Below are 72,089 nucleotides of genomic sequence, written 5' to 3'. Positions count from 1 at the left end.
GAAAGTCTGGTAATACAACTATAGACTCGCAATACAAGACATATAAAGACGTTCCAACAAATTCTGACTTTCTAACGGGACGCAAAATAAGCGGAAAGTAAACACACTTCGTTCTTAAACTCTACCATGTCTACAAATCCCTGTACTTGGTCGTGATGAAGAAATTCATCAGGATAAACTTTTAAATAATTACGTATGTTACCTATTGCAATAACTACAAGTTCAAAAAACTTTGTGACACTTTCTTCCAATATCCAAACAAGAGAAAAAATGTGAGTCTCAGGACTGCAGGTTCTGCAAGTCATCATGGCATGCCCGGCACGACATTCCACGGAATTTTTCCGCGTCGAGCAACAAAATTTCGCATTTTAATTTGCATACAAAATTGCACAGCGAATTTATTCGCGTAGGACGAGCGGCATTTTTTAGCTAAGTGCCCAGAAGTAATGCCCTCACAAATTGCTCGAGAGTAAATCCCCAGTCCGGAGATTGCAGGCCCCACGTCCCCAGATGATGACAGTTCTTCCCCCTGCCCTCTTCCTCAACCTCAACCTTCCTCCCCATGCCCTTTTCCTCAACCGAGCACTCGCTGGGGGGAATGATTTTGAAGTTCATCGCACTGCAGTACACGAGTTACACTACAAACTTATAGTCGAAGAGTCAAGAGGTCCTGCCGATCTGAGACATAGCTATTGAAAGACATCTACACTGTTAGAAAAAAAAAGTTTACGGTATTACCGGCGTTTCAGTGGCCAGTCAGCACTTGAAAAGAAACACCGTGTCGCAGTTTTTATTCTAATTTAACACTAGAATATGCCAGTGGGACCGTTTTTCGACCGTTTTTTCTAACAGTGTACATTCTAAGACATGGCATTTCAAAGACATCTACAATCTAAGGCATGGCATTTCAAAGATATCTACAATCTAAGACATGACATTTCAAAGACATCTACATTCTAAGACATGGCATTTCAAAGACATCTACAATCTAAGACATGGCATTTCAAAGACATCTACAATCTGAGACATGGCATTTCAAAGGCATCTACAATCTAAGACATGGCATTTCAAAGACAAAGACATCTTGCCGCAGCCATTATTTGTTCCTGTATGAAGCCAAATCATACTTGATTAATCGACTATAATCTGTAAAAGAAACTAATGAAATATGTATGAGAACAGTAATTTATGATCAAAATTCTTCATTGGTAAATATATCGTTATTCTTGAAACTATTGATGATAGACTCAATAGCTCTAAATTAATTTTGAAACCTTGAAGTTCTCTTCGAAATTTCAATTTTAGTATTAATATCAGAAAATTATATTAATATTTTCGCATTTTTTTTAATATTTTCCTATTGATATTTTATTTTCAAGTGTAAGCAAGACGAAATTTATAGCAATCATTTATTTGATTGAAGTTAGTGATGGCAACGGAGTCAAATATGTCTTCTGTCACATTCGTGGACTCGAAAACATTGACGCCACTCACGAAAGTTAGTAACTTTCGTCCTATCCCAACAGACGAAGTACAGCAACGGTAGCTAGCAACACGATTCCTAGTCAAGCAAAATTCTGAAGCAATTTGTGTTGCAATTCTAGGGCAGCCGATTGCCATTACGTTTCCCCAGACCACGGGGAGTCCGACGTAAGTCATGACGATGGTTTCCCCGGTCATTGGATCCCCTCGAAACCGGACACCGGCATCAGGTCTCCTTCCCTTTTAAGCTGTCGCCGTGTGTATTTCTCAGGAGTAAAGGGAAAAGTCCCACGCCGCGAGAACAACTGCAAAATGTCCCTGAATGCGCGAGACAACACTCATTTCTTGGGATTTTAATTTCACTCTGGTTTTCTGGTTAATTTCACTCTGGTTTTCATGCGATATTACTATTTTCTTTTAGAGATTCACTGGAGATTAAGTTATAGATGGAACTGCGTAGTGTCTTTGGATGAACGAAGTTACAGAAATTATCTAATATATCACTTAGCCTAAAATCACGTATGTTTTTTCGTACTAATGGGAATAGTACTGCTGCATGGGAATAGTACTGCTGCAATCGAGGGTATAATTTTTGTCAAAACCAACGAATTTGCTACAATTTTTCAACTTTGTAGCAAATTTGCTACAACAGGTTACAACACCTAGAGCAACGCTCTAAATTTGCTCTGGTTTTACGAACAAAACAACAAATTAATTCTCAAATCACAAAGTTTTTGAATAATGAAACAGGAAACCATCGAGCAGAAATCGACTGCACTGAAGGCTAAGTCCTTCATGCCCTGGGGCCATACTTTCAAAATTCGCTAAGTGAACGTAAGTACTTACGCTCTATTTTCTTGTCTATGATTGGTGGATTTTGCTTGAAAGGCCGTCAATGATTGGCTGATGAACTTACGATCTCTTAACTTTTTTTCAAGTATAGTCCCTGAGTCTGATTTGAAGCTTTTTCCGGCAACAAAATATTAATTCTCAAATCACAAAGTTTATTAATAATAAAACAGGAAACCAGTAAGAAGAAATCGACTGCAATGAAGGCTAAATCCTTCATGCCCTGAGGTGCAACACGAACGGCATTCCACGTCCAGATTAACGATGGTATTAATCTCTGTGAGGCTCACTGCCTCAGGCACTTTGAGGGGCGAGCGCTTTATGTTTATGCATTTTATTCGTGCCGTTACATTCCAGCGAACAGAGCCACGTTTCCCCGCATTTCAATTTTACGCTAAAGAGAAGCGCAATAGGCGACATTTATCAGGGTGCGTACGTGGAGCTTACTGCTGGAACTCCCTTCCTTCACCGGGCCAGTTGGAGAGCGGAAAGGATCAGCCTTTATATTAAAGGATTTTATATTAAAGGATCTTTAATATCGGGATCCTTTATATTAAAGGATCCCGTTTGGAAGGATCAGCCTTTATATTTAAGGATTTGAAATGTTGCTACTTGTTGGCAAGCAAACTTGTGGGCAATGGTTGTTAAGATATTCTATGGCAATGACTAGATTATTCTTCTTTGACTAAAATTACTAATTTTACTAAAAAATTACTACTAATTTTGCTACTAAATAATTTTTGGCGACTTTTTGGACGTCCGACAAATTCCTAGTTCATAAGATAACGTGGTAGTTCGCTACATCTATTATCACTTAAAATGTGAGGCAAAAGCATGCTATATACATTACAACGTCAGATTTTAATGTCACTTGATACCACAAGATACATAACATCACACTTCGCTGGTAAACAATACGGCTATTCGTAATGCTACTCATACTTATGAACAAAAAGCGTGTCTAATCAAATTCTGCGCCAGCTGGTCAAATAAATTCAGATATGAAGTCCAAACTCTGCTTAAAAGTCCTCAAATCGTCAATCGGAGTTGGGTTTCCCATTATGGAAACCGATTACACTTTTGAATTTCATATGCTACATATGCTAGCAAACATTTTGCAATTTGATGTAGGAACGATTGAAGCACAATTATTTGGCTCAAAATTCAAAATAAATGTAACACAATTAAATATTTCCATTGAATGCTATAGCCATAACGCACCTGAGTTGTTGCAGAACCGTGTGATGGAAGTCATTAAGAATTTGTCGCATTATACGGAACATCAAGCGTACTCAAAAGTACTAATTCTGTTACTGAATGTAATCAAGAAAACTACAGTAAAAAATAGCACTTGCAATCTTTTTGCTGATAAATTAGGAAGAGAAAACGCAGTCTGCTTTAACGCTGCCAAATGAAGGAATCAGATGGCTAGGAGAAGTTTTGCAGTCTGCAATTTATTATTATACCGGCACCGTAGAACTTCACAAACAGGTTACAACAGTCCATAGTAAATTTCTTGTTCACCACAACGCGTATAAAATTTCGTTTCTGCGTTCCGATTTTCCTATAACTATGATAACATTATGTTTTATCCTAGCGTATAGAAGAAGCCCCAATCTATATTTGTCGGAATTTTTCAGCCTCTTCGCAACGTCTTCTACCATAAACAACAAATTTTCGGGTAAATTAAACTACCTGAATAATCTCAATTCTATGCAGGTCATTGCTATTAAAGTTGAAGGCAATTTTCTTCAGATCCATCGACCAATCATGAATCTTTTAGAAATCATTAAAACTGATGACTTGAACTGCATCAGAAATTGATGTCTATTCGAAATTTTCATTCCACGTAGATGAATTTTGGAGAAACCCGTGGAAAGATTACTCTCGCATTTTTCGGCATTCACGGAGGCCTGTTTTATTGAGTTGTTTTCTGCATCTAAATTTCACACTCGGCCGACTGGCCCAACACGGACACTCTGAGATGACTTCTATATCAGCGCAATCTCTGGCCGCTGTCGGGGCTGTTGATATTGTTCGTGTTGTTTTCAGGCGGTCTGTCCATAACATTTCCTCAACTGAACGTCACTTTTCGACACTTTTTGAAATATGTAGTCAATAAAGCAAGACAGCTAAAGCCCCGCGCGGATTTCTGCTGCTTTGTGTGATAAATTTCAGGCATCGGAACTGCAAAGCAAGGAGAAATTTATGAAGACGGACAATTGGCTCCCGATTTGCGTGAGCTTCACGTCCGAGGTAATTTTCTTCGCAAAATATTGCAGAGATGCGGGCATATATTGAAGGACGCCAAAATAAAAGAATTATGGGCTATAAATATTTTTTACGTACATACCGATGTTATTGAGTTAATAATAATAGAATTACAAATCAAGGTTAATACTTTACAGCCAAATAAAAACTTGGACATTTTAAGGTGAGAACATGAAATGAGATTGCACATTAAGGAAATTGATTTTCGTAAATTGAAATTGTTCAGAAGTGTAGAAATTAATGCAAAGAATTTCTCATTTGTGTCCAAAGCATTTAATCTATCAAGGCTCTGATTTATTTTTATCCTCAACTCTGACTTTTCATTTAATATTGAATACAAGATCAGAGCAACAAAAATTGTTCAATATCAACGTAGAACGAAAATTATTCAATATCAACGTAGAACTAAAATTGTCAATATATACGCAGATTGAAAATTGGTCAAAATCTACGTAGGACGAAAATTGGTCAAACTCTACGTAGAACGAAAATTGGTCAATATCAACGTAGAACGAAAATTTATCAATATCAACGTAGAAGTCGATTCGTTTCAGATTCAGCGCGTACAAGGGATGGCGGGGAGGATACAGAGGGGCTTAACTTATAAGCATCGTATTGCTTCGGCGTCGCCAAGAAGCCTGCATCTCAAGCAGCAAACTCAAGCAGTCGTGCTGGTCGCATAATTCTGCCCCTGCTTGCGCCCTAACCCAGTAAAAATTTACAGGCGCGGCAGCTTCTGATTTGGACTACCAGAAGCTGGGGCGACTCTAAATTTTGTTAGGGAAGCAGCTACCGCAATAACCTACGCAGAACTCGGGACACGGAGACCGCGCATGAGGTAAACATTCAATAACGCATGCGTAACTCAGGCCATAGCAGTCACAAGCAATAACGTACCCTCGAGATCAGCATTTTTTGCAGAACGCATGGAATAAAGAGAAGAGGAGTGGAAGTATAAATAGGGAGTTTCTATGGAAGCCAGTAACAATGACATGTGGGGCCGTTGAAGACTCGTCGAATAAGGTAAGCGAGACCTGAGATATAGCGTGCACTTACAATTATTTAAATTGATCGCCTTAGAATCGCATTGGAAACATGTATAAATGTATCGAACTGTTAAAAGCGTTATAATGTTAAGATTTGGAGGGAAAAACATTAAATTTAACTAAAGAAAATATATTAAAAAAGTACACAACCTTTTATAATCATTTGAATTTCCTATATCCTTGTGATATTCTCCTGGAATTCCTTCTGATTCCGCGCTCACCAAAACAAAAAGCTCACCATAATTCACGACCAAGCATCTATACCAATTTGTTGCGAAGAACTACCGAATAACACGATAAATTCATCAAAATATCATTAGATCACCAGCAGAAATGAGCAGCTAACTTTAAAGTAGATTTGAACCTAGTAGAATTTAAATTTTAACCTAGTAGATTACGGGAGAAGTAATTTTACATTTTTTATGCGACATTATCCATTTTGTATGACATTTACGCAAGTAGAAGATTCCAGTTTTGTACAAAAAGAAGTTTGAATGTATATATCTATCTACATGAATGTAGATCAATAAAACAGGAATTAAAAAACACAGAAAATGCGCTAAATTCGCCGTTTCATTATAAAAATAACGTTATGGAGTCCAGCTCCATCGTCAGTTCAGTTCAATAATCCTAGAATATGCAAGCCCAATTTGTCATCTACTTGTCAATTTAGGTTTTAATGGTCGCCAGCAAATTTTGGATTGCTGATTGATTGTATTTACATTCTAGGATTGTGGAACTGAAGACGTATCTGGACTAAAAAACTTTTTATTCATGATGATGTGGTGAAATTTCATGACACCTCTTTGTTTTAAAATTTATGTAAAATTTGCGGGTCAGGCAATCAGTGATCTTGGTCGATGGTAAAATTTAAGGTAAATTTTGTCGTTGTACGAAACGGAGGTATGCAATAATCAATACAATGCCTTCATTTAATCCCTAAAAAATATAACTCAGTACTCATTGCAGTGGGTGAAAGAGAGCGCATTTTCTCGTCGACGAAAACTTGAGGTCACGGACGGACGGACAGACAGACAGACAGACGGACATGGCGAGCACAACAGTGCATTTTTTCCATAAATGAGAAAATGCGCTAAAAAGAGCGTGCTCCACGCAGGCACAATTCAATTGTTTACTAGCGCGCACCCCTATACGATGGCTTTCTTCCACTCCTTTTGTAAAATTTTGTCATTTTACAAAACGAAGCTATGCAACAATCAATACAATGCAATCATTTAATCCCTAAAAAAGAGCTTGCTCCACGCAGGCATAATTCAATTGTTTACTAGCGCGCACCCCTATAAGATGGCTTTGTTCCAGTCGCCGCGCTCTGTACTCCAGCGCAGGGTCTCATCATTATTCCAGACGTTGCTTGGGTCCCAGAGGCAGAACCTAGGCCTCACCCCATCTCCTTCCTCCGTAAGTCAGCAAGAATAGAGCGCTACAAAGATCTGGGCCTATACTTTCAAAAAAAGTTAAGAGATCGTAAGTTCATCAGCTAATCATTGACGGCCTTTCAAGCAAAATCCACCAATCATAGACAAGAAAATAGAGCGTTAGTATTTACGTTCACGTAGCAAGTTTTGAAAGTATGGCCCCAGCTAAACAATTGAACTGTTAAGTTACAGCGACAGCAAGAATCACGCGGTCTGCAAGAGATTAGTAAAAAAAATTATATAATAAGAGTTGTCTCCACAGTGCACATGGCCTTCCTCCGTAAGTCAGCAAGAATAGAGCGCTACAAAGATCAGCTAAACAATTGAACTGTTTACTTACAGCAACAGCATGAATCACGCGGTCTGCAAGAGATTAGTAAAAAAAATTATATAATAAGAGTTGTCTCCACAGTGCACATGGCCTTCCTCCGCAAGTCAGCAAGAATAGAGCGCTACAAAGATCAGCTAAACAATTGAACTGTTTACTTACAGCAACAGCAAGAATCACGCGGTCTGCAAGAGATTAGTAAAAATATATATATATAACTCAGTACTCACTGAAGTGAGTGACAGAGAGCGCATTTTCTCGTCGATGAAAACGTGAAGTCACGGACAGAAAGACGGACGGACGGACGGACATGACGAACATAATAGGGCATTTTTTCCATAAATGAGAAAATGCGCTAAAAATTATTTAAGAAGAATTGCCTCCACAGTGCACATGGACTTGAATACAAGTATGTGGGTTATGTCTCCAAATTTTTAGACTAGCACGACAATTTCTTCGTTCACGTTCCCCCATCCTATGGGACTCGGTAAAATGTGCCAGTCATACGTATCGCTTAGATGGTCCGCATGGTAAAGAGAATTCACTTCGTTCGTAAAAATTTCGTCGTTGATCGGCTTGTTCATTGTTAATCTAACGTCTTATTTTCATAGCGGTAATAAATGGTCTTGTGTAAACCTGAAATGGGATCTGAAAAATAAGACGTAAAGGCAGGATTTTTTATCATGTTTTAGTGAATCTTAATAACATTTGGTTCTGGTCCTCAGTCTTCTGGAATGACGACGTCACTTGAGCAGACACTTGTTAGATGACTTAGAGGAGAGCCACTAGCAAAACTCAGCAAAGGGGTAACACAGCCCAATTATGCATTGGGACAGGTTAGTATTGCTTGTGTAGATTGATTATTTCAAATTTTACATACTTACATACTCTAAAATATTCAAGCTCACTGCTATATCAAGACCACATGGCGACGGAGAGACATAACATGCCCCATGAAAGTATAGCTCTATGGGCTTCCTCTCCGTTATATGTGTTATATAGTAAGCATTTCTCGCACTTGAACATTCGGCGCCTCAAATCAACGGGTTCTCTGTTACAGAAGGAACAAATAGTCAAGGGTTTGATTATATTACAAACTTTTCCGGAATACTTCCTACCAAATCACGAAAATTGTAAAAAATTTTGAATAAATCAATTGCAATATGGCAAAATTATGACACTAATTTGCCATCTACATTATATTCATAGCGTTTTCCGCTGAGAATACTTGTCAGAAAATACTTTCACGCTAAATTTACACTCTAAATCTCAACAGCAAAAGTTTACATTTACAGTATAAATGTAACATAACCTAATTCTCTCCTTAATTTTACATGGAAACATACCTTCCGTTATGATTTGCAAGTTATGCCCTAATTAAATCTCAGTTACGGAGATGAAACTTTGAACATGAGCTAACTTTAATGACCTACGTCAGGAACATCGAATTTCAGTTAAGAATTGAGCTTCATGATGGCGAAAGACATGTGCGTGATCGGGGGTTTAGTGGGTGGAGAGCTACAAGATTGGAATCAAATAATACGATCCCAAAAATTTCTTATTTCATACGAAAAATTTTCCCATCTAACCTCAATCCAAATTACTTACAGACAAATACCAAAATTTAAAAAGTGGTTTTATTGTTTATGAGATGGACGTACGCTGAAAAAAATGTAATAAATACATTGGAAATTGAATAGTTCAATTAAATAACCGACTTAGCTGAGAATTTTCCTCATGTTATATTCAAAGTCAAATTTTTAACGTACCGACGCTAGAACGCATTAATTAGAATGAGAGCAGCCTATTATTGAGCAGAATTCTAGAGGATTTTTTTTCAACAAAGTTAATTCCGTGTAAGGCGATTGTTTGCATAAGGCTTGGTAGCACGGCCGCTGAAGCCTGTTCGCCGTTCCCCTCGAACAAGGAAATAAAGAAGGCAAAAGTCAGCGTCCGTATGACGCCCATTTCTCAATTTCCCGCCCGCCGCCCATACAACGACCTTAGATTTGTCATTGTTTGCTATGGGTTTACGGTAACGAGCGGTTTTCACAAACCTTTGCATTTTGTGAGCGAAATAAATCGACCGAATGTAACACGTGCCTGAGATCGACCGGCTACCTGCGCGGCGAGACGTTTTGTTTTAACGCAGCGTCCGGCGCAACGTCATTCAACTCCTTGTACAATTTTTGTTACTTTTCCAAAACTATTCGCACACATTGTAAACGACTCTAACTATCCCGTCTCCACTGTGATAAAGAAATTCGTAACAAAATTAATTTCAAATTTGGTATTCACATAAGCAATTGCCATGTCATTTGGGAACGGATGTCAGAACATGTTTTGAAAATGTAAATTTTCAATCTCGAAGGATGAGTCGAAACCAGTGGCTGCATGCTACTCAATAAAAATTGTAAAAAGCATGTGCGCCTAACTAATGGAAGATTTGTAAAAGAAAATTTAATTTTTTTATATTTTAAAAATCATAATTCATAGTTTAGCAAATTATTCAAGTCTAATAATAATTATTCAAGTCTGATTAAGTCATCACTGAATATGTTGAGTATCTGGGAAGGGGAGGAATGCCTATACACTTTTCTTAGTAGCAGCTGCGGCTGAGGCACACAGCTCTCCGGAAGTCTTAGAGAAGATTTATCCGTAGCACCAACACTATCACTCGATCCTTCGAGGTTCAAGCTGGCATCGTTAGGCCTGAGAAAGAACCAAAAATTCCTTTTAGTCCTTCAGACGAACTGCTTCCTCTGCGCCTGGTTTTGCCGGCTCGTATAGTGCAGCAATACTTGCAGTTCCGTTCAAATACAGCATTTGGCAGTATAGCAGTATAGTATACTACAACATTAGGTAGTATGCACTATACTACAGCAAACATGTTGCTGCAGTATAGTGCAGTTTAGTTCAAATGTTGTGAGTTGCAAAGCATGCATTCGTATCCGATCTACATAAGTCGAACTTACTTCTAAATCTTAAAATAACAGCATTGCATATGGAGCATCATTTGAGGTGACTATTGTGATGACGGTGCAACTAAAAATGTTATAAAAATATTATATAAATAATAAAATTCATTTAATTTTAATGATGATAACTTTCTAACAATTCACGTGATGATAACTATGTAACAAGATTACTGAGTCTTAGTTTTCGTGAAATTTTTTTGGGGAACTCCAATCAAGTGTAAGCCGAGGGAAAGAACTATGCACATATTGGTAGAACGTGCGATTGATGACCAGAAAATTCGTTGGTTTATATTATCAGGGAGTGGAACTTTTCTTCAGATGACGGTAGATAAAAAGGCAAGTTTCAGGAAGTAGTTTTTCTTTATTAACGACGTATCGAGTGCAACAAACATTCATTTTCAAGTTAGAAGAAGCATTAAACATTAAAATTTTGGTGGAAATAAGTACATAATATGATTTATTAATATTGGTAGAAGGACCCTGTTACAAAACGTGAAAATTTCGCGTAACATATTGATATGTTGAACGGTAATTGAATGACGGAAAAACTTGAAAAAAACTTCATCAAGATTCTACTTCGGTACTAATATTCCTTCACGAAGATGAGATGATGTGAAAAAAGTGGACACAAAAAATTCCTGTACCGATAAAGACATTTTTGTAAGGATCCTATTGCGCTGAGTACAATTTAGTTAGTTTACTTGGTTTCCAAATAATATTTATCGATACTATAATTGTTCACTCTTTCTAAATATTTTAAGCAAATAAACTGAATTTCGAAGTAAACAAACTGGTTAATTATATTATTTTTGAACTAAGTTTACTAACTTTTGTACTTATTGCACCTAAGTTACTTAACCTAGCTTCCAAATCATATTATAAAGAATTTAATGAACAATTTTTCCCGTTCGAAATATTTTCCGCAAACGTGCCTGCAGTGAAGCTCTAGAGGCAGCTGCAAGAGGGAGGTCCGAGGGGTGCTGTGTTTACAGAGTCGCTAAGTTTGAGCTCTCATTGTCCTGCCTCGACTCCAAACTTGCCGAGCCGTGCAGCAATTTTCGCTGCTGCTGCAGATGTTTTCTCGGCTGCTGGAGCTAAAAGTTACCGGTTGTTCTCCCCAGCATAACATCAACATTCATTTAACAAATTACGACACAAACGCTAGAAGAGCACAAAGGGTGCATCTTTGAGGCACTAATTAAAACCTGGCCAAGTCAACAAGCCCGTAGGCAAGAAGGAAGCTTGGGTCTGGAGCAGCGCCGCCTAAATTAAATTTTAGCCAAGAACAAACCTTTCTTAATTTGAGGTCGGAAAAAGATGAATGGCATGACCCCCTCAGCTATATAGGCACTATAGAAGCTGTGTATGAATCTCGAAACTATGGCAAAAACGAGTTTCATCTATAAAGGAATGCAAGAGCACAATTTCGAGAAAAATCTGTTCTAATACGTAAGCAAAAATAATTGCCGTAATTTGGGCGATATTCCAAGCAGATTTGTATCGGAATCTAGGTTTTCTCAAGTGATAAGTTACTTATCACTTGAGAAAACCTAGATTAAGTTAAGCTTTGTCGTATTTTTTCTAGTAGAGGATACAAAACTGTTTCCGAATCGCTTTTGAAATACACGAACAATTGCGATCACTTCTCTTAAGCGGCAATGGTAAAATTCAGATATATTTTGTCAACAATTCAAATCATTATCATAGCTATATCTTGCATCGTGTTGCTGAACAATGATAAAATCTTATTAACTTATTCTCCACACACTCCTGGACTGTTTTCAACTGAAAGAATGTATAATCGCATTGTATTCTCAAGGTGGAGTTTGAATCCACAAGATCAATCGTCTGTTATGGAAAGATCGGGTTCCAAAGGCCGGATCCTTTGTGAATAAAGTCACGAAAAGTACAAGAATGCAAGAATCGACACCAGGCTATGGGCCTATTTCTTCAGTGCCGACACTTCTATTCTATTCAATTCCATATGTCCAAAAACTGCTGGACTCATGCAGGAAGTTACTACGTACATTCACCCCTACCACCTGGGACACCTAGCCTGCAGGATCTACGGGACACTTCGTAGATAAATATTTATTAAGAGAGAAAATGTTCAGGGCGATCGAGAAGAATTACTTCTTCTTCCGCAACTACAAGATCTTGCGATATCCCTGGACGGAATACGGAATCATGAAGAGAAATGACCGTCCTCCCAGAAGACGGTGGGAACACTTGACAATAGAATGACTTTCAGAAGCTGTTGGGTTCACGATCTTCTTCCGTTGCAGGGACAGATGACCAAGTAGGATATTCAAACACCGGTTCACTTAGACTGTAACTTCCAAGAGGATATTTTCAGTTCAATCATGAACAAAGGGAGATAAAGGATGACTTTCAGAAGCTGTTGGGTTCACGATCTTCTTCCGTTGCAGGGGAGATGACCAAGTAGGGTATTTTAACACCGGCTCACTTCGACTGTAACTTCCAAGAAGATATTTTCAGTTCAATCATGAACAACGGGAGATAAAGGATGACTTTCAGAAGCTGTTGGGTTCACGATCTTCTTCTGTTGCAGGGGAGATGACCGAGTAGGAAAATCTAACACCGGTTCACGTCGACTGTAACATCCAAGAAGATATTTTCAGTTCAGTCATGAACAACGGGAGATTAAGGATTCAGTTGCTAATTGGTATTTCTTTTTGCGGTGGAGGCGATTAAAGCCTAAAACCTGAGTATCATTAATAGTAGTTGTGATGAAGTCAATATAATATGTATAAAATATTGAAACATCGAACAAAATATTGCGAATCATAAATAAAAGAGGGTAAGAACAAAAGATTGTAACATAAGTCATCGACATATAGGAAACTCTTCTAAGGAGTAGCATAACACTTAATTAATTATTTAATTACCTCTAATCAAAGAAAAAATACTAAAAAATAATGTAAACTAAATATTTTCGTATATCTGACAGGACACTTCAGAAAGATACCTCGAGCTCTACTCTAAATCCGGCATAATTGTTCAGCTGCAAGCTCTGAGTGAGCTCGAAACTGTCTGTAAAATTTTCCTTTTTTCTGGAAACGATCGCAGGTCGAGGATTTTTTGCCGTCGACGTTGCGTTAGAACAGCGCCGGCCCTTCAAGTGTATCGGCGCTCCAATGTGTCCCAGGGGCTGTGGTGCAATTGTAGCACGAGCATTACAACCCTAGGGAAAGGGAGGCTGCTTAACCCAACTCCAAAATAAACACGACCAAATTCGGCGAAAAAGGACAAACTCACACACGAAAGAGAGGTTGTCTTTTCTGCATTGCCACCTGAAACGTATTTTTTGCATTTTTTGACTGATAATCAGCTGGAGTTTTTAACATACGCAAACAATGTACTCCTCCTCAATAAAATTTCTCGGTCTAGGGTCAAACTTTAACGTTTAGTAATATTGAAACAGGTTACTATTAGTTCAACATGATATGTACCTACAGAGTTTTTCAAGCGAGTTGTCTGAGAAGTTGAGCAATAATGGCATCACAAATATATTCACTTTTCATCTGCAGTTACTGATAAACTTGTACTCGCTTCCCTCGCCTAGCATGATTGTAAACTCCGGTCGCCGAGAGTAATTTTGTAGGCACAAAAATGTGAGGGGAGCCTGATTTATTTGCCTTCTCGTCCATTACGCTCAGTTTTACCTAGCGAAGCTATAATACTGCGCACCGATGAATATGTTAGGAGCGTTGCAGACAAGCAACTTGCAAGACGTTAAATAAAATTTACGATAGCCAGAATACCGAGGCTCTTTGGAGAAGCGAAGGAAGCCGGTGAGTGATGTCATGTACACACGAGCATCGCAAACCTCCTGAAACTCATAGCGTTGGTCACAAGTTCGTGGTGTTTTAGAATCACGTCTGGGGTTATTGACTAAAAACTTCTAAATTTTAAATTATCAAAGAAAATTATTCGCAGTAGTTTAATTATGATTGAATAAACAATACCCACTGTTCAAAAGCGATTTATGTTCTGAAGGGTATTACTTCATTTCGCATTGAAAATAACCACGACCATTTAGGTTAGAACTTAATTTCTTACGAGTAACTCAGATACATATATAAATTGGACGAACTGAAAATTGAATGAATTATAACAAAAAATGAAAAGTAAATGAATTAAATTATTATAAATAAAAATGTGCTGCTGAAATTTCATGACCTCGAACGGCGATTCATTTACCGACTGGCTGAAAAATTATTTACAGCTATAAATCCAAGCTTCGCAGAGTAAAAAAAATTAATATGCGTTCGTTGATTTTCAATATGATGGTCATGCAAACCAAAATCATCATATGAGCTAAATCAAATATTAGAACGTTATCAGTTTTAAGACGTTGCGTTGCTCGAATAGATTTTAATTAATTACATGGTCCTCCAGAACACGTTTCCCAAGTGGACACCGTCGTGGGCAAATGGATCATCGTAGGGTGGCCCAGTGGTTAAAGTTCAGAGTACCAAGATTGGCGCAGAGAGGCGCGGGTTCGATCCCAGCTCTGTGCGCCAGTTTCTGGTCATAATCGGCAAGGAGGCCGGGCGGTTAAGCACAGCAGAATGGGAGCAGTGAGTTGCGAGTTCAAGCGCGCAAAATGCTGTGAATGTTCTGCGATGTTCAGAATCGGCGACAGGCTTACGGCCTAATAAACGCTGAAGCTGCTATTATTATTATTATTATTATTTTATTATTATTATTATTATTATTATTATTATTATTATTATTATTATTATTATTATTATTATTATTATTATTATTATTATTATCGTGAGAGTTCACATAGGGAAGACGCTCCGACGGCCGGACTATGACATTGATTATTTATCAGTCGACATTATTCCCGGAGCTCAGCGGTGGACTCGGTAGCTAAAACCATGGCTAAACCCACGTGAGCTCAAGTACAACATTCATAACTCCGCCTATCCTCAATCGATCTAGATGCAAAAAAAAAATTATCTAATCACCATCAATACGCTCGCGCGAGCAGTGTCAGAATTTTTTTCGGCTTGTATTTAATAAAATGAAATTTACAAATTATAAGGTTGGGTAAAGTGGAGTAGTTTCAGGGTATGTTAGCAATAGTTATTTTATTCAAGTCAGAATTATAAATAATCTATGTTAAATTAGCCTAACGGCTTAGAATTTTTGGTTGACTAGAAGATGAACCGGAATAAAGAAAATTGGGACTTGTTTCTTACGGGCATGACACTATTGACATGTGTAATGATGTTTCTAATTTCATCCAGATGGGTTCGGCGGTTGAGAATTGAAGTAATTTGGCAGCCCCAATCACTCAATATTATTACGCAACAATATTTAGGTGGAATTACCATAATGACGGGTTGTAATGCCATAATGACGGGTTCAAAATCATCATTTCGAAAATCGTAATTTTGAAAATCGTGATTTTGAAAATCATGATTTTGAAAATTGTGATTTGCAAAATATTGATAATGTATTGAGAAGAAAAAATGGAAAATATTGTACTGACTAGAACCTACATTGCACAATATTTGTTTAGCGTTGCCGCATTTTTGTTAGAAAATATGTTGTTTCTTTTGAAGGCCGGCAGAATAAGTTCTGTGGTAAGGATAGGGCGTTTACAGTAATTGTTAATATTGGTGCTCCTAAGATCAGAGACCTTGTCAGCAGCACCCATTGACAACGAGTTATTTAGAACTTTATCACTTACACCACCGTAATTTATTTCGTGAATGTTGCTCTGACCGTCGGACGTCTCACAGTCTCACTTGACCTTGTCACTACTCACTACTCCATTCAATTGTACTTTTCAAAGTTCTCCAGTCACATCAATTGTTATAATTGTCTGTGAGCATTATCTATGTTTTATTCAATCACCTCCGTAAGGCTCCGTTTAATGCAAAATTGCAAATGCAATGCAGATTGCAGGCTCCAGCTCCACTATCGCTATCGGCAAATGGCAATACGAATTGCTTAGCGCTTTATTTATTTCATAATTCAGGCTCATCATCTCATGTCTTGGCAGACAATGGCACGTCTGCAGTAGACTCACTATCACTAGACTGTAATTGTACCTAAATATATAAAATAATAAAGATTAAAGAGTGTGCGGGGCAGCGCGGCGCAGGTGGCGTCTGATTGTGGCGACCCATAGCCGACAGTAGATTTTTCAGAAACTCTTTAATTTCCAATTTTCTGATCTACTCCAACTTCCAAGTCTAGGATTTTCTTCAATATCTTATCCAGTTATCCTTATTCACAAATCATGAAAATGCTGGTACTGGTAGAGGTAGTGGTAGCCTGGGCCGGGGGGCCCTGGTTGCCCTGGTATTTTGGTAATGACTAAATACTAATGGCATTGGCATACCGGTACCTATAATCTATGATGCTCTTATTTCTCAAGTTAGGTACTAGTCTTCAGACTTGTTAGGAGACAGGACACTCAGTCTCCACAGTCCACTCAGTGGTCTCAGCCCTCAGGTCTACTTATGAGTTATATCATGATAGGACCGACCAAGTACCAACTGCCAACTTGCCAAGTCTGACCACTTGACCAGCCAACGAAGAATGTATAACTATAAGCAGAGAAAATAGCCCAACAATTTTTATTTCTTCATGTGTTGATGATGATGATGTGTAGCTAAGTGTAATAGGAATATTCAGACATGAGCACCCACTGACCCACACTAGATTCACTAGGTAAGAAGACATGCCTATTTGGAATACCAGGGGCCCCGGGCCAATTCAAGGCCCACAAGTATTCTTGCCAATTTACTGGTTAATTCTGTCAAATTCTACACATGGCATGGGACAGACAGAATTGAAATTTTCATACATTAAAGAAAGTTTACAGTTCCAAAATGACAAATTTTTCATACATTTGTAATCTTGTGGCCCAAACATACACTTTTATTAACAATTAGATAGGATGTAATTTATCTATTGGGAATCTCATTCATTGCTCCATAATGGGGCATGGAAAATCATCGGGAAAGCTCTCTTAGCTCTGGTTGTGGCTGAAGCTCAAAAGGTAGATATATTCCATGCCTATTAGCAAAAAGGTCTGTCTATGCATAATTTCAAGAGGTAAAAATAAGAGGATATTCATCATTTATAGAGGACATGAATTAAAAACTTTGAAGGCAGTAAAAAGACTAGAAGCTATGTTAAAATTAGGCAGCAGGCAGTAAATAAATATGTAATAAATAAATATGTGGAATATAGGAAAAATTTGAAAAATAAATTTGTAAAAATTGCTTGTGAAAGCTAAAATTCTAAAATCATCATTGGATTACTGGGATATAGTGGCAAAACAGTGACTTTTTAGACTCTTCCTTTTTAAGTCCTATGAGCGGACCAGTACCGTATCAAGGATACGAGCATTTTTACATAGATATTGAATAAAATTTTGAGCTAGAAAACTATTAACTACTGATTTTTTTTTAAATCTCTTGCTTGCCAGTATGCCTCCGTACTATCTAATCAAGGGTATCAGTCAAATATCTTAAAATCTCCCAAATATTTAACTAGGCCCTTGACTCCCAGATTCACTTCTTAGCCAATTAATAATTTGGGTTGACAGAAATTAAACACAGAAAACGATTGAACTCAGCCAAAGTGAAAGAAATAATATTACAGTGTTTGGCTTATGAGGCCAAAGGAGTGCTAGTTTTTTTTAAATCATAGAATATGCTAACATAAAATTCTGCCCATCACATGTTTCACACTTTTGCAAGCATGCAAAATGTTTATACATAATGAATATGTACCCAAACATCAACAAGCAACACCTCAAGTCCTCAACCCATCAACATCATAAATAGAACTATAAAACAAGGATGGTCATAATAGCTGTGTAAAACATACATCCCAACTAACTCCCGCCCAGGCAATTGCATGCACTACTAGCACATATCTTGCTAGTTATGTTACTAGTAACTATATTTATTAGAAGTACTTGCTAAACAACCATCTCAATGAACTAATATTAGAATATTGGAATTTGCACGTTGCCTAAAAAAGGACATTGTGATAAATGATAAATTCATATATTAAACAAATGAATAACAATAAAACTGGAATGAAACTGTTTTGCTACAATATTACCGTATGTCCACAAAGTGCATCAGCAGAAAGATCCTTCTGCTGGTAAATTTTTATTCTCTACAGAAGAAGGAAACAATCTCCCATAATGTAAGCCTGACTAAAGATCTAATGTATAAACTTTGTACCCACTGCTGCTTCTATATCACAACTGCATAATTTTCTCATCCTCTGATGGCAATATTTTCAATATTGATAATTATTGATTGAGAATAATTGTATTACTGATTAGCAGCAGTAGACAGTAAAAAAATTTACTGTGTTGACTATGAAAATAAAATTTATTTTCTAAAATGTTTTGCATTTTTTAATGTCTTTATTGTGACATTATTTTTTTCCTGTGCTCCCAGTCATAAAAATATTCGAAAGTTAATTCAGATACATCCATTGCTTTAATAAATATAAACAGTACAAACTTTTAGTGCAAATCAAGACAAGAACATGAATGATTCTCAAGTAAGTGCTTCTTCAGTAAATACTGAAGAAGATGAAAAAATTGGAAGTGGCAGTGATGCCGAGATGGTTGTGACAGGCTCAATGACCTTTGCACTCACACCATCAGCTGCTGCCGCTCTTCATGTTGAAGCATCTGAAATAGCAGAGAAAAATGTCAACAGATCCAAGTCACCTCTCCCAAACAATGCTACAATAGACACAAGCAAATGTATTAGCATAAGTGAAGATTATGTGTCTTCATCAAGTGAAGAGCCGAGAATGGAAGGCCAACAAGCTGCACTTGAAACTAAAGATTCTAATGAAGTTAAAGTATCTTCTCCTGATACAAATGATGTTGCTGTTAATGCTCAAGAAGAGGATGGTGCAGCCAAGACCTTGACAACACCAGCTTCACATGCCACTAATGTGCTTCATTCGTCTGGATCACAAGGTGAGATATTCACTGTAATTGTCTAATGATACTACATAACAACTGCTATTTTTAATTTAGGAATCAACTGAATTTGGTATGGACTTGGTACATTTCCCCCACTGTAATATAAAAAAACTTGGAGGTGTGAATTTTTATCATGTTTTGAACAACTTGATGCAACTTCTATTACATGTTTACCCTTTTAAAATTGTTGAGAGCTGGCAAATGAAGTTTAAAATGATTTTCAGTTATAATTGATGGTGAAATTGTTTAGCTATTTTCACTGAATGATAATTTTATTTCATTGATTAAAATAGACAAAGTGTTTGTGTGCACATCAATCTCATTTGAGCTTGTTTGTTGAGCATAGCAAGTGAAAGCAGTGTGAATGAGCCTGAGGAAGTAAGTGCCCTGCAAGTAGGCACCCCACAGAAACGAAGGAAAAAGCTTAGAAAAAGGAAGGATTTAAGACGTCAAAGACCACAAGGCATGTAGCACTCTAGTTGAGTTAGTCCAGTTAGCTCACACTTAGACTATAAGTCTAACTTTCAAGTCTTCTTTGTGAATGCATCTAACCTGACGAATCTAATGATAGTTATGGTATCATTGGTTGCACCTGACTCATCTTTGTGTGCATATACGTATGTGTGTGTGTTTTCAAGTTGGTGACCTCTGTGTTTAGTTTATAATTTTTGCACTGACTGATGCCTTGATGCAACTTGATAACATTTTATGTTGTAAGCTTTTCTTTGGTTCATTGTTTTATATTTTCAAAGTGTATATCACTGGCATTTGTGTGTGTAATGTTTTTTAACAAATGATTAATTCAATTGCTACTCACTAACTGGCTTTATTTTTGCACTCATATATTGCAGGAATAGGTAGCATCTTAATCAGCTGCAAAACGTGATTTTATTTGGAAAAATTTTCAAACCTTTAAATACTTCCAAGCAGAAAAGTCTTACCTGTAGCTTTAAAAACATTCAGTGATCTTTTAGTGATACCATACCATTTTCATGTGTTCATTTCTTCAAACCCTGGAGAAAATTTTCTAAATAAAGAGCCCCGTGTAAGCTATTTATTTCAGAAGAATTATTCACAATTTTAATCAAGTTTATCTCCACAGCTTTAGGTGATCTGCCGTCAACTGTTGTGCGTCTGGTTGGGCCGAACAACTGCGAGGTGTTCGTGGTAGGCACAGCCCACTTCTCAGAGGAGAGCCAGCAAGATGTAGTAGCAACCATAGAGAAGGTTCGCCCTGACGTTGTTGTGCTGGAGTTATGCAGAGCTCGGACAGCCATCTTGTCCCTGGATGAACAGACCATTCTACAAGAGAGCACCAACATGGACTTCACAAAGATGAGAGCTGTGTTGAGCCAGCATGGCAGGGTGCAAGGTATTCTATACCTCTTGTTGCTCTCAGTGTCAGCTCACATTACAAAGCAGCTTGGGATGGCACCCGGAGGAGAATTCAGAGTTGCTGTCTCTGCAGTGAAGCGTCTTGTTCCAGGAGCTAGCATCCAGCTCGGGGACCGCCCCATTAACATCACTTTGGGCCGCGCTCTGGCTGCCCTATCTCCCTGGTCTAAGCTCAAACTTGCCTTCCACATCATCACCACTTCAGAGCCCATCAGGTCTTGGGTTAGAGCGTGTATAAGCAATTCTATGTTATTTGAATTTATCATATTATGATGTCATTGAATACTGAATTAAGCCTTTGCTTTGCATTCGACCATTACTTTATAGCCAAAAATATTGTGATTAAATATAACGTAAGAAAATTGTAGCAGGGTGTCGTGTAATTAATCATATTATGATGTCATTGAATACTGAATAAAGCATTCAACTATTAATTCATAGCTAAAAATATTGTAAGTGAATATATGCAACATTATGAAAGTGGGTAGCAGGGTGTCGCATAAATCATTTCTTTGTACTTGTAGCTAAATGATGTGTGTCACGTTTTCCAAAGTTATTTTATTTTGTACAGCAAAGAGGGTAGTTGTAGCACAATAATGTGTATCATGTTTTCTAAGGTTGTTTTATTTTGCACAGCAAAGAGGGTAGTTGTAGCACAATGATGTGTATGATGTTTTCCAAAGTTATTTTATTTTGTACAGCAAAGAGGGTAGTTGTAGCACAATGATGTGTATGATGTTTTCCAAAGTTATTTTATTTTGTACAGCAAAGAGGGTAGTTGTAGCACAATGATGTGTATGATGTTTTCCAAAGTTATTTTATTTTGTACAGCAAAGAGGGTAGTTGTAGCACAATGATGTGTATGATGTTTTCCAAAGTTATTTTATTTTGTACAGCAAAGAGGGTAGTTGTAGCACAATGATNGAATATATACTTAGTGCAGATTACAACCTCTCACACTCTCTGCACCTCGCCTGCCACCCTTCGCCCCTCACTGGTATAATATATACTTAGTGCAGAATTCAACCTCTCACACTCTCTGCACCTCGCCTGCCACCCTTCGCCCCTCACTGGTATAATATATACTTGGTGTAGATTACAACCACACCTTAGCATTTGCATGAACAAATCTTCAAACGTAGTACTATACTTCCTTTAGTTTAGTGTTGTACGTACCTGTAATAAATTTACAAAAACAGATTGAAACAGACTTGATTTTACCTATTGTAAGTATAGTGTATATAGGTACTTTCTTTCCTTCCTACAAATCTTCAAAAGTAGTATTATTTAATGTTATTTACTTAGCGTAGTACTGATAGATTCTTACTGGTGTTTAGCTTGCGTGCCGGTTAGTGAATATAATCTTTGTATAAACTGGTTCACCTATTGTAGAATTGTAAATGTGAAATGATTTACCTGTTGAAAAGAGTATAGTTAGAAACTAGGTTCATTGCAATTCATGCTGTAAACAAATGTACATCATGTGAAACATCGTACCGGTATGCATAAAAAAATTCGTTTCTTCTCTAGAGAATTTATCTCGGGAGTAAAATACCGGTACTGGGAATTTCCAAATTTTAGAGGAAACAACAACATGTTTAAGTGTTCCAAACTTCGTGTTTCTTGCTTATTGTACACCTGTGCTGATTTATATATACGTTATATATATTATATATAAATAGACAAATATATCGTGGTTGCTAACACCACTTCAATTGACAACTTTTATCTTGATTGCTCGATACGTGCAGAATTTTTATTCTCGCTTATCAAATGTTAACTTGCCTTGCCGATTCGTACATAACGGGGTTAAAACGGAGAAATTTCTAAGCTTAATTCCTTTGTCAATTCAAATGTCGCAGTTCTAGTGTCAATACGAACTAAAACACCTTCGATATCATATGTTTGTCTCACTACGACCACGAAATTGGTCATAGACATCGCCACCAGATTTGTCATTAATATCTCCTAGTTAGTTATGAATAACCATTCAAGCTGGTAATGATGTTTTCGGGTTAGGAGAGAACAAGTGTTAGCCTAGTGATCTGATTCTTCTTCTTATTTACTTGTTATTATCTTTTTTTAAACAACACCTCCAGCTCTCCTTCTCCTTTCTTCCTTTCTTTTTTTTTTTTTTTTTTTGATGGAAGTAGTAAACATGTACATGAGTACGAACCTTCTTCACTTGTTTTATAATTTTTTTTTTTTTACAAAAACCTCCACCTCTCCTTCTCTTTCTTCTTAGCAAACATCAACATGAGTTTGCATCATCATCATCAACCTGAAACATCAACAACAACCTCTCCTTCTCTTTCTTCTTAGGTAGCAAACATCAACATGAGTACGAATCTTGCTCACTTGTTATTATTATTATTTTTGTTGTTTTCATAGTTACGTAATTATTATTTTTATTGTCAGGAAACCGCGTGCCACGTCGCGTCGTGGGGGTAGTGGGCATCGGCCACCAGAAAGGCATTGAAGTTCATTGGGGCAAAGTCACCCCTCAGCAACTCCGTGAACTTCTCACGTAAGCTGATTTATTTCTCAATCGTTTACGACATATTCATGGATTATGTGATAGCTTAATCTTAATACGATACCGATAGCATTGAAGTTCATTGGGGCAAAGTCACGCCTCAGCAGCTCCGCGAACTTCTCACGTAAGCTGATTTATTTCTCAAGCGTTTACGACAAATTCTCAGGGATTATGTGATAGCTTAATCTTAATACGATACCGATAGTATTGAAGTTCATTGGGGCAAAGTCACCCCTCAGCAACTCCGCGAACTTCTCACGTAAGCTGATTCATTTCGTAATCGTTTACGACAAATTCTTAGGGATTATGTGGTAGCTTAATCTTAATACGATACCAATAGTATTGAAGTGCATTGGGGCAAAGTCACCCCTCAACAGCTCCGCGACCTTCTTACGTAAGCTGATTTATTTCTTAATCGTTTACGACAAATTCTCAGGGATTATGTGATAGCTCATGCATGGTTAATTCGCATTTGAGCAAGGGCCTATTGGCGGGCGAATTGAAATTTGGAAATTGTTGGTGAAAATTTGCTGTTTTTTTCTGGTTGAATATTTTTGATATGAAGCATGGACTTGGAAATTGATGGTGAAAAGTTGCTGTTTTTATTAACTTGACATGAAGCATGAACATGAGTAGATCGCTTGTTAAACCATCCTGCTTTATTATGCCAACTACTATTATTATCATTAGGTATTCTGCGAAGCAGTTATCTTGGCGTCTGGTTCAAATGAACTTCAAGGGCACATTACACATTAGTTTAATAGCAAGCGAAAAATAAATAGACGCGAAAAATGATGGGAACGGATAAAATGACCAAGCACTATATTCATATGCTCTACGAAATAGTTACGTCTTTAGGCGTTTAAACACCTGCAACGAAGAAGCCAATGTTACCGAACCCGGCAGACTGTTCCAGGTTCTAGCGGCGGCGACCCAGAACGCATAGTTGCCGACGGTAGATAGATGTGTAGATGGAACGACGAGGTCCGCTGTTGATGACGAACGCAATCGTCTTCTAGTAGGCAGATCCGACACGCGCTGCAGACCTTCCCTGAGATAAGGAGGCGCCAGACCGTGAAGGCTTTGGAACGTCAGAACAGCGACCTTGAACTGCGTGCGCTGTTGCATGTGTAGCCTGTAGAGATCGCGCGATATCGGCGTCATGAGGTCGAATTTTCGCTTATTGCACGCGATTCGCGCAACAGTGTTCATTACGGATTGCAGTTTATTAAGTGCCATGGTAGGAGATCTATAGACTAGAGTGTGGCATTACCATAGTCCAATCTGACCAAAACGAGCGCCACCACGAGGGCCTCGAGAGACAGCGGCTGACGCGAAGTATTCGTTGTGCAGAGCACCAAAATAAACGGTGGTGGCTTAAGCTATGTGATTGTTCATAGAAAGTTCTGAGTATACCGGAAAACCGAGGTTGCACACCGAAGACGCAGGCATGACGAACGCGTAGCCCACGCGAACAGGGCTGGCCGGAAGCTGATACTGGCGCCGAGCAGTCGCAAACCAAATAAAGTCGATTATTGATGCATTGAGCTGGAGCCGGTTAGAGCGCATCCAGTCTGAGACAGCATCTATGCAGACAGACATCCGCTCCTGCAACGCTGCAGCTTCAGCTGGTGCACAGTAGCCTTAAATTTAGGTGTCGTCAGCGAACATATACGGATTAGAAAGATAATGGTTAAAAAGGGGATCATGGCGATGCGTGAGGATACCTAATGAGTAGGAAAAAGGAGGCCTAAGTGGAGAGGGGAGGCCTAATGAGTGGGAAGAGGCAGGTTTAAGTGGAGAGGGAAAGGCCTGATGAGTGGGAAGGGGCAGGTTTAAGTGGACAGGGAAAGGCCTGATGAGTGGGAAGGGGCAGGTTTAAGTGACAGTGAAAGGCCTGATGAGTGGGAAGGGGCTGGTTAAAGTGGACAGGGAAAGGCCTGATGAGTGAGAAGGGGCAGGTTTAAGTGACAGTGAAAGGCCTGATGAGTGGGAAGGGACAGGTTTAAGTGGACAGGGAAAGGCCTGATGAGTGGGAAGGGGCAGGTTTAAGTGGACAGGGTAAGGCCTGATGAGTGGGAAGGGGCAGGTTTAAGTGGAGAGGGAAATGCCTGATGAGTGGGAAGGGGCAGGTTTAAGTGGAGAGGGAAATGCCTGATGAGTGGGAAGGGGCAGGTTTAAGTGGACAGGGAAAGGCCTGATTCATGGAAAGAGCAGGCTATGTGAATCAATTATGTGCAAAAACTACTACTGTAATAAACATATTATATTTGATTAATTTTCATTGTTTCTTCCTACAGTATCCCTCCATCGAGCCTCGCTAACCGCGTCGTGTCGCTGTCGTGGCGCCTTGGCGTGTACTGCCTGGCGGGCTATTGCTGCTACCGTGTCGCAAAGACCGGCCTCGGAATGCGGGTCACCAGCTCAGTCGTCGCCGTGACGTCATCCGTGGCGGTTGCGTCGACAGCGCTCCTGGAAAAAGGCGCCCAAAAGGCTGGATTTGGGTTCAGGTCCTGAAAACAGGCGGAAGGTGGAGGCAAATATCGGATGTGTAGGTAATTAAAGACATTGTATTTTTCCGGGTGATTTATACTGTAATTGTATTGTGTTTTTCATGAAGAACACGCGAGCTGTAAAAATGTCTCCTATGAAATATCTCATGATTAATTTGTTTCAGATGGCTGAACACCCTGGTGTCGTTGAGTCCGCCGTCTACAAGCCAATCAGAGTCCAATACTTCAACTCCTCAATTTCAACTCACGAGAAACATTACTCCCACTCGTACATCGATTCCGTCCTCTCAATTCAGTAAAAGTACCTGCAACCTCACTTCAGTTCCATTAACCATGGAAGATAGTTCCATTAAAGAATCAGCATTTCCAGATCCGGATGGGGAAATTCCTCATACACGTGCCAAACACTCGCAACTGCAAAATAAACGCGGAAGTTTCCATGATGGCGCCGTTTCTCCGGAGGCCAAACATCACGGCGTTTCAAACCAACCTTCTCACACTTGTGCGGTGGTTAATGACACCGCTCTTAATATTCCTGAATTAAACTTTGGCAATGAACTTCACTGGTCGGAATATTACGGCGAGGACGAGTATGAACATCCCCAAGGCGATGTAATGTACGTCACATCCTCCATCCTTGGTCCCGGTGCAGACGTGGAGTTGTTCGAGCAAATGCCTCAGGGCTGCCGCTGTAGCTCCGATTGTTCAGTGATATTACAAAATGACAATTCATCCAAGCCACAATGTGAAAATTGGCCTGCCATAGAACTTTTGAACGAAAGTTCCTGTATAAGTGTTGATGATTCTGTTAGGGCCTTTTCAAGTAAGTCCGATTCAGCAGCTGCCATTAAGGACGCGGATGTTGTTAACCCCTCTACCAGCAAGTCAGTTATATCTTTGCTGGACGAGCAAACAGGTCCTCTGACTCCAATTGAGTCGAAGAATCACGATAGAAGCGCTAGTTGTTCATGCTTGCATCGCGCTCCACTTTCTTACAAAAACGGACTGCTGCTGCAAAATGATCTTCCTTGGCCATTGTATGAATGTAACGATGACTGTGCCTGCCCTGGTGCTGATGTAACCAGCAGTGCAAGAGCCGTCAGAGCTGCAACGTGCGAAAACAGAATAGTGCAGCGAGGTCCTAGAAAGAATTTGATGATTGTGAGAACTGCTGAGTACCCAGGCTCTGTTGCTTGTTCGGTTGATGATTCAGAAAACGTGCCAAAACCTTCACCTGAGAGAAATTCAGCGCGTTTCACCAAAGGTTATGGTGTGATAACCACAAGTTTCATTCCACGTGGTGCTTTCATTTGCGAGTACGCAGGGGAAATCATCGGCATTGAAGAAGCGAAGAAACGATTTTCTAAGCAGGATGCAATGGGTACGAGCAACTACATCATGGTTCTTAAGGAGCATTGTGTTTATCAAGGAATGAATCCTAAAAGTGGTAATGAAAGTTTGAGACCGATAGCTCATGGGGATTCCTTATTGAAAGCATCTTGCAATAAAGAAGAAAATAGTGAAAATTTCCGTAATAATTACTCTATTTTGAAAAGCCAACTTTCATCTCAAATGCACTCCAATATCTCACTGGCATATAAGCATTTAGAAAATTCTAGTAGCTCAGATATCCCGAATGTTTTGTTGCCCAGTGAAGCGTGTTGTCCAAACTCAGAAAGTTTACAGTCCGTCAGAAGCACAAATTTATGCACACACAAAATGGGAGAAACACAAAAGATGGGATTTTTCTCCCACACAAAATGGGAGAAAACTTTATGTGAGAATGACGCTCGGTTCCCAGAAGAAAGTGGTGACGCCAGCAGCACAACGCTTCTGACGATCATCGACCCCACTTTGTTCGGTAACATCGGACGATACCTGAATCATTCCTGTGACCCTAACATCCACGTGCTGCCGGTGCGCATCAACAGCTTAGTACCTCGAGCTGCGATGTTCGCCCTCAGGAACATTCAGGCCGGCGAGGAGCTTGTCTACGACTATGGGTCACACTCCACGCACCACGCAAGTGTGTTCGACAGAAGCAGTTCTAGTGCTGAGACTAGCATGAGGAACATTCAAACCGGCGAGGAGCTCGTCTACGACTATGGATCTCACTCCACGCAGCAAGCGAGTGTGTTAGACAGAAGCAGTTCTAGTGCTGAGACTAGCATGACACTCTCTAGCGAAGTAGAAGGCAATATTAGGGAACGAAACTATCCCGAAGAAATTTCTGTTGGTGAGAAACTGATTAATTTAAAGGAAACGGAAATAATTTTAAACCCTGGAAATACGCCGGGAAACTATTTAGGCCGCATGTTAAAGCTCACTGGCGTCAACGCGCCACCTGGCAGAAGTGAATCGCTTACTCAGAAACGGAAAACAGTCGAAGAAAACGGGAAGCTGAAGAAGCAACGTGTCAACTTGACGCCATGTCTCTGTGGGGCCTCTAATTGTCGAGGTTTCCTCCCATCCCAAACTGAACTTTTCTAAGTAACATGCATGCATACTTAGCTTTGCTGTCGGGCTCTGTCAAATGTCTGATTACTTGGAGCTGCCGACAATACGTTGCCAGTTTTGAAACTGGTTGCTCCAACTGTACTCGTTACAAGTATTAGATTGAATAATCATGTTTTTTAACTTTGGCTCTGGAGAATATGATGGTTAGTGACTTTTTTATTAGGCTTGATAATGCATTTAAATTTACCAGCTTTCACGTGAGAAATGTAAGAACTTTGACTGATTACCATGGCCACGCGATGGAAGCCAACATGAATATTTACAATTTTTGAAATAGACAACTATTTGTTGTTCATGATAATATCTCCTTACAATTATTTGTAACTATTTGTTGTCTATGATAATATGTCCTAAATGTAGCAGGAGTTATTCCACTTGGTGAAGGCAATGAGTCACAGAACTGTAGTCAACATGGCTTGATTTCAACGACGGACCAGATAGTGCGTTTCGCTTTTCTTCAGTTTTTGCTTGCTTCTAGTTGTGTTCATGAGCTATGCTTGTAGCGTGTAAAACTTTTCAATTATTACCGTATTAATCGTGATAAACGAAAATTGAGTTTCACTGAAACATTGTAATTTGATTCAAAATTTGTCATTTTCCACTTCCTTATTCCAATTTTCGAAAGATTGTTATTGTCATAATAGACTATAAAATCTGGTTCTGGCGTTCAAGAAAATAATTCCATCCTTTATGTATGTGGACCCGGTAGAGGGTAACACCTCGGTATACAGAATTATGAATGTTTGCAAATCTATTGTTTTTAATCCATCACTTTCTTTACTGATGGGATAAAATAACCTGCTCACCTGCTCATTTATGAACATTCTTTGTTTTCACATGTTATATTATCATCTGAGTTGAGTGTTCTATATATTGTTATCTTAATTGAGTGATATATTCCAAGATGTATGATTATTCATTTGTTTTCTGGGTTCAGGTTTATTGCAACCAGCATTTATGTATCTATGATGAATATTCTTTGTATGGAATTTATATCAAGTTATACTTCTGCACAGCCAAATTCCAGTGCATTGACTTATAGTGACAAACTGAAGCTGGTCTCGCTTGTTCGCCATTGGTACATTACTTAGGCATCCGCGGTGTCAATACCAGTGAAATAAGTGAAGAGTTTCACAGGAAGGAAAGTGCATAATTGAATTATTTCAATGGAAGAAAAATATCTAACGAGATGAGTGCCATGACTGGCTTTAGCTGGACATAGTGAAGAAGTGCCTATAATAAATAAAGCGTGTGTTGAATGGCCGTAGTAAATACAATGCAGAGTGCAGACTGTTACTGTAATCGAGAATTATATCTTGTAACTTGAAGACTAACCGACTTGTTTTAGCTGCAGTATCACTTTTATATTACTACTGGAAACGTTTAATAGGTCAGCTGACCCAGTGTATAATTCATATTCTATTTAATACCAGTAACTACAGTCATTAATGGTTGTCAACTGCTGTCATGCTCATTTATGGCGACACAAGTCCATTTTTTCTCCGCTGTTGCTACCAAAATTAATTGGAAACCTTCAGTTGATCTTGGAAGTTTATTTCGTCCGCATTCTGATTGTTATGCAATAGAATTGTATTACATTGAGGTTTCCTCTGCCATAACACCATAGATTAATTTCTGCTTGGTTGGTGAAATTATGTACGCTTGCTATTTGTAGATGCTCGCATTATTTTATGTTTCTCCCTGGCGTTCTTTTTAGCGCATTTTCTCATTTATGGAAAAAGAGCGCTATTGTGCTCGTCCTGTCTGTCTGTCTGTCTGTCTGTCTGTCTGTCTGTCTGTCTGTCTGTCTGTCTGTCTGTCTGTCCGTCCGTCCGTCCGTCCGTGACCACGTTTTCGTCAACGAGAAAATGCGCTCTCTGTCACTTACTGCAGTGAGTACTGAGTTATATTTTTTGAAGGTTTTCTTTACGATCGCAGGTTTGATGGTGAGTGCCGTTAGACGTGTTGTGTTTTTATAGCAGTCGATATTTTTGCGTTGCATGTCCCGCGATATTTTTTTACATATTAAATAGCAAGCTTATAGAATTTTTTTCACCATAATGCCTATGTAGCTTTACTTTTATAGATTGCGTACAGCGTATGAAAGAAGAGTGAGATTATGTAAGTTAAAACATTTATGCGAGTACACAAGCGGTTAAACAGAGCTAGTCGGTTGAATAGGAAGTGTTGCTGCAAATGAAGGTTTATAATCAAATGTGTTTTTATTGAGAGTCGTACATTTGTTTAAATGCCCTTTTAGTTGTTACGAATCATTACTTCTAAACTTATTATTTCACGTATCAAATCCCGTTTCGTTTTATTCTAGCGAGCAATGAAAGCAGCAGTTAATGCAAACCTCGCAAGAAAGCGTTGAAACTTCAAAACTACGAACTATGGGACACCTCAACTCTTCTCGTAAATCAGAAGGCTGTCTGAATTTTGGCATGCATAATCAGCAATTTATTTGCAATCTGTGGATTAAACAAAAAATGTTTCAATTTTTATTTAAGAGATATAATTATGATTAATTTTGCGCATCAATATTCACGAATCGTGCGACTTGCACACATTTATGGAGGTGTCTATTGAATTTACCCTTTAATTTCCACTGATTGGTTATCCTAACGTTTCTCTCTCCTTTCAGAAATTAGTTACCAAAACCTAGTCGAACGATCATGCTGAAATGTGGAGTGAAATTCCGAATACGTGAATGAAAATACCTCACCCCGATGTTCGTGGAGCGTGCGACATTTTTATGATGTGCGAAGGTTCTATCCTTTATTTTTCATTGATCGGTAAATCTTGCATTTCTGAATCAAATATTGTAGTATATAAATGACTTAGAGTCGGGCATTGAAATTTTCTATAAATGACTTAATAAACCTATCGGACAGTGAAAATTTCTAGATTAATTCAAGCGTTCTCTCTAGTTTGTCGTTCTTTTGAAGGGTTAGCTTTCAGTGAAGCCATCTCTTTTTCAGAGCTATAGTATATAGTTCCTATATGGTCTACAGAATGAACACGCATATTGGCTTGCGGTCCTCTAGAACCAAAAAGTTCAATTCGGTCGCTAGTTCATCTGCTTACCGGAAAGTGCCTCTTTCTTCCGAACACCTAAGCGAAATGTATGTGTTGGTCAAGAGATCCAGGGGAGATGTCAACTATAATCAGCCGCGTGTTGGGTTTTACAGCGTTGTCCTGAAGGCAATCGTCAGGCACAAGGACGAAGTCCTAACCATGGGCGAGCAGCCTTAGAGACCCGATGATGCCATCCTATAATGTCCTGCCTGCCGTTCTTAACATAGTGATGTCGGCGCTGAAATGTAGGCCTGATGTGGCCTGTCGCCGATTCTTGTACTTTTCGTGCCTTGTTCACAGAAGATCTAAAATCGTGTCATTTGACCGGATCTTTTCATGACTGACGATAGTCTGAAGTAGCCACAAGACTTCCACCGGGTTCGATATGGTGCTAGGCATTTCAAGTCTGAACATATATTTTTCCATAGCTTTATCTAGTCTGTTATTGAACGCGTTTATACTCGGAGCGTCAACGACAATAGCTCTTAGAAAAGGATGAAGGAATAACTTTTTCCATGTTAGTCTTTATTAAAAAATAAAACGTGACAAACGGCAAGAGAAGTCGCAGTGGTTTTAATGGAGCAAAAATAATCCAGTAGTAAATTCTACCCAAATGAAATTTTGCAAGCAATGGAATAAAACTTGGCTTCTGTATTTTTAGTGAATGATTGTAAAAATAAAAAATTCAAAGCATATCGAATGGAGATTGATCAGAAGTCAGCCGTCTAATTGGGATCGTCTGCCTATGAATAAATGGCGAATTGGAACCCAAGAAACAATTTGCAATTATTTCTTTAATATGGTTTTTCAACGCCAATTACACCACATTTCAAAGTTCTTAAAAATACGTGACTAGCGTCAAACAAAATGAAGTCCACTACTATTATGATCAAAAGGATTCCAAATGACATTGAAATAAATTAATAAAGAACGAAACAATAATTAACGATTCTCCCGTGTCTAAAACAGTGCTTGGATTTAACATGTCCTTTTCGTGGCGTAAACCAATTTACAGGCAATTTTAGAAGCTTCTCAACAGTTGAACAAAATTATGATGCGAAATTCGCTTCTTCGAGGAAGCGATATGTAGAATAATTAATATTTATGGAGGTTAAGTACGGCAATAGCAACTTCCTAAGACCTCATGAGCACTAGTTTTTTCCGGGCCTTATTTGATAATAATTTCATCTTAACAAAATCTAAGACTTTTGTCATTATATTATTATAAATAGTGGATTTTTGTACTGATTATTAACGATCAAATAAGTTGGGAACAAGTCCTTTAATCAATTTAAGAGACACTTCGTACTAAACCTACATCGACTGGTGGTGAAACTCCCGATGGTCCAACGGAGAAGGAAGGGTTCGCAGAGAAACAATTCAATATGAAAGAAATGAAGTAATCATTTTGATTATGCAGGGAAGAAATGAGCTTCACGAAGCAATCATAATGATTGTGCGGGAATAAAGTGAGCTTTCACGAAGAAATAGTTTTGATTGACAGGGTTTAAATGAGCTTCACGAAACAATAGTTGTGGTTGTGCAAGTAAGAAATGAGCTTTCACGAAGCAATCTTTGTGATTGTGCAGGAACGAAATGAGCTTTCACGAAGCAATAATCATGATTGTGCAGGGATTAAGAGAGCTTTCACGAAGCAATCGTTTTGACTGACAGGAATGAGATTTCACGAAGCAATTATCATGATTTTATACGGGAGTACTGATCCTTTAAGAAACACTAATTATAGATCCCCATTTAAATCAAAGTAGACTCCATTATTTCATTTAGCAGAGGCTTATTCAGACATTTTGATCTTAGGTAGTTGCTTTCTCGAATACAATTCAAGTGCAAAAGAAAAATTAACAAGAAAAGCACGAGTTACCGGAAAAAAATCGACTTACATTATGCAATAAATGCAACGATAAGACATGGTGCTCTGCTCAGTTTTTTTAGCAATTTGGGAACAGTCTAAATACAAGAAGTACCAATATACATGGCTTAGAACTGAGGGGTCCAAATGCATAACCAACAAAGAGCTTAGAATTTCCGTCCGGACTCAAGAGCCTCTTATAAAATTATGCTCCATAAAAATTAAGTAATTTGAAGACAGTCTAAATACAAGAAGCACCAATATACATGGCTTAGAACTGAGGGATCCAAATGCATAATAAACAAGGAAGTTAGAATTTTTCTGGATTCAAAAGCCTCTAATAAAATTACCTAGGTACTCTGTAAATATTTAGCAATTTAAGTACAGTCTAAATACAATCTTGAGGCACCAATATACACGGTATAGAACTGAGGGACCCAACGGCACAATCAACAAGGAACTTAGAATTTTCGTCCGGATTCAAAAGCCTCTCAAAAAATTATGCTTAGTAAAAGTCGTACAAGTTTTGGCTGAAAATTACCACTCAATATTCGGGTCTCATTTGCAGCCTGCTTAAGACAGTATGGCTCATGAAAATGCAAAATAATTGAAACATTTCTGATTGAACCATCTCTAGAAATAATATCAAACATTTTTCAAGCCACGACTCCTAGGAAAATATACCTAATCAACGAAGAGAAAGACCTGAAATTAGACCTAAGAAAGAGCTGAATATATGTACAAAATCTAAAGGCATTGATGATAAAGATATGGTTAAGAAAGGATTAAGATAATGCTTAGTTATTCAATTACAGAGAATACAAAATAGGATAAGCTGAGAAATAATTAAATTTAGATTTTACAGTTGAATGTAAATCAATAGAGGTTTGTTACCAAATTCTAGTCGACCTCCACAACAGTGACAACCGAAGCTCTGACCGGGACATCGAAGGAAAACTTCGGTTTTTCCTTAGCGAGTTCAGCGTGTTTTTTGTGCGACATTTTCTGTAGGTCAAAACCATGAGTAATTAGCGTATAAGAATCTAGTAGCGTATAGCTCTAGTTGACATACCTTTCGAATGTGCGACATTTTCTGTAGGTCAGAACCATGAGTAATTAGCGTATAAGAATCTAGTAGCGTATAGCTCTGGTTGACATACCTTTCGGATGTGCGACATTTTCTGTAGGTCAAAACCATGAGTAATTAGCGTATAAAAATCTAGTAGCTTATACCTCTGGTTGACATGCCTTTTGGATAAAACGTTTGACGAATGCAGAAAACATTGGTAAAGTTGAGAATTTTTTAATGCGATATAATAAAGGCCATCAAAAAAATCTAGCAACGTATAGCTCTAGTTGACATGCCTTTTGGATTCCACATTTGACGAATTCGGAAAACATTGTTAACTTCAAAATTTTTTAATGCAATAAGTGGTATCGAAAAATTATGAAATGCGTAAGAATCCAACAATTGAGGTGATATATATAGTTTCGCCTTCTAACAAGAGAATTTGGCATGAATCTATGGAGTGAAATTTAAGATGCAAGTCCTTCATAATTCGTTAGCAGGAAATTATGATAATTATTCACAATTCATTTCTTGATTATTCATTATGATAATTATTCACAATTCATTTCTTCACAATTTGTTAGCCGGAAATTAAGATAATTATTGAGCAAGTTTCTCCCCTTACTTGGTATTGTCTTAACTTCAAAAAGTGAACAAAATTCCCCCTTCACAACGTATAATTTTCAATAAACTACGTTCGGTAAAAAATCAATTAAGTACGCTGAAACTATATAACTACCGTATATAGTTTCATTATATGTATATATAAAATATTATATACAAAAATATTATTTGATTTCAATATGTAAGTAAATATTGTTCTTCAACTATATAATAAAAATATAAATTATTATATTTAAACTATATATAAAATATAAAATAAAATATATATATAACTATATATTATATATAATAATAAAATAAAAAAATATATTAAATCAAATTAACCTTACTCCAGGCCATGGAAAAGTAATCACCTTTGTCTAACTATATATTATATATAATAATAAAATAAAAAAATATATTAAATCAAATTAACCTTACTCCAGGCCATGGAAAAGTAATCACCTTTGTCTCGAGGCGGTCATGCCAGTGCAGCACGATCTCCTGGTCACACGGGCACGTCTGGGCGAACACAGGATTGTTGTAGGCGTTGTGCAGGTACCTGTAATTACCAGTCCACAATTACATTAGCCTATTAGCATATTAGCCTATTAGCATATTAGCCTATTAGCATATTAGCCTTTTAGCCTATTAGCCTATTACTATCTTAGCCTATTAGCTTATTAGCCTATCAGTCTTTTGGCCTATTAGCATATTAGCCTTTTAGCATATTAGCCTATTAGCCTATTAGCATATTAGCCTTTTAGCATATTAGCCTATTAGCATATTAGCATATTAGCCTATTAGCATATTAGCCTATTAGAATATTAGCCTATCAGCCTTTTAGCCTATTAGTCTATTAGCCTATTAGCATATTAGCATATTAGCATATTAGCATATTAGCATATTAGCATATTAGCATATTAGCCTATTAGCCTTTTAGCCTATTAGCATATTAGCCTATTAGCCCATCAGCCTATTAGCCTATTAGCCTTTTAGCCTATTAGCCTTTCAGCCTTCTAGCCTATCAGCTTTTTAGCCTATTAGCCTATTAGCATATTAGCCTATTAGCATATTAGCCTATTAGCATATTAGCATATTAGCCTTTTAGCCTATTATTCTATTAGCCTATTAGCATATTAGTCTTTTAGCATATTAGCCTATTAGCTTTTTAGCCTATTATTCTATTAGCCTTTTAGCCTATTAGCATATTAACCTATTAGCACATTAGCCTATTAGCATATTAGCCTATTGGCATATTAGCCTAATAGCACATTAGCCTATTAGCATATTAGCCTATCAGCCTTTTAGCCTATTAGCATATCAGCTTTTTAGCCTATTAGCATATTAGCCTATCAACCTATCAGCCTTTTAGTCAATTAGCATATTAGTCTTTTAGCCTATTAGCATGTTAGCCTATTAGCCTTTTAGCCTATTAGCATATTAGCCTATTAACATATTAGCCTATCAGCCTTTTAGCCTATTAGCATAATAGCCTATTAACATATTAGCTTATCAGCCTTTTAGCCTATTAGCATATTAGCCTATTAGTCTATTAGCATACTATTAGCGAGAACATGAGAATTGTGCTCATTTACGGGTTACTTACGACTGCGCACGAGGATATGAAAACTGTGCGCTCAGAGAAACCACTTACGACGGTGCGCGACAAAAAATAACTTACTTGGAACTTTAAAGGCAACGAAAATATTAAAAACTTAGAAAATACAAGCAAAAGATGTTTTTTTTAATGGAAATTACAAGCAAAAGATGTTTTTTTAATGGAAATTACAAGCAAAAGATGTTTTTTTAATTGAAATTACAAGCAAAAGATATTCAAGTCATTATATAAAAGTTATTTGTCCAGTGAAAGTGATGCAACGTACCGCCAGAGGCCTCTGAAGCGCGTGGGGATCTGGTACGCCTTGAGGGCGGCAGCGGCGACTCTGAGATGCTGCAGCTTAGGCAGCACAACGCAGTCCAAGTGACTCAGACCAGGGCCTGTCAACCACTGCAACTGTCAACAAGAAGATGGCGTTAGAAATGGTTGTTATGGCAACTGTCAACAAGAAGCGGGCGTTAGAAATGGTCGTCACCTAAACTGTGAACAAGAAGAGGGCGTTAGAAATGGAGTCACCTAAAGAAATGGAGTCACCTAAACTGTCAACAAGAAGCGGGAATGGTTGTCTCGGCAACTGTCAACAAGAAGGGGGCGTTAGGAATGGTTGTCACGGCAACTGTCAACAAGAAGCGTGCGTTAGAAATGGTTATCACGGTGACTGTCAACAAGAAGAGGTGCGTTAGGAATGGAATCACCTAAACTGTCAACAAGAAGCAGGCGTTAGAAATGGAGTCACCTAAACTGTCAACAAGAAGCGGGAATGGTTGTCTCGGCAACTGTCAACAAGAAGAGGGCGTTAGAAATGGTTGTCAAGGCAACTGTCAACAAGAAGAGGGCGTTAGGAATGGTTATCACGGCAACTGTCAACAAGAAGAGGGCGTTAGAAATGGACGTCACCTAAACTGTCAACAAGAAGCGGACGTTAGAAATAGTTATCATGGCAAATGTAAAAAAAGAATGGGCGTTAGAAATGGTTGTCACCGAAACTGTCACCAAGAAGAGGGCGTTAGGAATGGTTGTCACGGCAACTGTCAACAAGAAGCGGGCGTTAGGAATGGTTGTCACGGCAACTGTCAACAAGAAGAGGGCGTTAGGAATGGTTGTCACCTAAAGTGTCAACAATAAGCGGGCGTTAGAAATGGAGTCACCTAAACTGTCACCAAGAAGAGGGCGTTAGGAATGGTTGTCACGGCAACTGTCAACAAGAAGCGGGTGTTATGAATGGTTGTCACAGCAACTGTCAACAAGAAGAGGGCGTTAGAAATGGTTGTTATGGCAACTATCAACAAGAAGAGGGCGTTAAGAATGGTTGTCACTGCAACTGTCAACAAGAAGAGGGCGTCAGGAATGCCCGTCTCGGCAACTGTCAACAACAAGCGGACGTAAGGAATGGTCATCGCGGCAACTGTCAACAAGAAGAGGGCGTTAGAAATGGTTATCACGGCAACTGTCAACATGAAAAGGGCGTTAGAAATGGTTGTCACGGCAACTGTCAACAATATGTGTGCGTTAGACTTAGAAAAGGTTGCCACGGCAACTGTCAACAAGAAGCAGGCGTTAGAAATGGTGGTCACTGCAAAAAAAATATATGTATATCCATCATGAACGGTTTCTTGTTATTCTTTTCAAGTTTAAAGTTGAAAAGGTTTGGATTGTCTAACAAATAGAGCACTAAAAATTCTAAATTTAGGCACTTGGAGGCCTCCACTAAATCCGTACCTGAAACAAATTTGCACAAACAGATTGAAACATATTTCATTTTACCTATTCGAAGTTTAAGGTTATTTTTTAATACAGCACTAAATTCGTACCTGAAACAAATTTACAAAAACATACCTATCCTATTCAAAGTTAAATTCTAATTCTACCTAATCCTATTCAAAGCTAAATGTTATTTTTTTTAATGTGGCCGAATCGTTTTGCTTGTGTACCTGAAATTTGAAACAAACCTCGTTGCTGCTAAATGTTATTTTTTATAAAGCGCGCTCATTCGTTTCGCTTGTGTACGTGAAATTTTGAAACAGACCTCGTTGTTCGCTTGTGTACGTGAATTTTTGCACAAACCTCGTTACTCTCAGAACAAAGAGACTCTGCGCCGCTGTCAGTCGAGCCGCCGAACAGTTTCGAGGACGAGGTGTTCACCACGGGCCAGTTGGTGCTGGTGGTGGGAAGGTAAGCAGCTGGTGTTCTTGAGACGGACTTCCCAGCTGGCAGAGGTGAAGAAGGACCAGATGAAGGCACTGGAGAATTGGAGGAACCTACAGACGAACGAAAAGAAGGAGCAGGCGACGCAAAGGAAGAAGCGGTTGATCCCGATAAGGACGACAAATTTTTAGCGGTTAGGGCCGGAGATGACGGTGTAGTTGGGGACTTTGGGGGTGGGGGTGAAGACGCGAGAGGACTGCAAGGGGGAGTGGCGGCCTCCAAAAAGGCGTCAAGCTTTTCAAGAGCGTGATCTAGTTTAGACGAGTCTTGATTGACAGCTTTAATGAAGAAGCAAAACTTCGAGAAGAAATCCTTACAAGCGATCTCAGCTTCTGGACTGTCGTATACCAAGCCTCCACCAGGGAACCTGCGGAGCAACAACCGTTAATTGTACCAAGAAAATATATCTAATTGACGCTAAGTTCAATAAAGGGTTCACCAAGAATTACCTATTCTTGCTTTATTCCTTATCCTATACAAGAAGCGGAGACGCGACGTGCCTTCAATCTGGTCTTCATAAGTAAACATAACCTTACGCTGATCTAAGGAAACTGCTCATAAAACTAAAACTTAGATTAAAAATACACAAATATTTAGGGAACTGCTCATAAAACTAAAACTTAAATGAAAAATACACAAATATTTAGGAAACTGTCATAAAACTAAAACTTATATTTTAGAAAACTGCTTATAAAACTAAAACTTAGATTAAAAATACACAAATATTTAGGAAACTGTTCATAAAACTAAAACTTAAATTAAAAATACACAAATATTTAGGAAAATGCTCATGAAACTAAAACTTAAATTAAAAATACACAAATATTTAGGAAACGGCTCATAAAACTAAAACTTATATTAAAAATACACAAATACTTATTCTATTCAATCTGGTCTTCACAAGTAATCATGACCTGACGCTGATCTAAGGAAACTGCTCATAAAACTAAAACTTATATAAAATAATACACAAATATTTATTCTAAATGGCTATTTTAATGAAATATATACGCATATATTTAGGAAACTGCTCATAAAACTAAAACTTAAATTAAAAATACACAAATATTTATTATAAATGGCTATTCTAATGAAATATATGACAATAGACGATGCCCACGTGTCATCGATGTACTGCACGATGTCGTCTTCGGCGTCAAAGCCTTCGTCGAGGTGGACGATGGCCGGGAGATGCTTGAGGCCAAGCTTCGTCAGCTCGTCAGGAGGCTTCGCTGGGCTGCACGCTATAACCTAAAAAATGCGATAATTTGGATAATTAAATTCAAATTTTATCCTAATGTGCATATTCGATATTTTAATGTAAAACTAATTTAATTTTATTATTTCCGGGCATGAAAGATGCATGACTAAACCTTGAATCGGAGACATAATAATTCAATACACTTTAAACAAGGCGATAATTTGGACAATTAAATTGAAATTTTATCCTACATTAGTAAGCATATTCGCTATTTTAATGGGAAACCAATTCTATTTCATTATTTCCGGGCATGAAAGATGCATGATTAAACCCTCTAATATTGGACGGTGCTGGACTGCACGCTATAACCTGAACAAGGCAATAATTTGGATAATTAAATTCAATTTTATCCTAGTGAGCATATTCGCTATTTTAATGGAAAACTAATTCCATTTTATCATTTCCGGTCATGAAAGATGCATGATTAAACCCTCTAATATTGGACAGGTGACATAATAATTTAATACTGTTTAAGTGCGTCAGGGGAATCAATAGAACAATTTAAATCTTTTTTAGTGCACCAGAAGAAGCAATGGAATAATTTAATACTTTTTTCATGCGCCAAAAGGAGCAATTGATTAATTTACTAATCTTTTAGTTCACCAGAAAGAGCAATAGAACAATTTAATACACTTTCAGTGCACCAGAAGAAGCAATGTAGTTACAGAAGTCAGGGTCTCACCTGAAACTTGAGCAGCCTGTGCTGAGCTTAAGGAGATATGGAATAGGTAATTTAATACCTACTCTTTTAGTGCAACAGAAGGAGCAATAGAACAATTTAATACACTTTTAGTGCACCAGAAGGAGCAATATAGTTTCAGAAGTCAGGGTCTCACCTGAAACTTGAGCAGGCCGTGAATTTAATTCTCTTTTAATGAGCAATTTAACTCTCTTTTTTTTAATCCACTTTAATTTAGTTTAATTTAGTTTCAGGAGTCAGTGTCTGACCTTAAACTTGAGCAGCCCGTGAATTTAATTCTCTTTTAGTGAGCAATTTAACTCTCTTTTTTTTAATCCACTTTAATTTAGTTTAATTTAGTTACAGAAGTCAGGGTCCCACCTGGAACTTGAGCAGCCCGTGCTGAGCTTTGACCATCATGACCATGTAGACGCGTTGGCAGAAGGGACAAGCTCCCATGCGCTCTCCATCAACTCCCGCCTTCACGAACAGGCGAACCACGTCGTCTGTCTTGTCTTTGTCCTGAGCACCCATCGCTTACAGAACCTTCGTTATTATGTTTGAATTGCCTTCTATAATTACCTTCGTTACTGTGTTACCTTAGAACATGTTACCTTCGTTCTCCTTATTATGTTTGAATTACCTTCTATAATTACCTTCGTTACTGTGTTACCTTCGTTACGTATTGCAATTGAATATATCGAAGAGATTCTAGGAAAGAGAACTGATATTGGAATTGAATAAATCGAAGAGATTATAGGTAAGAGACCTAATATTGAAATTAATTTACAAGATAAAGAAATTGTGTACGCTGTCCTGTAAATTGTAACCTATAATCTGCAAACAAACAAAAAATAGTGACAAAGCTAAAGAGCGAAGATACATTATATTAAATGTGGCACTTCACAACAACGAACGCAACTCAAACAATTTGAATTTGCCTATGATTTTGCGATAGCATGTCCGGAAACCGAAATTACAGGAGGTAAAATTCGTGAGATCAAATTGTCCAAAACACCAAAAATTAAGTGAACACCAGTAATCTATTTTTGAACACTAATTCAAACTCTACACAGTTACTTTAATAACATCTGAAACGGGAGGCATAGGCACATATAAGCGAGAGTTGGCAACCAGAAGAAGTTTATATTTAGCTACTCAGTCGTGAGCTACCAACACAATCAGAGGTAGAACAGAGCATGGAGCTCTTATATTTAGCTGCTCAGTCGCGAGCTACCAACACAATCGGTGGTAGAACAGAGCATGGAGCTCTTATATTTAGCTAGCTACTCAGTCGTGAGCTACCAACACAATCGGAGGTAGAACAGAGCATGGAGCTCTTATATTTAGCTACTCAGTCGTGAGCTACCAACACAATCGGCGGTAGAACAAAACATGGAGATTCGCAGAAAACAAGAAACTGCGATGCAATTGACTAAAACTTTGAAAATTTAAAACAATTATTGAATTAAACATTCGAATACCTTTACCGTACGTTAATTGCCATTGAAATATCTGTCTATTGTCGAAATTTACAAACTTGTAATAATGAACAAAGTTCGATGCTACGATGCATCATGGCTAGATGAAGAGAGTACCGGTGTACTTGGATGTCAATTTACGCATCACTGGAAAAAATGGTCACATGAATCTTTTCTTGTACTATCGCTGCGCTACAAACATAAGTAAAAAATTACCACCATACTAAAAAGCGAATGAAAGTACCGCATTTTGCAAGTACTATTTTTAAGGAAAGCGTTTCTCTTTTTAAATGTTGTGGCAGCGGTGACCAGCGAATCGTGGCGCCTGTTCTCCCGTTCCGTATTATTGTAAAAAATAAGTCGTTTTTTTTTAATTTTCATTTAGTTACGACATAAATTCCAGTAAATTTTAAACTAACATTCCATTCAGAGTTTGTATCCATTCAGAGTTTGTTAACCCTCACGAATGATTATAAAAGAGAGAGAACAATTCTTCAGGTATATGAGCCATAGTAGCTGAATTTTGATGAATATTTTGAATATGGCGGTGGGTAGAGTTCAGAGTACCAGTAATGGAGCAGTAAGTTGTAGGTTCGATCCCAGCTACCGTACCCATGACAATTGTCAAAATCGGCGAGGTGACCGGGCGGTTAAGCATAGAGGTAAAAGAGCAGTTAGTTGGGTGTTCGAGAACCACGTAATTCACACACACGTGCTGAAAAATATTTCCTTAAAAAGTCATGCGCAAGTTGTTCAATTTGAGCAATGTATAGAAATTATAAAGCGCATTGAACATAAGAAAGATTATGGGATATTATAAGAAAATGCGAGTGCTTAAAAATCGGCCGCTCTCTCGACATTCAGAAACTATCAATTAAAATTTCGAAGTACATTGAAAAAAAACTTTGCTTTTCATCAAGGGATAATGGTCCAACAAATATGAAAGTGAACGTCATGAGCAAACAGGACATAACAAGCGACCGATATAATTCGCACTATTGATTCAATGTAGGAAAATACAGCCGTGGGAGTTGTCACGCATGATTATAGCTAATGTACAGTTCACGGACGTACCGTACGCAACTCGCGAAGTTCTTCCAGTCAGCAGAAAAGACTTTTCCAATGCGAGCAACAATTACCAACACGAAGATCATGCACGTCAAGAGTGACAGTGATGCGGCAGATATAGAGTGAAAGCTTCCGAGGTTTAATAAATCGCACGCACTCTGTTACCTGAAGCGATCAAATCAATCACAGGTAGATCGCGTCCTGACTCTAACGCCATGGTTGAACTACTATATAAGGTTGACCCACGAGAAGTTCCGTCTTTAAGTTCAGCTTTCTTGTTACGTCACTGAGATCGAGAAACGTAAACAAACCCGTCATTCCCATGACGGATTGGTTGACTGGTTTGATCGCATTTCGGTGATTGGTTAATGCATGGTTGAACTATATAAGGTTGACCCACGAGAAGTTCCGCCTTCCAGTTCAGCTTTCGTGTTACGTCACTGAGATCGAAAAACGTAAACAAACCCGTCATTCCCACGACGGATTGGTTGACTGGATTGATCGCATTTCGGTGATTGGTTAATGCCTGTGACGTCACTGAGATCAGTGACGTCACAGACGAACAACGAACTACATCCGCAAAAATGGGCTTCTGATGGGTCAACCTTAGACTAGTTCAACCATGTCTAACGCCACCATCAGCATGCCCCCGCAAGGCGTGACAGTTCCATAAAGTTTCATGAATAGTTTTCAGTCTTTCTCTTTCGGGGGCCCTCCATCGTCCATCTCCTGTATAAACGCATGACCGTCGGTTTATGAAACAAATACAATATTGTAGATACATAGATGAGATATACAGACGAAATCGAACAAATAAATTGAGCGAGCTAACAACTTCAGGAAACGGTGACTTTCGCAGTTGGGGTAATAGTACTATCATTCGTAAGGTTGATGATCGTGAAAAAAATTCAACAGCTTTCCACTAACTGATTACCATATTTTAACAAACTGCCTGTACTTGATTATAAATCAAATCAAGGCTTTCTTGAAGATAATAATGTTAAGATGAACAGGAGGCTGCAGCTTACGCTCTATAATGAGATTTTCACGACTTTTTCTTGAGCATAGAATGAACTATCCAGTAACAGTAAACGGAGCAGAACAGAATTACACACTACATTGAACGCTACTTCAGTATGGTCACTCAGAATCCACAATAACTCGCGGATTGTGCTTCTAAATAACGTGAGCTTCCTCTCCGACTTTCTCAAACTTTCTTATCCAGGCTTTTCTACGCTCGTAGTTGTCCGCTGACCGACCATCTGCTAGTGCAACGATTTAATAAAATAGGTTTAAAATAGGCGGGTTTTAATGAGAATCTATATTTTGTTGCGGTTCTTTCCCGCCTGGCAATTAGAGATTCAGAAAAAATAGAGATTAATTTGATTTCAAATGATTTGGTAAAATCGGTTTAAAATAGACGGTTTTTAATGAGAATCCATATTTTGATGCGGTTCTTTCCCGTCAGGCAATTAGAAATTCAGAAAAAATAGAGATTCATTTAATTTCAAACTATTTTAAAAAATCGGTTTAAGATAAGCGGTTTTTAATGAGAATTTATATTTTGATACGGCTCTTTCCCGCCTTATACTTTGCGTTTTACCCATTATGGTAAGTAGAGACTCAGAAAATGTTGAAAGTGATTATATAGGTTATTACGATTATTGAAAACAGACGGAAATGATTCTCTAGAGTCTAGACGATCTGATTATTTACATAAAGTATAAATTCGACAATTAGATCTGATTGCATCCGTGCACATGCACACTATGAGTGGAATAAAATTAAGGTTATCACATAAAGAATGCCTTGCGTTTAATAACGGTTACCTACAATTGTTAAAAATATTTGTAGTTGAATTGTAAATTGATCGTGATGCATAAAATTCAATATTATCAAGGTTTTCGTGAGACGAAATTTAGCCTCAAAGCAAAAGTTTGTATTAACTTCAATAATTATCAAAAAAAATTAACAAACGCCATTCACGTTAAAATTTTGTACCAAAATAAGAGAAGTGAAGGGAATATCTGCGTCAGCGACCGTGCTGGTCTATAGGCCTGTAACCTCGACGCACGTACGAGGTTCTCAGTCGCCGTGAGGGGAGAAGGCCTTATTGCTAACGGCAGCTGAAAGTTTATAGAATAGAATAGAAGTGTCGGCACTGAAGAAATAGGCCCATGGCCTGTTGCCGATTCTTGAATTTTTCGTGACTTGATTCACAAGGGATCCGGCCTTTGGAACCCGATCTTTCCATAACTGACGATTGATTGAGATAGCTGCTGGACTTGTTGCCTCCTCGAAGATTACCATTGAACTAAAATATTTTCCACTCTACATAATAATTTGAGCAACTTTTATCAACATAGTGGATACGAACTGAAAAAATTACGACCAATACTAACGAGATAAACATTGAAAACGCAACTGTTACTATGGAGATGGACGGCTGATGGTGTCACTGAGCCTTTTGCTACGTGATTTCAGGAACTATTTGACCAAATGACTTGAAGTTGCTGAAAATTTGGTGGCACATGCCGCCCGAAGCATTTAACAAAAAATTCATCGTATATAATCTCAACATTTGTTACTTGCAACTAATTGCAACTAACATTTGTGACTTGCAACTAATAATCTCAACATTTGTGACTTACAACTAATTATAATTGCAACTAAAATATTACCAGAGACGCTCGATTTGACTGTCAAAACAATAATACAAATATGAATAAATTAAACATAATTATTTTGAGAAAAAAATTAAGAGAAACTGTGATCCCACAGTATGTTTAACACAAATTTTAAAACCGATAATTCATGTTCCAACAAATTTATGAGGCAATAAACAGCGACAATAATTCTCTACTACGAATTCTAACGCAAAATGGACAAATTACATAATTCGTTGGCATGCAGCAGTGATCGACGAGGAACGATATACGTCAACGATACGCGCACTAGGCGAACGTAATATTGTTATATACGCTAGTGAAATACTTCAAGGCGAATACGTTCACAGCGTAAGTCAGGCAATGGGGACAATCTTTATAAAACACGAAATTTTACTTGTTTAATTTTTCAGCGAAACTGAGTTAGATTGTGCGCCCTTGAGCAAAAAAAAATATAACTCAGTACTCACTGCCGTGAGAGACAGAGAGCGCATTTTCTCGTCGACGAAAACGTGAAATCACGGACGAAAAGACAGACGGACGGACATGGCGAGCACAATAGTGCATTTTTCCATAAATGAGAAAATGCACTAAAAATGTAAAAAAATACGTTACTTACAAAGCTCATTCCTAATTTTCTTTAAAAAAATTAAGTCATCGTCCTTGCAACCAATAGACTTTGATGAAGAATGATAATATAACGAACTCCAATACCCTTGTAGACATAAAACGTCACACACGGGCAGCAAATCGCTAATGTATTTAGCATTGAACTCAATTAAAGTCGAATTTATATCATGATAGCGAAAATTTGTAAGCTTGATATTACGTACCTTAAAAAGTACTTTTAAGTTATAACAACGTTGTACCCACATATAGCATGATTGTTTTATTAAGGAACTAGAAATACTCTTAACATTATTATTTAAGTACTATAAGGCACCGTTTGCGAATTCATTCACAGCTAACGTAATCGAGGTTATTCTTATTAAATTATTCGATTATTAAATAGATTCGTCTGATCGACATCAATTTACCGACGAGTCACTCGAGATTTTCAACAAGGGAACATCGAAGTTGTCGAAAGGATGACGTCATAGAGGCGAGAGGGTTGCCAAGAGGATGCAGAGCTTACCTGAGGGCTCCTGTATAACAACGATGGCAGAAATAGCGCAGTCAAGCCTTACACAAGCATTACGTACACAAGCATTACATACACAAGCATTACGTACACACCTTACAACGACAAATACACAAGTATTACGTAAATACTTACAACGACAAATAACGCACGTATAGATTAGAATGGTTAATTAATATGGCTAATTTATACGAGATGGTTAATGAAGTAGCACAAACATGTACAGCCCAACTGTCAAAAATAACGGAGAAATGCAACTTACATTCGGCCTCAAATTTTATTTATTGGAAAACGTTACTATTGGTGATCTAGGTTCAAGGGTGGAAAGGGCACATTAAATGCGTCGGAAAGGCTTCTCTACCTTGGGACCAACTTGCATCCGGGAAAATGGAAGCATAAATATAATATATATTTATCGACGTTTTGCCAAATTCAGAATCTTAACACTTTGGTACCCAACTAAATGAACACATTCGACCCAATTAGATGAGACTTTTTACACAGAAAGAAGCTCAAAACATCTGAGGGGAGGCATGTCAACTTCAACCGCGTTAGCAGCAAAGTTGTCGAGCACTTCCTATTAGAATTAATCTTCTTCGTAGGGCGACAAAAATGTACAGAAATACTTATTCGTGAATGATTTTAAATAATATTTTCTGCTGCGTAGACACTTTAAAGTAAAAAAAAATTGCTAATGAAGTGAGTGACATTTAATTGCACATCAGCGTCGGCTAGGCTCGCAATGGTAAATATAGGGTCAACATGTGGCCATGACAAATGCAGTTAATGACGGCAATCATTGTGCCAATCTTTCAGCCAATCATTGTGATTACCGTGACCTGGTGGCATGCCAGCAAACTCGTGTCACTAGCCATAATTGTTGCACCAACAAACACTGAATGAAAGACTTCACAGCTGCGTAGTAGAGGGACAACACTTTCGTTGTAAACATTTTTACAGTGCTCGGGAATGGCAAAATCCTGCCTGAAATACCTTGTGTACATTACCACATAAATAATCGAGATATAAAATTGCCCATGATAGCTTTATATTTCTTAAAAACGAGGTTATACAGGTTCTTTATTTGAAGAAAAATAAATTGAGGAGTTTGGATCGAAGATCAAAACACTAAGAATAATTCATAGTTCCATGTTATGTTGATTAGAATATGGATCGAAGACAAAAAATAGTTCATACAAACAGGTTATTTTCGTCAGATTATATCTGGAAAACATTCCCACATAAATAATGTAGATCTAAAATGTCCACGTCTCCACGATGGCTTTTTATTTATTAGAAAACGAGGTTGTAAAGATTCTTATTATTCAGAAGAAAAACAAATTGAGGAGTTTGGATCGAAGATCAAAACACAAAGAATATTTCATAGTTCCATGTTATGTTGATTAGATTAACGGCAATTTTTGGATGTAAGGATGTTAAAGTACGTACTAAACCTGGCTAAACTGTGAATAAAGGAGGATAACTATGGATGTGTGGTAATAATATATGTATGATAAATATGGATGGAAGACAAAGAATAATTCATAATTAGATGTTATGTTGATTAGATTAGTCTTTTTCTAAGGACCTGGTAGCAATTAGCTTCAGTGTTCTGACCTTCCCATAGCAAATGAGACTCAACTTCCGCTCCCACACCTCTGGCCTCAAATTACCCTCTACCCTCATCCACCAAATGCCTTACCCTCATCCAACACGTACCTCCCGTACCCTCATCCAACACGTACCTCCCCTACCCTCATCCACCTCATCCAACACGTACCTCCCTATCCAACACGTACCTCCTGTACCCTCATCCATCACGTACCTCCTGTACCCTCATCCAACACGTACCTCCCGTACCCTCATCCAACACGTACCTCCCGTACCCTCATCCAACACGTACATCTGCTCCCAATATAACATTTATCTCTTCTGTCTCACTCAAACACTGGCAAAAATTTCCTCCTCGCATTATATTTATATCATAAATATATTATGATTACGATATTATTACAATATATTATATCGTAACATTATATTTATATCATAAATATAATCTATAATCGCAATCAATATAATGCCCCAGAAACAATTCGATGAAGTCGACTCTGCTATACAGCGTCTCACGCAGGCTATAACACATTGCTCTTTTATTTCACAAACATAAGTTGTTACAACCGTGATGGTAGTTATTTTAAAGTTATTAATGCAAAATATATTTAATAACACCTCTAAGAAATGAAACTAGCAGCCTCTCCATTAAGAAAAATATTCATAGTCATCGTGAATGATTACCTATACTCTCATTGTTTCACGTCCAAATTTGCGTAAGATTTAACAACTAAAATCCAGAAATATTTTCTGGCTGCGAAGTGTGTAATGAAGAAAAGATTCATGGTCATCTTGAAAGATTATACTCTCACGATTTCACGTTCAAATTTGCTTATGATTTAACAACTAAATCAAGAGAATTTTTTGGGTGCGAAGTGTGCACAGATGATTTACGACGACTGCGTGCTTGGTGTGAGTAGAAACAAGCGACAGTGAAAGTAGAATGTGAATAGAAACAAGCGACAGTGAATGTAGAATGTGAGTAGAAACAAGCGACAGTGAATGTAGAATGTGAGTAGAAACAAGTGACAGTGAATGTAGAATGTGAGTAGAAACAAGCGACAGTGAATGTAGAATGTGATTAGAAACAAGCGACACGCGTGTACGGATACACTACGCTGACATAAGGATCACTAATACCAGTAATGATGAGAATCTTGTCACTCTTATCATGTATATGACGTCATGCATTGCCCTGGGCCTATACTTTCAAAAAAAAGTTAAGAGATCGTATGTTCATGAACCAATAATTGACGGCCTTTTGAGCAAAATCCACCAATCATGGACAAGAAAATAGAGCGTAAGTACTTACGTTCAAGCGAGTTTTGAAAGTATGGCCCCTGATCGTGACGCTTAGGAGTATTTAAACAAATAAAGCTGAAATAGAGCAGTCATCCAAGGGCATGTGACGACGTAAGCGAGGTCACTTATGCCAAATTACTCGACCGTTTCGCAATCAAAAACGATGACCTCTGATGAAAGAGAAGTTTCACCAGACACTTGCCGCAGACACGAGTCTGTCGTTAAAAAAGACAGAAATTTTTACGAGCATTTTTGTTCGCTTACATTCTCTCGTAACAAAAAAGTCAAAATAATTAATACATCGATCATAGATGAGCTAAGCAGTTTCAAATAAACAGAAAAATGTTACGAGCATGTTTGTTTGCTTATATTCTCTCGTAACAAAAATGCATAATAATTAATAAGTCGACCATAGATGAGCTAAACAGACCAAAATAAATAGTTTTGTGAAAATAAAAAAAGCTGAAACCAAAAGGAATAAATCTCACGAACTGAAACAGAACAGTACATAAACTATTAATTATGTACACTATGAGGAAAAACTCATCCACGTCAAAAAATTGATGAGAAAAGTTAATAGACTCGCCGGCAAAGAAACCAAAGCTGATGCGCTGCACGAAAAAGCGAGTCAAGGCTCGTACAGAACAAAGCATAACACGTAATGCGCAGCCAGAGAAGCTCAGCGGTGGTAAGGAAATGTTGGCCATAAAAACTGCCTTTTATGGCGTCACTGGGTTGAAAACTGCCTTTTATGGCGTCACTGGGTTTAAAACTGTCTTTTATGGCGTCACTGGGTTGAAAACTGCCTTTTATGGCGTCACTGGGTTGAAACCTGCCTTTTATGGCGTCACTGGCATGAAGGAACTGTCTTTTATGGCGTCACTGGGTTGAAAACTGCCTTTTATGGCGTCACTGGGTTGAAGGAACTGCCTTTTATGGCGTCCCTGGGTTGAAGGAACACATTTCTATCGAAGCAGAGAAGACGCAGCCTCTTTCCTGTGTTACAGCCTGACATACATCACAGTGATCACACACCACCTACACCTACGCAACACACATCACACACCACCTACACCTACGCAACACACATCACACACCACCTACACCTACGCAACACACATCACACACCACCTACACCTGCGCAACACACATCACACCCCACCTACACCTGCGCAACACACATCACACACCACCTACACCAGCGCAACACACATTACACACCACCTACACCTGCGCAACACACATCACACACCACCTACACCTGCGCAACACACATCATCACCACCTACACCTACGCAACACACATCACACCCTACACCTACATAAATGCTGTATTAAAATTAGGTAAAAACTTAATAAACTCTATTCAAGTGATTAATGGTCTTTATATTTATGACTTATTATGATAATAGACTAATATTAATAAAGTCTATTAAGTGATTAAATGCCGAGATAAATGGTTTATTAAAATTTATGAAGAAACTTAATAAACTCTATTAAGTTATTAATAGACTTTAATATTTATGACTTATTACGATAATAAACTGTAATAATAATCAAGTCTATTAAGTGATTAAATGCAGAGATAAATGTTTTATTAAAATTAGGGGAAAAACTTAATAAATTCTATTAATATTACGCAAATGCATTCTTCGTATCAGAGATGATTCATTTTTCATGTTTTGTTTTTCTTTCGAGTTTTAGGATCCAAGTGTAATGAGATCGTAAGTTTATGCTACAATACTTGCTACCATTAACTACCATTAGTCAACCACAAGCAGCCAAGTATGCTATAAACCAAAGTTGACCTTGACTAACGCCCTGACTAACAGCTCTGGCTTCCTCAGAAACTGCGGTAGAACTCAGAGTCTCATCATTAATACAGGTTGCAACAAAAAAGTTGGGTTTGATGTAAGTGTTGTTAAATAGTACAGTTTGTCCCAACAAGTTTGATGATAGTGTTGTTGAATACAGTTTGACCCAACAAGTTTGATGAAAGTGTCGTTAAATACAGTTTGACCCAACAAGTTTGATGAAAGTGTTTTGTTAAATACAGTTTGACCCAACAAGTTTGATGAAAGTGTTGTCAAATACAGTTTGACCCAACAAGTTTGATGAAAGTATTGTTAAATACAGTTTGACCCAACAAGTTTGATGAAAGTGTTGTTAAATACAGTTTGACCCAACAAGTTTGATGTAGTAAGTGTTGTTAAATACAGTTTGACCCAACAAGTTTGATGAAAGTGTTGTTAAATACAGTTTGCAAATTTTAGATGTGTACACACCTGTTAAAAGTGTGTACACACACCTGTTAAAAGTGTTAGTGTTGAAAAATAAAGAATTTAATAAAATAAATAACAAAAAACGAGTAACGTTGGTTGTAAAACTTCATATATGTGCAAACTCTACCAAGGCTGTACGCGAATGCCGCTTTTCAACTGAAGAACAAAAATTGCATTGGAAAGGTATCAATTTTTTTATTTACTGCTTCAACTCGTAGCTAATTATCTACCGTTTACAGATCAAGCCAGGCTTCGATTCATAATACTGCAATTCAAGATTAAATGCACTAAAAATAATCTCATTTGAGGGCCAGCATTATTAGACCGTATAGTACGATGAGTATTCTTTTTTTAAATGTTGAATTAAAAACTTGGATTCGTATACTCTTGAACATTCAACATGTTTCGAAATGAAGCATGTGACGAGTTACTTCAGGGAACATTCTTTACCCGCAATGAGTGGAAATTCTCCCTCCACATCAGCGCCATCTGAATATGGACAATAGAAAGTATTTCGATCACTAAAACGTCGGACCTTAGTACGCGTTCTCGTCAATGGTAGCGATTGTCGCACGATGATATTGATTTATAATTATTTGTTCGTGATTGGCAGGATTTATCGGGCAGTTTTATAGTTATTTTATATATAGGTATTTGTTGATAAATAAGCGATCAAGTAGCCATTCGCGAGGATACAGCTCTAGGCTTGAAAGGTTCAATAGCGCTGAGAATGTCCGAGCGTAAACGAATTCATGAATTAACACCAACATATTAAGTCATGAATCTTTCCCCCTGACCGGACATCGCGTAGACCATTAGAAGCTTGCGCGATATACCGTCGACATTTACCAGCGGATCCATAAAAACGTTCCAGCTTCCTGGACCAGCGGCGCTCAGCGGAAGTGGTTCTTCCAATATTAGCAGCAACCGGTCCAGGCCTTCGCTTCAGCTCCCCAGCCCGCTCCGGGCAGCTATATACACAGCAACAAAACACCTCTTCAATTTAAAAGATTCTCGCGAGAAAATAATTTACCTTGTTCCCAGATTGTTATAAAAGTTTGATAGCCTCAAGATTTTTCCGCTAGAAAATGATATACGGTGCGACCAGATTGTTACAAAAGTTTGATAGCCTCCCTGAAAATTATAAATGTGTCTAAATTTGCCGTTAAAGCTTAAACAGCAACAAACCATCACGTCAAGATTTTCTCGAGAGAAGATAATCTACCGTGCGCCCAGTTTGTTGTTAAAGTTTGAACGACTCCCTTAGAAGTAAATATATGTCTAAATTTACCGCTAGAGCCTACACGACAGAACAGAACTTGTAACTCGCCCATTTCCCGACCAATATATAATAGCAAAACTTTTTCGGTTTATTTTAACGGGGCTTAAACCAGTTACATACACGCCATTTTATAATTAGCTTGCTTAATTGTGTTGTTGAAGCCTAAATATAATTACAGAATCATTTTGTGATATCAAACGTCTCTACAAAACAGAATTGCACGGCATAACGGGCAATAATCTGTAGTTCACTTATAATTATGATTACGAAAATCCACAAAAAATCTCTCATACGTCATGAACATTCCGCAAAGCTTAGATCATAACATTAGCTATACGTTTAACCGTGATCGGCAACTTTAATCCCATATAAATCAGGATTCCGTACACCTGGCTCTATTACGATATTCTGATGTACTTTCTGTACGCTTTGAATAATTTCCATATAAAGCCCGAGCCTTCAACCATCCATCCCTGTAATCATTTCACTAGCACTGTTTAATTCATTAGATACGTTACTGGTGCATTGTTTTGATTTATTTCTAATTTTCCAGCACGAAATATTGATTGCACAAGCATGAGGATGGCGCGCAGCGTGCGGTGCAGCGTGCGGTGCAGCGTGCGGTGCAGCGTGAGCGGTGCAGCGTGCGGTGCAGCGTGCGGTGCAGCGTGCGGTGCAGCGTGCGGTGCAGCGTGCGGTGCAGCGTGCGGTGCAGCGTGTGCGGTGCAGCGTGCGGTGCACCTGCTCTGTAGCCCAGATATAGCGCCACCCCCACACTTACTCATTCCGTTGTACGTACGTTCAGTAGGTAATCACTTTATCCATTCATGAATATATTCAGTTCTTTGCATTCAGAGTCGCATTCACTTATTCCCAAATTTCCCTAACTCTACTAACAAATTTCCAAAATTAAACAAACAAATTTTCCAAACTCTACATACTAAACGAGCTGTTTAAGTTTATCACTTCCCGTGATCGAGTAATGGAAGTGTGAACACCGAAAGCAACGTACGTGCAGTCAAAAGAAAGTACGGATTTGCGAGTCCCACAGGAATACTACAAATATAGCCGAATGAAAAAGCACAAGGTCATCAGGAGTATAGGATTAAGAAAACTGATCGAATGTTCCCTCAAAAGTTCTCGAATACATTCGGTTGCGCTAACCTGAGGAATTCGGAAATCGGAATTCGATTCAGTCATGCATAACATTTAAAAAGAGTATGTAGGCCATATAAGAGAATTAAGAGCATTCAAGCGTCACGTTGCGACCTCAACAACTTCTTATAAGAGTATCACAAGATCGTAAAAAAACAATGACGAAAGAAGGTTATGTCGGAACGGAACAAAAATGTTAACTACCCAGTGAGCTGCACAAGAGGTGGCCAGGAGGCATCCTGAGAACCTGTTTGACCATCAAACACGAGGTTGAGTAAAAAATAATATTCAGGTAGCGAACGGCAGAAATAAGCACCGGAATGCGCTCTGCAGTTGAATTCCTGCCTGCATATACTCGCAGAAAAAAACTGCTATTTGGAACAAGTATAAGAAGCGCAAGAAATTCAGGTATAAATTCGAAAAATTTTCTCTAGCACACACGTACACAATTGACCAAAATGATGTTGCGTGATACGGTTGCAAAATTTCACTTCGAGCGAAGGCATGTTAATTCCTCAGTTTTATAAACCCAGAAGTTCCATTCCGTTAAAATCCATTAAATTATTTCGTCCAACGGAAACTCTAGCCATTTCTAAAAAAATAACAACAAGCAAATGCCTGATGATGAAGAGTGTCTTGCACTTTTGACAACACTTCACAGAATTCATTAAAATGGACAGTCACGATTCACCAGTCGCCAGAAGATGATGAACAAGAAGCACGTGTTTTCAACTACATCACTTCTTTCCACAGGCATTTCCGGTAGTAACTTGACGTATAACTAAATGAACGAAACCTTCAATTTTCTGTCTTATCTTAAAAAGGAAAAACAATAACAGGAAGGGACTAAATGCATGAAACTCTCACACTCAAATACAAAGTTTCATAGATTTGACAAAGAAAAAGATAATAATATAGCAATTGATCACAAACGACTGAAGGATTCGATCAAAATATAACAAAGAGGATTGTAAAAAAAAGTGCCCCAGAGTCCGAACAGTAAGGCTATGAGAAAACGGCAAGAAATAAGAAAGAACACAAAGCACAGCGATAACGAGAGTCGAATACTATTCTGCTAGATAAATAAAAGGGTTCAAGGAATGATCCTTTAAGGGCAATGATAAAAATGGAAGTCTAAGGTGTAGTTATCTTCCTTTTTTCGGAGGAATACACCCAAAGTTGGGCGTTCCCGAGTCAGCTCAACTCTGAGCGATTACTTCCGAGTCTGTCTCAGAAAATGTCAATTTCCATCTGGTGAACTGAAACGTACTATACTTCCGCAACCCAGGTATTGCTGTGTATAGCACAGCAGAAAAGACGAAAGAACTAACTTTACTGTGAAAAATTATAAAACAAACCCTAATTGCACGAAGACATATTAACTAATTGCCGAAGACATATTAACTAATTGCCTAGACAAAATACAATTTCACATATCGTAACGAGAAAATTTATTTGCATTCAGCTAACGCACACCCACGGGAACAAATGACATACGAAAAAATAATTTAGTTGTAATTTAGTCCGAAAAAGAAAATCTGAGACTTCAGTCGAAGTCTGGCTGAAAATATTTCAGTTGTTCATAGAGGAATAGGATGGAATCACCAAACCAAGGAAAGAATTCTATCAAATTAGATAATTGATTCCATATTAAACAAAGTAACACAGCGCGTAATATTAGGAGACGATGATAATCATCCAAGACTTGAATTGGATGTGGCATGTGGGGATTTCTTAGTTGAAGCCTCAAATTATAGCTTGTTTCTGGCCCACTGCCTTACTAGGGTAAACATAACGAACAATATTCATCGAACAATCTTGAGCTTTCTTGTCCTATCTTCAACATACTGTAAATACATTCACTAACTGTCTTGACCGAACTACGAAAACGCATGTTATTCGCAAGTATATATACTGGCAAAACAGAACCAAAGACAATGATTTCAATTTCTCCTCAAAGTTTCCGAAATTCTTTGCTCTCATTAGAAAATTGAGCAACATAGTTCCTTTTTAGTCAAGATTGGTCACAGTGACAATTCTTTACCTAAATATTACCATTTGACCAACATTAAAAGCCAATATTTGAGTTAGAGAGGAACACAATATCATTAATCAAGTTTATGACTAAATGCGTTTACAAGGACATGTACCAATTTCAGTAGTAATTTTGGGGAAAGTTTTTAATAATTTGTATTATTGCAAAAACGAATACTAGCATTATAGTAGCATAAATACTAAACAATCTGGCGGCGGACAACGGCTTCTTTGTGTGATCACGTTCTCGACATCAGAAGCTTCGGATGAGCAGTGATGTGCCTAAATAACTCTGGGAGCCCAGTAAGCATAGAACCGCATGCGCGATTCTTAAACTAAATCGCCCTAATTACAGTTTACGCTCATTTGCACTGAATTTCTAAACAATACGAACATGAGGATTTATAAATATTTCAGTCATTACTGCCACACTGCAATACTTGAAGACGTAAATTAGGCGTATTCATTACACCACGGCAAGTCACGCTAGCAAGGCGTCCGTTAGCACACACATCCACCTAGGAGCACGTCTGTCTGAACACTGCGAGTCTGCGACTGCGCCGTCCGCCGTGCGCGCTCTACTAGTGCGAGACTACGACCTGCGTCGACGTAGAAGGCATAGTTTCCCATTTAGTTCAAGATTTCCCTTTGCTGCTACCCACCTAATCACAAATCGTCTGCTCAGGCATGAAAAATTGTCACCAAATCATGACCAATGCTACTATCATAAACCTCTACTAGCACAAGAATGGAATGATAAATTAATGATCGATGTCGAAGTAACGTAAACACCATCTGCCAATGATTTCCAGCTTGTGTGAAGCTATGAACTATACGCGGTACTTAAGCATGGGTTCCGTCTGAAAATTATTGTACTTTTCTTACATTATAATAAATACTTATTGCCTGAAACATTTAATGTAAATACTTGTGTACTAATGTAATTCTCATATTGTACTGCTGATGACGAAAGTTCTTGATAAAAATAACCTGCATGACAGGTGGCTGAGAGGCCAAATCGCGAGGACCAAGTTTGGGCGACACGGAGACCCGTTACAAGGAACCCCAGTGACCCGGCCAGTCAGCACACGTTTTTGGATCCATGGTACAACCATGCTTGGTCGACTGTTGCTGATCATGGTTGAAGTATATAAGGTTGACCCATGAGGATTTCCTTCTTTCAGTTCATCTTTCTTGATACGTCACTGAGATCGAGAATCCATGGTTCAACCATGCTTGGTCGACTATTGCTGATAGCATGGTTGAACTATATATGGTTGGCCCACGAGGATTTCCTTCTTTCAGTTCATCTTTCTTGATACGTCACTGGGGTCGAGAAACAAACAATCCCGTTATTCCCATGACTGATTGGTTGACTGGTTTGATCGCATTACGGTGATTGGTTAATGCCTGTGACGTCACTGAGATCAGTGACGTCACAGGCGAACAACAAACTACATCCGCAAAAATGAGCTTCTCATGGGTCAACCTTATACTAACTAGTTCAAACATGGCTGATAGAATCTCATGACGGCTAATCTGAGCCCTTATCCTCTCAAGGACTAAGAAAATTAGATCAGTACTCACTGAAGTGCGTGACAGAGAGCACATTTTCTCGTCCGCCGTCCGTCCAAAGAAACAAACCAACTTCCCACTCGATCAGGCCGTGAAGTCACGGACGGACGGACGGACGGACATGAAGAGCACAATAGCGTTTTTTCCCATAACCGAGAAAATGCGCTAAAAACACGAATTATGTCTCCGTCTAGAGCTCGTCATCTTTACTTTTTGCGTATGCCATGGATTCTTGTTCATTATCTCGCATTGACCTGTTAATTTTTTAATCGAAGGAATCGTTAGGGGCATGATTAACAGATCATTCAATAATTTTCGCTCGTCATTCTCTTGAATTAACTCTTCGATTAATATTGAATATTTTTAAAATTACTGCAAATCAAATATGAAATCGCTTCATCCACCAACAATAAAATGTAAATTTATTCAAAACACGAATCAATTATACGAAAAAAAACTGTAGCCATAATATTTATTTGATTAGAAAATTCTTTCCCCGAACGAAAAAGCTGTAAAGTATGCGATGTGCCATTGTACCTCCGTATCAATTATCGTTGTAGACTTAAAAAAATATTTGCAACCTGAAATTAATTAGAATTTCACACACAGTCCAGAAGTCATACAAGCAATGGGGCAAGAGTTGCGCGAAACATTTCTCTCCAACAGCGACGCGGTCGTTTATAATCCTCACTATTGTCACCGATGTAATTTTCTTCATTGGCTCATCAATTTTCATTAGTATCATTCGTTCACAGTAACTGTGGTGACCGCATCGTCTCGTGGAATGCGGGTATAGAGGCAACTCCTTGATAGGGACAAATGAACTCTCTCAAAATTGTACTATATATTTGATAAGATAATTTAATGGATATACACAAAGTTCCTATACTTTAATATAAAGCGCTTTGAAATGTCAATTTTTTTGTACGCACACACAATTACATTACGTTGATTCAAAGAGCACCATTTGCTAGCTGCTCAACAGTTCTACGAGAAAATGTTAACTTTTGAATTTCTCCTATAACAGATGAGGTAACTTAATTACTAGTAGAAATTTTTGCAGCTGCGTCGTTCCACGAATTGGTCTCGCTTTCTTTGATCTATCAGTTGAAATTTTCTCACAGCAGATGGCGCAATCTCAATCACCAGATGTTGCTGGAGATATTGTAGCAATAAATGAACACTATTGAGTAAAATTTCATTTAGTTTACTAGCCTGGAAAATTGAGCTTAGTATCACCAAAGAAAGTGAAGAATGTTTCCACTTTCAGTCGATTGTTACACGAAGAGAAATGTTTTGATCCGAAGCAGATTTATTAGCGCAATACAATCCATGTAAAAGGAGTGATTTATGACCAATAAATCAAAAGGCATAAATGCGCTTGCTTTTTGGTAAGAGTCTTCAACATTGTAATACTTAATTAACATAACTAAATAATGTTATCACTAGTCTCCAAGACTTCGAAACTAAAGACTTCGCTGAAGTTTCCTTCAAGACTTCGCTGCCTAGGCAGCGATGCTTTTCAGCTCTTTGTTTCTCTGCTTCCTCAGGTCAGCTTCTTCTTAAGAATCTTTCATGTAATATTTTCCAGGCTTGGGCGCCTTTGGGATCTTCCTCGGCACACGGTCTTGCCCAAGTTTTTGGATGAGCTCAAAATCAGGGAGAACAGAAGCCGTTCCTCCCCAACTAAAGACCCAAGCAGGAGTTGAGGTGAGAGGTTCAGGACTCCACAAAATGTTTCCAACAGATGAACAGAAGAAAACATTCAAAATTGCTCGAACTCCCTGCATGAAACCGAGACATGCTATGAACTGCACTGCAATGACCATTAGTTCAAAAGTTCTCTTGGCCATTACCAGCGAACAGCCTTCCTGGAAAATTGCTTTCTGAAGATTGTTTATACCGGCCACGTGGGTCTTATTTACGCCATTGGAGTACGCAGAAATGTTTTAAAACAAGCACGGTACTTCACTAACAGGGTTACAGCACGACCAAGGCACTTCTTAAACCTCCTAGGCGATTTCCCATCGAAGAAAGACAGGCCAATCTTGATATTGCATAGAACCACAACATTAGTACTCTTGTTGGAGCTAGTCAATGAGTTTCATCGAGTCCCCGTTCTTAAGGTAGTCTCTCATTTAGGATATGGTGTAATTGTCAAGCAAGTCGTGCTTGAGTTTGGCGTTTTTCGAGTCGAGAAACAGAATGCCAGGAGCCAAGAGGATCAGTATCAGGGCATGAAGTGCATCCACTTTGGAAAAGAAGACAGCACTGCGCACTAGAAGTCCATTGAGAACATAGCGGTTAAAGTAGCACTGCAAGTAATCATGAGTCCATATCTGGAAACTTTGAATGATCAATGACGAAAGAAAGCATGCGCCGATGATTTTGTCCAAATTAAGCTGCTGGATGAACACAAAAGCTATTTTCGATCTCACTTCGTAAGTAAATTAGAAAAACATCAATAATGTTCCAATTAAGATAACTATGGAAAAAATTATGCACACTTTTCCAATGATGAATCGAATTTCTTCAGGAACTTTTTTAACACAAAAGAACATCATTTTTGCATCGCAAAGAAAAGTTCATTCATTTTTGAGGAAAATGAATTTGCTTGACACGTCATGATATAAGTCTGCAGGACGAATCCTGGATACTGCGTCTTGTGATTCCTGTGAACTTCATCAACTTGATTTATTATTTTATTTGATAACATTCTTCTTAATAATTCTATCGAATCAGCACATCTACGGTTTCATAATGATAAGGTATAACAACACAGCCAACTAAAACAAATCATTGAAAAGAAGCTTCCTCGTAAACATCTATGAACCCAAAATGAATACCTATAAAAAACATTGGTGCCAGCAATACTTGGTAACGTTCATTCCAATTCTAACCCTATATGCTATACCGCATTACCGCCTGACATAAGTAACCGGAGCAATATTGTCACAAACCTCCTTCCCAAAAAGGATACGTTCCATGTGAGCCAAGATGGCTTGCACTGATGGTTGCCGCCACGTACGACAACCTTAAAATGTTCTCTGTAGCGTACAAACGCCCTCAGGTTGCTACACTAAATAGTTTACGTACAATTTAAGTTGAAAGTTATGTTCCCGGAGAGTGACATACGGCGGTAGAGAGTTTATAAAAGTTATGCCTCATAACTCGCTGTGAGGGAGCGTGTTAATTTTGTCACATGTGGCCAGTATAAATCAAAACTCGTCAAGTTAAATTCCACGTTTTCTTCAGGTCATCTGGCAACATTGCATTCCAGGTTAATCGTTCGTACATGGACCTTAGTTTGCAGTTTCTATCAGTTGTCAGAAAAAATTTTTATTATAATTAATTTTAACTTTAAAATATTGCTTCCAATATTATTGAAAACCGTGAGTTATTGTGCTGTTTGGCTTATTGTTCTGGAATTCTATACTACACTAGGTGATGAACTACTGGAATTGGAACCCATCAAGTTGGATGAAGAGTTGTACGGGTAGTTTTTAGTTTTACTTTGGAAAATAAGACTAAATAAAACGGAAAATCTCTTTAGGTAAACACCCTGGCACTTTTCGTGTTGTGGTAAAAATTTTCCTTATCCGTGTTTTCGTTAATTTGTGCAAGTTTACAGTGTAACGCTGTGCTATGCGTAACTGTGCATTATTTGGCGCCGTTAAGTTTGCTTGGTTTATGCCAATATTATTTTCCTGTGGGTACTACGGGGTAAGGAAGCAATATTCCATTTTAGTTCAATTATTGTTGGCATGCGATGCCAAATTTGTCATGCATGACGTCCTGCTTATTGAGACATTGGTGGTCATCTTACTACTGATTTCAAAGTCCAAAGTCCATCTAGCCTATATTCGTTTCGAAGCTTGGATTTGATTTGACATGTTGGGAAGCATTCAATCCAATCTCGAAATATTTAAAGGTTGAAGTTCATGGTACTCTACCAAACCCCCAAGTTTTAGCGCTGATAAAATTTTGACGATGAATTCTTTTTTTGATTCGAAAGTAAAACTGTTTGGAGCATTGATACCTAATCTGTTGACGGCAAATAATTTCGGGTTCGTGAAAGATTTGTAGTTATCTGTCAATGGTGTTGGTTTGCACTTTGCAGCAGTTGCCGCACGGAACTCATAGCATTCCAGCGGCCCACAATTTAATTTAAAATGTGAATTTTCTCAATGCTCTCATTTTAAATGCACTGAGTTGAATAAAAGGCTAACAAAGCTTCAAATTAGCCGACAATGTGTTTTACTTGTAGTCGTAAACCGTTCCTGTTCAGGATCCCAATACGCTTAGGAAACGTTAGTCCACTGAATCCAACAAGGGGTATTCTATCATTTTATTGTGCGCATAAGAATCAGCGATGAAACGTTGGTTTATTTTAGGTTATGCCAAGATTCTTCAAAACATTAGCATTACCAGCTCAAAGCGAGCTCCAGGGATGGAATCTATAGCGACAGTAGCACAATAAATAGAAAGCCTATATAGTATGCTAATTGATGAATTTTTTTCCGCAGTGTCATCCCACCATGCAGCGCTCAAGATTGATTATGATAATCATATTCACGGTTATTTCTTGGGGCGGAGCCATAGCTATGGGCTCTTACCTCGCATACCACACTCGCAGTGAGTTGACCAACATTGCTGGTATTACGTATGTACAATAATAAATTCTAAAGTTCCGATTAAAGTCAGTGCCACGCAATTATTTATTATTAATAGCCTGTTTCAATGCAAGAAGAGGATACCAGTTATTTTATCATCTATCTGGACCTTGTAATTGACTCAACTGAGCATGAAATATTCACACAATACATACAAATTAACCTTTTATGTCAATGGGTTATGCGCTCTCGTCACTTATTTGCTCGCCTAGAATTTTATACTAACAAGTAATTATTTCGCTAGCATATAGCAGATCTCATGCATTACTACTTAATACAAGTCTACTTTATAGGCACAAATTTATCTTATCGAACCAATTTCTTTGTCCTAGCTTTATTTCTCAGTTGAAAATTGGTAATTATCTGTTGCCTTGTGCATGAAATAATAATGAAAAAACTTTAAATGTTATTGTTTTACCGGTTTGAATTTTATCAAAACTTGAATGTATAAAGCTCTTGTATTCCTTGCAGCACATTACTGGACAGTAACTCTAACGTTCTGGGCTGTCGTCCTGGCAGCCGCTCCATTCATTTTAATGTTGATGAACATGAAGCTCGTAAATCAAATCCAAGCTAAAATAAAAAGAGCTTTCCATGAGCGTTGGATGCGATCACAAAAGCTTAAACGAATGCCTAATGAGCAGCAGCCGACATCGGATGGAACGCAAAACGGGATCCAAGGAAGAGATCCCACGTTCAGCGAAGCGTCCACAACTTCTTTGCTTGGAGTTCCATCACCATCTTACGGTTCCATCATGCAAGGGCAACCCGCTCTTCACCAACCAATTGGCTCAACGCCTGCGAGAACTACTGGAGAGCATTCAACTTATTTACTTTACGAGGACAGAACTCCAGTAGTGGCGTCTCAGGTTAATGCTAAATCTGGACATCGTAAATTTTCTTCAAACTCCCCTTTGGTTCCCAGTTTCCAGAATAGGCAGCGACCTGGAGCGCTCGTTTCTACTAGACTTACAAGCTCATCGTCAGTGAGCCTACCTGTATCTGTTCATAAAAATGAGGCAAAGAATACAAAGTGCACATTGAACTCATTCAGCCCGACTCGCGCCCGGAAAAATTCACGTATTTTAGCTTCTATTCCTGAAGTATCGTATGAAGGTGAAAATGAGTGGCAAGATCGATTTAAAGAAACAGAGGAGTTGGCTGAAAGTACCTCTCATCAAGTAGCATTCAACGACAACAGTTGAAGCAGCGATACGTCGGGAACAAAACTGACTTATATATTGCTCGAGAGAGAGGCAAAGACTGCTGGTTTAGAGTAGTTTATCCAGTACACGAAAAAACTTGCTGGTACGTTATGATATTAGATTGCTTGAACTTATTCAGCGGTCATTAATAACAGCACCTAGCTTCGTTAATGGCAGCAGCTTTACATACGAATGCACCTTGCTTTGTGGTGCTTATTATAAAGGCGTTTCACTTTCGAAGCTGAAATCTTTTTCAATGAAAGTCTATTAAGTGCACAATTTTAGAGTAAATAAATGTTTTGAGAATTTTTATGGAGTTGTTCAAAATCTTAAGAGATATAAATCGATTAAATGCTTTAAAAACTCTAACTTTCGAGTAATCATTTTCGTCGATAGCTATGCCTCCTTTTAGCTTTCGTATCACGTTGTTTTAATGCTTAACATGAAGTGCATTTGTTGGTAACTTAACACTGTTGACGGATTTTCCAAATGATAGTTCTGCGTATTTATCTGCCCCTATTTATGCACGACGGTTGTATACCTAAAAAGCGACCACATTAGTCAAGCGTTAGAATTAATTTGAATTGAGCTGAACGATTGTTGATTTTTCATGAATATTGTAACTATCGTAGTTTTACTCATCCTGATACTCTTGCCTAGCTATTGTTTATTTTTTTCACAAGTGGATTTGGTGTACGGAGAAAAAATCTACCTTCCGTACACGAGAGGAATATAGTTATTACTTTATATTATGTTTTGAATGGGGAGTGGAAATTTTAAAAACTTGAGAGCGTGAGGCCATTCATGGATGAGATTCCGAGAACATTTTGTTATGTCACGTCTACGAACTTGAAATTTCATCACTTACACAAAAGTTTGAGTTGGATTTCAACTCTCTTCTTGACGATGAAAAGTAGATTCAGCGCTATCTTTATCCTGTACTATATGAGAGCTAGAAAAAATATAACCTGGCAACATCGTGCCTGTTCGCATCATCCTCAATTAGTCGGTCAAACCGCGTTTCTCGTTAGAGTCAAAACCACTAAATTTTGGAAAACTAACTAGGTAGTGCACCTGTCGTTTATGATCATTCAAATGACCACTAACTCTAGATTCCTCTGTTTTAAAGCGATGTTTTTAAAGAATATGAAGTTCGATCGTTCCAAATCATTGTGCTCTTGATTAACACAGTTTCCTGAGGTAGCTTTCTTGCCCAGGCAGCTGTGCGTTTATGACACAGCAGAAAATTGTCTTAAATTGTGAGCTTAGCCAATCTTTACAAGCACAGCAGCCGATAAGAGATGAGCTATTAGCGACGAAAGTGGGTGGCTCAAAGTTAATTTCTAGGTAATCTTAAAATTTCAATTTGTATAGATTTTAAGAGAGATGAGAACGTACTGTTGTAACACGGAAGGTCGCTTACCATTTTGAATAAAACTACAGTAAGCATTTACATGCCATCAAAATGTTTTATATTAGCTCCATTCACTGAATGTTATCTAATTGCAACCATAAAAGTAAGATAATTCGCAAGCACATAGGGAAAATTGTAAAATTCGGTTTGGCCAGATGAATTTGTGAATTCTATGGCAACGTAGGATCTGCGTAGTTGACGAGTTTCGAACAAAGCATGCTTTCGGATCCTCAGAATAGCAAATCTTTTGCTGAACTGGAAACTCTACGTGGTTTAAAGTTCCGCTTTGAACGCTCGACGGAAAGTGCTTTAATGTTTCAAAAGTCATCGCTCGATCATACCCGAACCAAGTAGTTCCAAATTTACGGCGATCGATAGCACCACTCGATCTTAGCTCCTGTACAGTCCCTATGCATCACCGAAAACCACTAAATTGCGGATTAATTAGCGAAACTTGGCACAAATAATGATTCACATTTTGGCCTGGTCACAATTTCAAACAAAGTATGTGCAGATAAAAGGAGCGTTTCAGCATACGTATGATGTAAAGCGTCATAATTTGGATAATTTGACGCATTCATTTTCTGCGTGTGTACAAATCAACTTCAAGTGTTAGCCAACTTCCATTTCTAAATCCATATTACAGGCCGAGTACCTTGTTTAATTTATACTGACCAGCCGTAAGAAAGTGAGTGACGAGCGACGAAAATTGCTATTTGATACCAGATGACATTGCAGTAAGCGGTAAAAATTAATTACTTAATTAGAATTCTTCAATTAAAATGTGTTCGTCTACCACATTAACTGCCCCAGCATAACGATACTGGTACACAAAGACTATACGTCTAACAGAATTTTCACACTGCTGGCAACCAAATCGCAGTTGGCCATGAGAAATATATTCATCAGAGCCTAGAATTTTTCAAAGCAATCTACTTTCCCTTCCTTGTTTATTCTCGCTTGACGACTCGTGTCATTCATTCCGTAAACATGTAGTCTTCTCATGGCTGTTCTATGCTAAACCGTTGACTTTAAGTTTTCCTTCTATTTTCGAGCTCTAACATTCGGATAATTGACAAACTGGGATAAAAGACTAGGCTTTATTTAATAAAAAATCTTAACCTACTAAATAAAAAGATAAAGATTTTTGTACACATTTTCCTCGCCAGTTATCCTTACTGAAGTCATGATAGAAATATTAGGTAAACCTGATATTAAATTTAAAAAATTATGTTGAATGGAAGCATAGACATTAGCTTTGATTCAAAATTAATTATTTAAAAAATATAAAGGGCAACTATTCAAGAAAAACGTCCAAGTTATAACTTTTTCTAATAATTCCCTATGCCGACTTTCAATAGTTCCACATAAATCATCGAAACGCATACACTATTTTACATCATAATCTTATTGTTAATATTGTTGATTATGAGCTCAAGCAGCTAAAAATCTTGGCGACTGATAAATTCTTCATCAAGTCGAAGCTAAAAAGAATAAAATATTTCGCCACCGATAACAAGTGATTTTTCTCTTGCACATGCCGGAATGGCCTATTCGCTGTCCTTCCATTACGATGCACTTCAATCTCTCGACTACCCCTTGGGAGTCTGCTCAGCTGTAGCTCCCGAGTCAATCGGTACCTTCGGTAATCCAGTTTCAGCTGCAGGTTTCGTTTCGATGAGAATTTTTACGCGATGCCCGTCGAAAGCTATACGATGACCGTCGAAAGCCACACTTGATTGGCAAGCTAAACTCTGCTCAACTGTCTCTCGTGGCTTCTCTTTATTTTCCTTTGTAAGCGGTCCCTCAAACACGGGCCTGAAATGAAACTCAGTTGGTCTATTTTCTTCTTTGGTACCTTTACATGCTCCCGGTCCACTACTAGCCTCAGGTCGGACGGTACTTGTGGAGGCAACAGGGTTAGTTTTGTGCTGGGACTTAATAGGGAGTACGGGCGGTGCAAACTCTCTCGGAACATCATAGGCAGGTCCGGCTGAACCTTTTTCATTAGCCAAGTTCGATAAATTAAACTCTGTTTTTCTACTGTCTTTTCCGCTACCCATACATGCCGGATATTCCGTTCTAGCCTCGGCTCTGGTTGCGGTAATTGCATCGTCTTTGTGCGGATATGTTGGAGCCGGTATAGGCGGTGCGAATTCTCTTGGCACTTCATAGGCAGTTTCATCTGCACCAGCTTCAAAAGTTAAGTACTCAGCCGTAGGATTCTTTAATCCGAGGATTCCCGTTCTCAGCCCGTAGGATTCTTTAATCCGAGTCGTTCTTACTTCTTCCTCTTGTGGCTGCCTTCTAGCTTCTCGAACGGCATCAATTTTATCCTGAATGAGGGCTAACAGGTCCAATCTGATAGCAATAAAAACTAAAGGACCTCCTATGAAGATTGCTGCCAAAAACGGAAGGAATCCTTGCGCCACATGCCCTGCACATTCATTCAAGGGTTTCACACATATGAATGCAAGTAACTATATAGCAATATGGTATGTTCCTATACTTTCGACCGAGATCACAAGTATAATCCGATATCAACAGTTCATGCTAAACGCACCCACAACATAAAAGGTAAAAGCCTCACCCGTCGAAGTCGTTGGAATACAAAATGCAATTTTAACTATCCAGTTTTCTAAAGTCTACCTTGCAATTGGTCATAAATTTAATTTAATTCCTATCTCTCCTTCACGTTTCAATAGTCACCCACCGTGCGCGTCATTTCGTGAACCAGAGGCGTAAGCAGGAAAGGACGAAATCCTAGTTATTTTAAAGTTACGGCCTGAAATAGTTTGGTCGATTATTGAAGTCCCATCCATTTAAAGCTGCAAAATGAAAGCTTCTACTTACAAGCGGGTCGAGCGACTCCAACGATGATCAGGATAGCTGTAGTCCAGCATACGAAGCAGCAGAGGATTACTCGGGTAGACGCAAGCACCCGCACATTTAAAGGCATGGTTGTAGTTCTGTCGGATGAAAAGTATTCCTCAAAAGCATCTGAAGCAGTGACGGCGAGACGCTTCATCAGCAAGAAGCATGCATTTTAAGAACGTGTAAAAAAGGTTTGTCTGCAGTTGATCTTTGGTAACCACGCAAAAATTTATAAAAATGCGCGCTCTTTACCAGAGAATATCCTAAACATAAGCAATTTCGAAGTTATTGAAATGGGAACCATTTAGCCTAATTAAATAGCATAACAAACTTTCAGTCACTATATCGGGCCACTGTCATTAACTTGAAATCGCCCAAAAGCTTTGCGCGTTAAGCTAATTACGAGCCGGGTAACGGTGAGACCGCGAATATTCAGAGTTATTTACGACGAGACTTCAGTTCACACCCACTATGGAATTCAGGAGAGCTTCAAGCAAACTGTCGACCGTTAGCCTTTCTGTTAGGTTAAACTTAAAAGAGTTGGTCTAGACTCGACTCATTCTACACACTAATACTACTTTAGCGTGGTTTGCAACTGACTAACATCCACGAGAGGTAGCAATAGCATTACGTAAAGTTCATTAAATTCAAAGCATTCGATAAATTTAATATACTAGCCTCGATATTTTACCCATGCTCCAATATAACGCATATTACACAATACTGACTTTTTCTGAAGATTCGAAGATTTCTTTGAGATGAAATCCGTCTGACAAGCCGTCAAAACGATGCTTGAGCACTATGTCATTGGAGTCAACTTTTTCTTTTTAGAAGAGCTTGCCGTTTCATATTCCAACCGTAATAAATTGTTTTTATTTTTAAATTGATAAATAATTTTGAATCAATTATGATAGATCAACGCTGCTGCAAGCATTTGATAATTTCTTAACATAATTTCTTAACATGAGCTATGATTTTTTTAACTGATTTCAATTGACTGTTTTAACGGCATTGTCTTATTGGGAGAATAAAATTTTTGCAAGTTTGGAAATGTGACTGTATTAGTTTATCGTAACTTGAGTAAAAATGTAAGAAATATTCTCCCCAAAGCGCATGGGCATTAAGAGTGTGTGTATTTCATATCATAATTATTAGCTGCGAATTGAATGGATGGGGCAAGCGCGTGCCGAACCGGGATGGCCCACGTTATCACGCACTTTTGTCGAATTGGTAGTTTATCCTCCTAATAATGATGCGTTCAAAAGGACTAAAGAAAAAAAATATAACTCAGTACTCACTGCAGTGAGTGACAGAGAGCGCATTTTCTCGTCGACGAAAACTTGAATTTACGGACAGACAGGACAGACAGACGGACAGACTGAAGCACAGACAGACGGACAGACAGAAGGACAGACAGACGGACAGACAGACGGACGGACATGACGAGCACAATAGCGCCTTTTTTCCAAAAATGAGAAAATGCTCTAAAAAGCGAAACGAAGCGCCGCCGGGACGGCTAACCCAGTAGCCGACGACAACGCTCACGCACTTTCGTCCGACCGCACGTTTCTCGTTGTAAAGTCTAAACAAAATTCGGAAAATTAACTCAAGGGGGCCTAGCGTTAGTGACTTTTTGAGAGGAATCTTTCGATTCCTCCGTTATAAAGCGATGTTGTCAACGATAAAAATTTACGATTGTTCCGAATTAGTGCTTGAATAAATTCAGCTTCACGTCGACTTCCGCGAACCTCCTCTGCAGGTGTGAGTTTGAATCGCTACTGCCGTGAAAAACCGCCTATATATACATTATTACATATACGGTAAAGTGAAAGATTACATTGAATACCATAGCAAGCTAAACTGTTGCGGCGAATCCACCGCAGCAGTTCACACGCAGGCATCGGGAGTCAAATTCTACGCCGCGTTAAAACTTTCCGTCGTGTGTGAATAGCAGTGTACATTTTGTATGTCCGGCGAGGTTCGGCGGTAAATACCGTCGGACGCTGGCAGTAATTGCCGCCCTGTGTGAAAAGGGCTTTACTGGTACGCTAGAATAGCACCTCAGAGTTTTGTTACCACTAACTCAACCATATCTTGGTATATGTCTCTTATTCATCATAACTCAAGATTCTTGAAAAAATCTATGAAAAAAAAACATTTTTATTCTCACTCGGCGGCTCAGGTTGATCATTCAGTAAACGCGTTTTCTGCTACTAGCTGTTCTATGAACTGTGATGCTGTGAAACCGTTAGAATAGAATAGAAGTGTCGGCGTTGAAGAAATGGGCCCATGGCCTGTTGCCGATTCTTGAACTTTTCGTGACTTGATTCGCAAGGGATCCGGCCTTTGGAACCCGATCTTTCCATAGCTGACGATTGATTGAGATAGCTGCTGGACTTATTGCCTGGTCCGTAATTTGCTGGGAATTTTAAGACTGGACATATGCTCCTGCATAGCTTCGTCTAGTCTGTTTTTGAAGATGTTCATACTCGGAGCGTCAACGATGCCATCAGGGAGGCTGTTCCACATGTTGCCGTTATCAATTACCATTTTCCTGCTACTTTCTCAGCCATGTTGCCGTGTTGCCGTTATCAATTACCATTTTCCTGCTACTCAGATCCAATAATCCGATCGTTGACAAACTTGAATGAAATACTGTGAAACATATGCAAACATTTAATTAAAATCTTGTTTTGCTAAATAAGAAGTAAGGCATTCTTTTGAAAAATGAAAGATTTACCGCATCAGTTATTTCTGGTGGGAAGTCGTTATATAAATATTAGGCTATTCTGATATTAAAAGTATAAAATTAGGTTAAATGGAAGCATAATATCTGTTTAAAATGATTGATTACAATTTTATGGGGTAACTTCTCAAGAAAAAGTTCTAATCGATGAACATTCTAATTTCCAGGAACCGTTTAAACCAATATATTAAAACGCATAGATTTTCCATCATTATCCCATAGTTGCACAACTGTTTCTTAACGAGCTTAAGCAGCTAAAACGCTTACCCCATTACCCTCAAAATCTATATTAACTATGCTAAAGCTCCCCAAAATATTTCGCACAAGCTCTAATAGACTGCTCGCCCTCTACACATTCTTCAGCAGTTTACTCTCCCGACTGCCAGGCTATGTTCGGCAGGAGCTACCGAGTCTATCGATACCTCTCCCAATCCACTTTCATCGGCAAATTTATTGGTGATCACAAATGTAACACGATGCTCTTTCCTTTCGAAAATGTCCTTCCTTCCAACACGGATCTGGAATAGAACTTGCCTTGTGTACTTCCTTCTCTCCTAATCGAATATGCTTCCTATTCCGTACCAGCCTCAGTTCTGGTGGTAGTGGAGGCAACAACGTCGTCTCTTCCGCGGGACGTTGTAACAGATTGGGGCGGCGAGAAATTGCTTGGCAATGCATACGTAGCACGGACTGTTTCATCAGAACCCCTTTCGTAAGCCATGTTCACCACTCCGCAGGGTTCTCCAAGAGGAGGCGTTGTTCTTGGTTCTTCCTCTTGTGGTTGCCTTCTAGCTCTTCGCACGGCAGAAATTTTGACACGCAAGTGGGTT

The 72,089-nt window shown here is 38.4% G+C and overlaps 5 protein-coding genes across 12 annotated transcripts in view; 2 read left to right on the top strand and 3 right to left on the bottom strand.

Moving 5' to 3' along the window:
* Window positions 1-18,866: 18,866 nt before the first annotated feature.
* LOC108665337 lies at window positions 18,867-30,090 on the top strand. The gene is made up of 8 exons (XM_047880087.1): window positions 18,867-19,397; window positions 19,750-19,866; window positions 20,506-21,013; window positions 21,813-21,871; window positions 23,217-23,325; window positions 25,635-25,848; window positions 25,955-25,959; window positions 26,012-30,090. Exons 1-8 carry the CDS (start codon window positions 18,953-18,955, stop codon window positions 28,335-28,337), a joined length of 3,783 nt encoding a protein of 1,260 aa, XP_047736043.1. The 5' UTR covers window positions 18,867-18,952; the 3' UTR covers window positions 28,338-30,090.
* Window positions 30,091-31,958: 1,868 nt separating this feature from the next.
* On the bottom strand, window positions 31,959-41,588 carry LOC108665356 (chloride intracellular channel protein 2-like). 2 transcript variants are annotated; one of them, XM_018152101.2, is made up of 6 exons: window positions 41,132-41,588; window positions 39,931-40,061; window positions 38,670-39,177; window positions 36,871-37,001; window positions 35,450-35,546; window positions 31,959-34,317 (listed from the first exon to the last, which is right to left on the bottom strand). In XM_018152101.2, the coding sequence occupies exons 1-6, from the start codon at window positions 41,282-41,284 to the stop codon at window positions 34,213-34,215; spliced, it is 1,125 nt and encodes a 374-aa protein (XP_018007590.1). In that variant the 5' UTR covers window positions 41,285-41,588; the 3' UTR covers window positions 31,959-34,212. The 2 variants fall into 2 exon arrangements, with proteins under 2 accessions (XP_018007590.1, XP_018007591.1); XM_018152102.2 differs by having other exon boundaries at window positions 34,309-34,493.
* Window positions 41,589-61,566: 19,978 nt separating this feature from the next.
* LOC125177751 lies at window positions 61,567-64,838 on the top strand. 4 transcript variants are annotated; one of them, XR_007156650.1, is made up of 3 exons: window positions 61,567-61,627; window positions 62,874-62,982; window positions 63,492-64,838. XR_007156650.1 is itself a non-coding variant. In XM_047880092.1 (3 exons), exons 1-3 carry the CDS (start codon window positions 61,993-61,995, stop codon window positions 64,223-64,225), a joined length of 921 nt encoding a protein of 306 aa, XP_047736048.1. In that variant the 5' UTR covers window positions 61,969-61,992; the 3' UTR covers window positions 64,226-64,838. The 4 variants fall into 4 exon arrangements, 1 of the variants encoding a protein (XP_047736048.1); XR_007156648.1 differs by lacking the exon at window positions 61,567-61,627 and adding an exon at window positions 61,634-61,739; XR_007156649.1 differs by lacking the exon at window positions 61,567-61,627 and adding an exon at window positions 61,634-61,900.
* A 2,058-nt stretch (window positions 64,839-66,896) lies between these two features.
* LOC108665342 lies at window positions 66,897-69,320 on the bottom strand. The gene is made up of 3 exons (XM_018152087.2): window positions 69,242-69,320; window positions 68,493-68,608; window positions 66,897-68,076 (listed from the first exon to the last, which is right to left on the bottom strand). The coding sequence occupies exons 2-3, from the start codon at window positions 68,596-68,598 to the stop codon at window positions 67,232-67,234; spliced, it is 951 nt and encodes a 316-aa protein (XP_018007576.1). The 5' UTR covers window positions 68,599-68,608; window positions 69,242-69,320; the 3' UTR covers window positions 66,897-67,231.
* A 1,853-nt stretch (window positions 69,321-71,173) lies between these two features.
* LOC108665345 overlaps window positions 71,174-72,089 on the bottom strand; it is a 2,214-nt gene continuing 1,298 nt past the window's right edge. For all 4 annotated transcript variants that reach the window (XR_007156645.1, XR_007156644.1, XR_007156646.1 and 1 more), the window contains exon 3: window positions 71,174-72,089. This exon is cut by the window's right edge and continues 88 nt beyond it. Coding sequence is in view for 1 of the 4 variants with exons in the window: in XM_018152089.2 (XP_018007578.2) it covers window positions 71,831-72,089 (259 nt within the window). In the remaining 3 variants the exon portion in view is untranslated.

Source organism: Hyalella azteca, unplaced genomic scaffold (genome assembly GCF_000764305.2).
Source record: "Hyalella azteca isolate HAZT.00-mixed unplaced genomic scaffold, Hazt_2.0.2 contig4627, whole genome shotgun sequence".
Classification (NCBI taxonomy): Eukaryota; Metazoa; Arthropoda; class Malacostraca; order Amphipoda; family Hyalellidae; genus Hyalella; species Hyalella azteca.
This window is presented reverse-complemented; position numbering and strand designations above follow the sequence as displayed.

Bases quoted from the DNA above. Each gene is read 5' to 3' on its own strand.
- LOC108665356 (XM_018152101.2), bottom strand. From the start codon at position 41,284: ATGGGTGCTCAGGACAAAGACAAGACAGACGACGTGGTTCGCCTGTTC. The intron at 35,547-36,870 runs GTACGTTGCATC...TGGTAATTACAG, and splicing joins CGCTTCAGAGGCCTCTGGCG to GTACCTGCACAACGCCTACA. The intron at 34,318-35,449 runs GTGATTACTTTT...TTTGACCTACAG, and splicing joins ATGACCGCCTCGAGACAAAG to AAAATGTCGCACAAAAAACA.
- LOC125177751 (XM_047880092.1), top strand. From the start codon at position 61,993: ATGCGTAACTGTGCATTATTTGGCGCCGTTAAGTTTGCTTGGTTTATG. The intron at 62,071-62,873 runs GTAAGGAAGCAA...TTTTTTCCGCAG, and splicing joins TTTCCTGTGGGTACTACGGG to TGTCATCCCACCATGCAGCG. The intron at 62,983-63,491 runs GTGAGTTGACCA...TATTCCTTGCAG, and splicing joins CCTCGCATACCACACTCGCA to CACATTACTGGACAGTAACT.
- LOC108665342 (XM_018152087.2), bottom strand. From the start codon at position 68,598: ATGCCTTTAAATGTGCGGGTGCTTGCGTCTACCCGAGTAATCCTCTGC. The intron at 68,077-68,492 runs GTAAGTAGAAGC...ATGAATGTGCAG, and splicing joins TGGAGTCGCTCGACCCGCTT to GGCATGTGGCGCAAGGATTC.
- LOC108665337 (XM_047880087.1), top strand. From the start codon at position 18,953: ATGAATGATTCTCAAGTAAGTGCTTCTTCAGTAAATACTGAAGAAGAT. The intron at 19,398-19,749 runs GTGAGATATTCA...TGTTGAGCATAG, and splicing joins TCATTCGTCTGGATCACAAG to CAAGTGAAAGCAGTGTGAAT. The intron at 23,326-25,634 runs GTAAGCTGATTT...TTCTTCCTACAG, and splicing joins CAACTCCGTGAACTTCTCAC to TATCCCTCCATCGAGCCTCG.